Genomic DNA, 60948 nt, shown 5'->3' on the forward strand with positions numbered 1-60948 from the left:
CTCCTATCTTCAGACGTCTCTAGGTCTGTGAAACCAAGTGTCTTTCAACTTGGGTGTGTGTAAAGGAGTATGACTGCATATGTGTGATTGCATGTAACTGCTTGTATGAATGTGTGGCCATGCATGCACTGCATATACCCCTATGTGTGTGCATATGTAGGAAAGAGTTTAGAGACTAGCATTCAGAGGTTTGGTGAGTGGCTGGCCATCCTCCGCCCCTGTTCTTCTATCCACTTAGTACTAGAACCAGGCAGCTGAAGGCATCACGGGACAGTGGAATGAGAAAGACCCTCATCCTCTGCCTCATGGGGTCACAAATCCTGAGGCTTGGAGTTAGAACACAGGAGAAACCAAGAGAGGTGGGGAATGGGAAAACACCAAGGGAGGGTCTCCTCCATCCCTCCCGGTGGAGGCCTCCCCCCAAGGGTGGGTTAGACAGCACCATCACCATGATAGCCAGGATTCTTTCCAGGCATCCTAGGCTGGTGCAGCCTCCAGCCTGGAGATACCTGACCACGGAGACTTACAAGAAGTCAAGCTTGTGGATGGGGGTGGGGACCAGAAGATAACTTCCATTTCTGCTTGGGGCACAGCAGAGAAGTACTGAGAGCTAGCTGTAGAGCCAGACAGTTCTGCTTAAACCACAACTCCACACTGACAAGCTACACGGCTGTAGGCAAGTTACTGAGCCTTGCTAGGCTCTAGTTTCTTCATCTATAAAATGGAGATAGGACGAGCACCCACCCCGTAGATTGCTTCAAGTCTGAAACATGCTGACATTTACAGGGGCTTAGTTAAAACCAAGAGCTGGGTCCACACCAAGCTTATCATCTTCTCTTAGGGAGGAGCGGCCATCCTAGCCCCAGCCCTAACATCCGGCCAGGAGATGCATCTAAAACTCGTGTTCCTAGAGTGAACCCCAGAGGATGGGAAGGTCACGTGGGTTTGCTAGTGAACTACAAGGTCAAAGTCCTCAGCATTTTTCCTCTCCTCTTTCTACCGAGTGTTCTGGCACAGCGCCTTCAGAGAGCATCTTCATCCTTAAGCATCTCTCCTCTAGCTCCTGATGCAGCTGGGAGGCTGATGGTCCGTTCTTAGCAAGTGTCGGCAGCTGCTTCCACTGAGAGCCTAGGGAGTACAGGGACTTGGCTGTGTCTCAGCTGGAGCTGAGAGCCTAGCAGCATCTTCCAGAAGAAACTGGCGTTAAGCTTCTGCCTCCCTGGAGCCCTGCACCTCTCTTTCCTCAGCCTCCCTGTTCCTGTTTCCATGGTGTCTACATGTCACATCAGAGGGTCCAGAAACGGCCAGTAATTCACATCAATATAACGAGGCAGTCACGGGTCCTCAGCACCTGAGAGCAAGCTTCCTTTCTGAGGCCAGTTTCTGCAGCTTGGGGTCCAGGCTGGGAGTTCCACCACTGAATATCTGGCACAGAGGGAAACCCAGGACAGACAAAGCATCCCTGTTGTGTCTGGAGTCTTGCATTTGCCTGACCCTCCCTCCCGCCTTGCCTTCTTGCTGCTGTTTCTTCCCTGCCATGGCTTCAGCCCTGGCTGGATGAAACAGAAACAACCCGTGTGGCCAAGGAGGAAGCAGAGGACACAGCCTCAGTTTGATGCAGAGCGGGGAAGGCAGTGAGCGAGGGGAGAAGCTGCCATCTCTGAGAACAGAAATAAACTTGGCTGCAGAGTCTTTGCTTTGGACATTGTGTCTCTAGCCCAGGCTGGCCTTGAACTCTGTACGTAGCCTGATGACCTTAAACTTCTGATCCTCCTGCCTCTGTGTCCTAAGAACTGGGACTGTTGACATATGTCACTGAGCCTGGTTTATGCAGGTCTGAGGATGCAACAGGACCTTGTGCATGTGAGGTGAACGCTTGACTGACGGAGCCGCATCCAAACCCCACCACAGGTTTCTGTGTGACTTTGCGTAAGCTGCAGCCCCATTCTGGCATGGTCTTCCCTGTCATTCTTCTTGGGGCTCTTGCTATTCTGACAGCCTGGTATTCATTTATGATGCCTACTGAGCAGACTCAGCTGATAACTAAGTACCAAGAACTCGCCGGGTGCCACACCTCTGCTCAGCGCTTCACCCTGCTTTTCAGGCAGGATAGGTACATCAGTTGCCTGTTGCCATATACTGCTGCCCAAGTAAGCCTAACCTCAACAGCCTAGCACAGCAAGGAGGTTGCCTGATGCCCGCTGATCTATCCTGGGCTGGGTGGTTCTGCTTTAGCCTGCTCACTGTGTGGTATGCACTGTCCCCAAAGCCATCATTTCGTTCACTCTCCCAGGACAAGACCTAACTGAGGCATGCTCTTCTGGCAGCATAGACCAAGCCCTGTGGCAGCGCATGAAGCCCTGCCCTACACCAGTGGGCAAGCTAATCACTTGGGCAGGCAGAGAGACGCCACAGTTCAATGGGGGCTGTGGCAGGACATGGTTTTGAGAGGAGCCGGGGAGAAACTTCCTTACACAGTTTGGCTGATAGCAGCTCCACAGGAGGGCTGGAGAGATGGCAAAGCACTGGGCGTGCACATGTGACCACCTGAGTTCAGATCTCTAGGGAATGCATATAATGCCAGCACTCGGAAGCAGAGGCAGAGGATCCTCAGGGCTTGCTGGCTAATTGGCCTAGCCCAAGGAGCTCCATGCTCAGCAAGAGACTTTGAAGATTCCTGGTGTCAACTTCTGCTCTCTTCTCACACATGTCCACACGTATGCATAAACACACACACCACACAAATACACACATGCACATACACACTCACTTGCTCACACTAATAAAACGAAACTGGAAAAGCTCCACAGGAAAGAGAAACCGACAACTGAAAGAGAGGCTAATGGTAGGATTCTGCTGAGTGGCTCCTGGACAGGGAACCATCAGACACCAAGTTATCCTTATCCAGGCTCAAGTTTTTCATGGCGACCAAGGCCCATCTTGCTCCCCTTGGCTTGAGAAGGCTCTTCCAGAAGCTTCTTGGAGGCAGGTTGTGCTCTTGGCGCATTCTGTCTTCCTAACCGCAACTCTTCACTTCTGGAAATGTGATAGGCCTTCGGAGAGAACACTATGGAAACCTCCCCACAAACACTCAGCCTCCCCCAGCCTGCTAATGAAAGCCACGGCTGCTAGAAAAAAAGATGGTTGTAAAGAAATGAGGTTTTATTATTTTTAAGCTAATCCCACTTATTACCGTGAAGGGCTAGCCACTGAGTAGACCACGAGGACAGTCTGTATGGGGACCTGCTGTCTGCGAAGTATTTGCCTATTCCTGTAGTAGCTTACCATGTATGGCTGAGGCTGGGGGACAAGACAAGTCAGTCTCCATTTCTACCTTTGAAGAGTGGAGATGGGGTGGGGCGGACACAGTCTGAGGTGAAAAAGCAGCTGGGAAGGTGGGACACGACAGATAAGCAGGTAGCATCCATGGAGCACAGAGGACGCTATCTAAAAAGGGACGGGGCTTTGCGGGAGAACAGATCCCTAAGGAGTAACTGATACTTTCAGGGGAGCTGTAGGGGGGCACTGGCAGCAGGCAGACGCAAAGGGTAGAGACAGCAGGAAGAACAAGAACTGGAGTCCGCGTGGCTGGGGGCGACCTGGAAGACGGGAAATAGCAAGAATGGAGGTGAGACCCGACGTGAAGTTAATCCCGGGTGACCTGTGAACTTTAATGAGAGTTTGTGCTTCCCACATAAGTGATGGAAGTGCTGGAAGGTTCTGAGCCGAAGAGTGGGCTTCATTGACGTCGTCACTACAGCCCTATGAAGGCTGCCTGCAGGCTCTGGGATTGGTGGTATCCCCGACTAAGATGGGGAACTTTGGAGAAGGCAACTCTGGAAGTATGAACAGTTTGAACTGGAGGAATGTATAGGCATGGGGACCTGACTTTCACCTGTATAGGCAGTGGGTCTGATTTTCAGTGGATGTGGCCAACAGGCAGGTGACTTGGACCACAACCTAGGTCAGTGGTTCTCAACCTATGGGTCAAGACCCCTTTGGGGGTCAAACAACCCTTTCTCAGGGATCACCGAAGACCATTGGAAAACACAAGTCTATTTACACTATGATTCCTAACAATAGCAAAATCACATTATGAAGTAGCAACGAAAATAATTTTCTGGGGGTCACCCCAACATGAGGGACTGAAATGAAGGGTTGCAGTATTAGAAAGGCTGTGAACCACTGCTCTAGGATGAAGATGAGATTCTGAGGCAGGAGCTTTAGAAGTCACAAAGGGTGGTGCTCCCTAGGGCATTTTAAGCTACAGGAAACAGAAGGCTCTTGAAGGTGACTCCAGGGGTGGGGAACGCAGCTCAGAGCTCTTGTCTAGAGTATGCAAAGCTCACTGCTGCTCACCAGCACACCATAAAGCAGGGTATGGTGGCACATGCATGTAATCCCTGCATTCGGGAGCTGGAGGCAGGAGGATGAGGAGTTCAAGATTACCCTTGGCTATGAATTGAGTGTGAGGCCAGCCTGGGCTACTTGAGACCCGATTTCAAAAAACGAAAGTGATTCTCACAAGAATGACTTTGATATTTTTTCACTTACGACGTCGGAGGTGGTTGTTAGGCTTTGCCATCATCTCAATGTTGTCCGAGACCCAAGGCTGCTTTTTATTTGTCTGGGACTGTCCTGGGTGGGGAATTAATCCAGCAGCCTTGCCTATGCCAGCCAGTGCTCTACCACTGAGCTGTGCCCACAGCCCTGCACACGTCCTCTCCTCTGCCACCTCCATTCCTCTGCGTGCATTTGTCCCGCAGGACCAGGGAAAGCCGGCTGAGTACCTGGAGGATGTGAACTCCGGGGGAGGAAGTTAGAAAACAATTTGTTAATAGACGTAATGCCTGCCTTTGGCTATGTTTGGCAAGACACACAAAAGGGGATTAGGCTCATAAAAGAATTGGCTAGCTCACAAGGGGGAGTGGGAGGAAATTAAATATCCACTAATTAGTACTTGTAGGGTTGGATGAGGTAGGGAATTCTTAACCCTAAATGGAACAAGGCAGAAATTGAGAAACGTCTGCAGGAAGAAAGGCTGGTTGACATCTGCCCAGTGCGGACTTCTGCTCCGGGCTCTGATGGAGGCTTAGATACTGGACCTGCCTCCAACCACCATAAACAAGTAAAAAGCAGGACTGAACATAAGAAACATCTGTTTCCAGACACCGGGTGACCAAGAGAAGGGAAACAATAAGATAAACTCTGTGCCCATCACAATCACCTCCAGAAGATGAAGGCAGTGCCCCGGGGCAGAGAGCTGCAAAGCATTTCAAGGTGCTAGGGGGCCAAGATCCAGGCTCAGAGAAGTGATATGGCTGGGATTTGAGCAGAAGAAAACCTTGGGCAACTGGACCCAAGCAAAGAAAAGAGCTTCAACAACTGCCTAGGAGTCATTCTGAGTCATGGATTCAATGCTAGGATTGACGTGAGTGGGATGAGGTTCATGTCTATTGGGATCAAAGAGCAAGTCATGATTAAGGAGCTGTAGCTGAAGACGTTCTGATGTGCTCGGGTTTAGGACAGTCAGAGTAGAGAAGCCTTGGAGAGCATAGGAGATGTTCGGGGGAAACTTTGTTTCTTTATCATTTTTTAAAAACAGGATCTCTCTACCTAACCCTGGCTGTCCTGAATTCACAGATATCTGCCTGTTTCTGCCTCCCCAGAGCTGGGATTAAAGGCATGTGCCACCACACCCCACTCCCTGAGTAGAAACTTTAGAAAGGCCAGACCTTAGCAGAGTTAATCCTGGAATCCCTATAGTGGAGATGGCTTTCCTAGACCTATCCTCACAAGGTTTAAAGACAAGCCTTAAAAGGATCAAACTGACCTCCAAGGAAATTGCTGGAGTAAAATTAAATACTCTCTCAAGAGGAAACAAAACAAACAAACAAAAAACCCCTCAGCATTCAATGGCATGACATTCATAACCCAAGAGAAGAGCCACTGGCCAGAAGCAGACCCTGAAGTGACGGACGGTGTGATGGTTCCAACTCTTAGCCTGATGCAATGTAGAATCGTGGGAGAAAGGAGTCTTAGTAAGGAGTCATCTGGTTTGGGCTGGCCTACAGGCCTGTCTGTGAGGGATTTTCTTATCTAAGGTGGGAAGACCCACCTTGAAGTGGACAGACAGCTCCGCTTGTCAGGCTGGGTCCTAGATGGTGCAAATCAGGAAAAAAAATCAAGCTGCGCCCTGACATGCATGAATTCTTTGCTTCCTGTTCCTGACTATGGGTGTGATGTGACCGAGAGCCTTGGTTTCATGTGGCTGTGACCGCCTTGCAGGTGGACTATAACCTGGACGGTGAACCCCAAATATGCCCTTTCTCCCCTCAGCTGCTTTTTTGCTGGACTGTTTCTATTACAGCAACAGAAGTGCAGCTAGGACATAGGGAATTGGTAGATGATTTCCTTGAAACAGAAAAACACAAGCTGGGCATGGTGGAGCACATCTGGAATCTTGTCACTAGAGAGGCTGAGGCAGGAGGATGGCCAAATCGGCTGGGGATACACAGCAAGACCCTGTCTCCCAAAACAAGTAGAGACCATAAAATAGGACAATGATGAATAAATAAGTAAAATGCCTTAAAAAAGAAACAAAATCATAGAGAATTTAAAAATATAATGGCTAAAATGTACTTTCACAAGTGGCAAAAAAGCCAGTGAGATAGACAGAAAAGGGTTCGTTGGTGAGTGTTCAGGCAAACTGAAGAGCTGAGAAACACATCCGAGAAAAACTAAGACTCAGTGAGCATTGGACAAAGGGTCTTCAATACGTATAGAGTCCAGAGAAGGAGGGGGTGGGGTGGCAAATATTTGAAAATTAATGGACAATTATTTTCCAAATTTGATGAAAACCAGAAACTCATAGACTTTTAAAAACTCCCTCGATGAATTTCAATCAGGAAAAACATAAAGAAAACCACCGGAAGGCACATTGCAATCAAGTTGCAAAAGGCCACTGATGATGGGGGAAAAAACGTTTTTAATTAAGTGCAACCAGAGAAAGATCTGAGCCTTGTGGTCAAGATCAAGTCGATGGTGTAACTTCGTGTGCACTGCTAGAAACCGTAAGCAAGATAACGGAGACCCCTCTCTCTCCGTATTTCTCCAAGGTGAATGTTGGCAGTGTGTGCAAACACTAGCGACTGCACCTTCCTCCTCCTGGATGTTCAGTCTGAGACTGTTCACCCACAGAGACCTCCTCTAGAGACTTGCTAGTCCCCAGGCCTCTCCCCACACTGCACACAACAGGCCGAGGGTCTGCGTTGTTGTATAGTTAGTGCCGCTCCATCAGAGAGCACTCACCCACCTGACCTCCTGTACATGTGCCTGTGTCTGGCCCTTTCTTCATTCCTTCTGTCCCTTCCAGGCTCCCACTGCCAGCTGTGGGCAAGCCTGTGATGCATTTTCTTGATTGATGATCGCTATAGAAGGGCCCAGCTCACTGTGTGTGGTGGCTTGAAAGAAAACACCCCTCAAAGGGAGTGGCACTTTTGGGAGGTGTGGCTTTTTTGGAGTGAGTGTGGCTTTGTTGGAAGAAGGGTGTCACTCTCGGGCAGGTTGTGAGGTTTCTTTTGCTCGAACTTCCTTCAGTGTGTCTGTCAGTCATCTGCCGGCATGCCATCACGTTCCCTGCCATGATGATGATAGTGGACCGAACCTCTGAAACTGTCAGCAAGCCCCCTCAATTAAATGTTTTTCTTAGAAGAGTTGCCGTGGTCACGGTGTCTCTTCACAGAAATGAAAACCCTAAGACACTGTGTGTGGGTGGTACCACAGTGTTGCTGGTTCCAGGGTGTATAAGAAAGCAGGCTGAGCAAGCCATGGGGAGCAAGCCAGTAGGCAGCACCCCTCCACGGCCTCTGCATTAGTTCCCATCACCAGGTTCCTATCTTGAGTTCCTCCCGGATTGCCTTCCATGGTGGACTATGGTGTGAGACTGTAAGCTGGAACAAATTCTTCCCTCCCCAAGTTACTTTTAGACATAGTGTTTTATCACAGTTATAGAAACCCTAACTGAGATATTCTTCCACCTTATTCAATGAGCCAGGCTATCTCAGGGAAAACCAGAGTTTGCCAGCGTGGCTGGTCTCTTAGCCAGTTTGCTCTGGCTAATCCCTTGTTTCTGCCTCCTGGGGCTGGAATTACAGGATTGGATTCTGAACTCTGGTCCTTTGCTGGATAACTGCAAACAGCTGAACCTTCTCCCCAGGCCTGGGGTTTTCCAAAATCTACAGGCTGAGACCACACTCAGCATCTGTGGAGGCTGAGATTGTGAAACATGACAGGATTTCCGATCACCTATGATCTCATGTGCCTAAATTTCTGGGTGGGTATGTGAGGGAGTTTCTCGGTTGGTGTTACTGAGAAAGGAAGATCCACTCTACGTGCGGCAGTGCTATCCCATGAGTTGGGGCCCAGCCTGAGAGGAAAAGAGAAAGCGAGCTGAGGACCAGTGTTTGTCGGCCGGCCTGTGCTTCCTGAGTGGATGCCATGTGACCTGCAGCCTCACACTCCGGCTGCCAGGATGGGCTGTAGCCTCCAGCAGTGAGCAGAAGCAAACCCTTCCTTCACTAAGTAGCCTTTATCAGGAATTTAGTCACAGAAAGAAAAGCAATGAATAGAGTGTTCAAGGAAGGCTGTGCTCCCTTGTGGCAGGTCTCTAAGCAGCAAGTGGCACCAAACCGGGCAGTTTCAGGAGCCAAACATTTCTTATCACATAACTTCTGAGGATCAGGATGCTGTGAACAGCTTGGCCAGTGATTATTTCAAGGTGTCTCATGAAGTGTCAGTCAAATGACCTACAGTCATCTCAGGAAGGCTCATTCATGTGGCTGTTGACTGGGGTACTTAGTTCTTTAGTGACTGGTGACTGTCGTCTTCAGTTTTCCCATTGACTATTGGCTGAAGGCCTGAGTTCTCCATTGGCTACTGGCTGGGGTCCTAGGGTTTTCATTTACTCCCTGGCTCTTGGTGGGATCCTCAGGTTCTCCTGGATGTTGGCTGAGGTCCTCAACTTCTCACTGGCTCTTGGCTAATGTCTTCAGGTCCTCACAGGATAGTGGGCAGTGGACTCTGTCCCTTGTCAAGCAAGTCTCTTCACAGGTAGCATGGAAGTTCATAATGTATAGCTGTAGATTTCCCCCAGAGTGAGTGACCTGTGAGACCAAATAAAAGAAAGACTAAGAATAAGACTTTGCCATCTTCTATCATCTGAACTTGGAGGTGGTACGCCATCCCACCCCACGTATTTGTTATTTTCCAGCCCTGGCACAGCATGGAAGGTGACCATTCAAGTTGATCTCCAGGAGGTGGGCATTTTGGGGGGCCATTATGGAAATAGGACACCATAGAGCCTATGGTGGTTTGAATAGGAAAGGCTCCCATAGACTCATGTGTTTGAATTATTGGCCCATAAGAAGTGACACTATTAGGAGGTGTGGCCTTGTTGGAGTAGGTGTGGCCTTGTTGGAGGAAGTGTGTCACTGTGGAGTCAGGCTTTAAGGTCTCATATATACTCAAGCCAAGCCCAGTGTGGGACACAGTTGCTTCTGTTGCCTGTGGATCAAGGTGTAGACCTCACAGCTCCTTCTCCAGTACCAAGTCTGCCTGCATGTCACCATGAACTAATGGACTAAACCTCTGAAACTGCAAGCCAGCCCCAATTAAATGTGTTCCTATAAGAGTTGCCATGGTCATGGTGTCTCTTCACAGCAATAGAAACCCCAAGACAGAGCCCTGCAAGAAGACAGAAAGGAAGATGAAATCAAGTGTGAACCTAGAGAACCCAGTATTGGGGACCAAAGGAGAACATCTCAGAGGAGATGCATCCAGTGCTTTTCAATAAGCAGTGAGGAGAGTAGCTAAGGGTTGAAAAACACTGGAATTGTTAAAAAGAAGCTCCCATTGACCAGGTTTACCGTGAACAGAGGTGTGAGTGGCAGGGGAACAGGGAGACCAGAATCAGTGTGGGCCACCTTCAAGAGAGAGTAGTTTGAGACAGGGTGAAGTGAGATCAGAGACGAGAGGGAGTGTTGGGTTTTGGATAGAAGAGGACTTGGACGGAGGAGAAACAGCCAGCAGGGCTGAAAGAGGTGAAGATGCAGAAAGGGGGATGATGGATGAATTCATCTCTTGGAGGAGGCAGGAAGACCGAAGGTCAAGGACCCAGGTGGGCTGCTTGGCTCTGAGCAGAGAGACACCTCATCCTCTGAGGCTGCTCTGGGGGAGGCAGGGTTAGTTTGGCTGGGGCAAGGCCCAAGGGTGAGGATACCTAGGATCTGGGAACTCACACCTGATGGCCTCAATTTTCTTGGAAAGTTGGGGAGGCGAGGTCACAGTGAGCTGTGCGCATGATGATGTAGATTACCATGGTGATTGCTCACAGGTGAAGGGGGGTGTGGTAACAGCCTGTTCTCATGAGCCAGGCTGCCCCCCCCCGTGTGATCTCATGCGCTCTTATCTCTCAGCAAACTCATTTTTCATCATTGGCGGTGTCTCCAGATGTTGGTGGTGTTGCCACGAGGTATGAGCTAGTGGAACTGAAATGTACGAGGTGGAGAATACCAGAACTCAGTGGCTAGGAAGAAGCACGATGCAGAGACCTCTAAGGTCTCTGTCATCAAGACTTCATCCACACTCTGCTACACCTCATGGGAACTCATGAGCCAAAGGAGGACTTCCATTTTCAGACAGATTCTTAAGACTATCCTTCAGGAGGGCTGAAGTCTGGCTCCCGTGTCCCCCATGTCCTACAAGAAGTCCCAGAACAAGACCCCCCACACAAGCCCTTCCTCAATGAGTCTCCTCTAGAAAGGACCTTCTGTTTCTTCCATCTTCAGTATAGGAGGCTTTCTGACCCCTCAGCTCCTCTCTCAGACTTTCTGTCGGGCAACAGAGCCATGACCTGCTCATCGGTCTCCTTCTGACTGTCTCAGAATGCCTGGGTGTGGTCATACGTGTCCATGTTCCCAGCACTCAGGAGATAGAGACAGGAGTTTAAGGCAGGCCGTAGCCACTTAGTGAGTTTCAGATCAGCCTGGGCTGTCTCAAAAAAACAGAGGGGAGGGGAGGGAAGGGAAAGGAAGCAGAAGAGAGGGGAAGGATCCGTTTGGAGACAAGGTGTGTCTTCTGTATTTGGTATTGACCAAGTTGATGGGGTCCATCCAGGGATGTTTGAAGCACTGGCCTTGCTGATATTGGTCACTTCCCCTCATAGTCAGACATAAAGTGTGAGCCTTCTGCCAACTACAGTCTATGAGATGACAGTCCCTTGTCCTCTGCCCCACGCTATCCTGATCCTGATGCCCTGGCTTCCTACACTCCTCCAGTATCTTCTGCTCAGTTTTCATAAACACACCTCAGAGCCTTGTCCATACATATATCTTCAGCTAATGGCAAGATTCTCTACACAGGGCTGACACCGTCATGGGGCAAGGGTCTGGGGCACAGGAAGAGCGAATACATTATCCTAGCACCCTCAGGAGCCGAGACACACTGGAGAGTTAGCTCGCAAGATGGTGCCCATTGCCTGATGGCCTGGTGTGGGCCCTCCCACATGGAACCAATACTGACCTGCCATCAATGAACCACAACAGATGACAGAGTCACTTGTCAAGGGCAGCTTCTGGAAGGTGTCAGTGTCCTCCACCATGGAATACTGTATCCCTCACATCATGGGAACCTGGAAGCCATCCTATAAGGATGCTTAAGCAGCCGCATGGAGACACCTAAAAGGCATGGTGCTGGGTCCCTCCACTGAGGCCACAGAGCTACCTTGGAAGTGGATCTTCCAGCCCATCAATTGTTCAGATGAGGGCAGTCCCCCTGATACCTGACTGCCACCTCCCAAGAGGCTTCCAGCTACAAGCGGTCCAGTCTCTCCAACCATCTTGATGCACAGAAATGGAAAATGTAATAGAATATAATTGTAAGCACCAAGCTTTTGTCAAGTTATGATAATGCATTTCATGATGCGCCCTCCCTACCCTAAGGTTTCAGTGCTTGGGCTCCGCCTCCAGGAAGTACAGAATGTTTGAGTAGCAGCCCCAAGTTGCACAACAAAGCTACTATGAATCAATATAGCCGGGCGGTGGTGGCACATGCCTTTAATATAATACTCAGCCTCTAGCTCCCATGTAGAACTCCTAAAGAAGCTATGCCATCCTTCATTAGCCTTCTCCTTTCTGGGGCACATCTTCATTAGCTCTTGCCTTCAGCCTCTCATGTCTCAACATCATTTCTTTGTGTGTGTGGTGTGTATGCCTTTCTTTAGGTATATGCATGTGTACCTGTGGGTGCACGTGTGTGTGTGTGTATGTGTGTGTGTGTGTGTGTGTAGGCCAGAAGTTAACACTGGGTGTCATTCTTGATCACTGTTATTTTTTTGAGGCAGAATCTCTCACTAATCCTGAGCTCATTGACTTAACTGGTTGGCCTGAGCATCTCAGGGCTCCTCTGTCTCTAACTCCCCAGTGTCGGGGTCTCACCTCCCCGATGCGGAGTTACAGAAGCATGCTGCTGGAGAATGCCCGGCTTTTATGTGGATTCTGGGGCTCCAAACTCATGTCCTGTCCTCATGCTTGTACGGCAGGTGCTTTACTGACTTGAGCCTCCTGCCCCCAGTGCCATCTCTGGCAAACAGGCTCATCCCTTTCTTCTCAGTTCCTTTGTGTCCAGCCCCAGGTGAAATGTTAACCTGATGATTGATGTCACCTGGACTGGCTAATGGAGGCAAAGGAGAGCTGTTACTACATTGTCCGCCAACAGATGTTTGTGCGGTAGGCCGTTCTAGAAACCATGATATCCTGGACACACCGTTCCTGGCTTTGCTATGAGCTTGTCAGGCTATCTCAAAGAAAGAAGAACTCTGGCCATGAAAAACAGGAATATATTACACTAAGGACTGTAACGCTTCCACAGAGGCCATTTCCATGGCTAACCCTGGAGTCTGCTGCTCTCAAAGCCCCTCTTGAGTTTCAGAGACAGAAACAGCCACGGAAATCCAGTCCAAGGAGGGAAAGAAGGAAGAATGAATACACAGCCTTGTACCTTTAGGTCTCACTTCTCCAATCCCAGCCTCTCCCAGTTCCCTTGGCTGTGTGAACCCTCTAGCCTCTTCCGGAAGCAAATCTCTCAGAATTGAAGTTGAGTCCCGAGAAAGATCTCCCACAGATCCTGCCAAAGCTGCTTCCACCTCAAGATCCTTACATACAAGGTGCCAGTTCCTTCTCTCCACCTACAATAGCTGCTTGTCTGTCTTCGCCTCTGCCTGACGGGCGTCGGCATTCACAGAGTATCCAGACAAACCCAGGCCCAACTGGAGAAGCCGCTGAGAGACAAGCCCAGAGACATTGTTCAGCAGGTAACCGATGACCTGAGTTCCATCCCCAGAATCCACTTGGTGGAAGGAGAGAACCAGCTTCTGCACATTGTCCTCTGGCTGCCACATGCGAGCCAAGGCACTTAGCGCATCAGTTCCCACCATAAATAACTAAATAATACAAACATAATAAGACGTTTTAATAAGCTTGGAGACGCCCGCTGATTGGATAGCATTGGAGCTACCAACAGTGCAGCTGCCACGTCCCTTGAGTGACAGAATTCCTGCTCACTTGAATTCCAGAAGAAGAATGTCTCCGCCGTGTTGAACTTGGCTGGCCGGAGCAGGCGGGCAGGGCAAATGGCATGTGGGACGAAACATTTGGAGCAAGGCCTTTCGGACGATTTGGCCATTTGAGGCAGGGCTCGGGTGGGAAGGAGCAGCCAGACCATACATGTTCTCTTGGGAAACACTCCCAGAATGCAGGCGTCATCTCCCCAGGGAGAGACCCACACAGCACCCCACCGTCACCAAGATGCCCACGTGAGGGGTGACTTTGCCTTTCTCTTCTGCCTCCCTTTACAATACCCACTTCCTTGCAGGAAGGTCCTCATTTCTCCCTTGCTGGGGTGGGGGAGGGGCGGGCACCTGACTGAGTGACTGACTGACTCACATAGACAACTGCTCTCCTTCATAGGCTCCCGTGGAAGCATTTGTCAGAGGATGGTTTCCTCCCTGGGCACTGACTGGGGTCCCGCACAAGACCAACCAAGAGTTTTAGGCCCAGGCCATTCCATGGTGGGAGAAGTTGGATGTTCAGTGTCTTAGTTGCGACTCAGAGTTGCAGGAAGCTGAGCCATCTCTTCAGGCTTGAGCAAAAGAGGAGTTAATTGATACATGTTCCTCAACCATCCAGAATAACTCTGCCTTCAGATGAGGCTTGCTCCAGGTGCCATGGTCGCTAGGGAAAGGTTGCAGCCTATTTCTCAGCTGTGTTCTCTCTACACATCTTTATTCCAAGTACCTGGCCACTCCAGAACCAGGATTCAACCTCAATAGAAAAGAGGAGTGGTCCTGGGAAGTGGGGTGATGACTTAGTTGATAAAGTGCATGCACATGTGAGGTTCTGAATTTGGATCCCCAACATCCACCTAAAGGGTGGATGCTCGCCTGCCTCTGTAACCCCAATACCTTGTGGGAGGAGCAGTGAGTGACTCTCTAGAGCAACTGACATGCCAGCCTCGCCAAATCAATAAGCTTCAGGACTAGCTGGGTGTTAATTAAGTGTATGCCCGTCATTCTTCCAGCCAGCTTTCTATAGCCAGTAACATACAGTTGTCTATCAATGACCAGTTCATACAGACACATTTGGACTGTTTCCAAGTCTGGGTAGCCCAAGGAAGGGCTATATGCAGGGATGTCTAGTTCAGATGTCTCAACAGACCAAAGGTGGGGGGGGGGTAGCCCCTCAGGGTTGGAGAGGGGCTTCGGGTGTGAGAGGAGCAGGGCTTCTAAGGGACCCCAGGCGTGGGAGCATTTGAGAGATGTTCAGCAAAAGTTCTCCTTTAGAGTCCTGTGGCCTGGTTGAAGGGTTGGAATTGCTCTTCCAGGCAACTTTGTACCTCCACCTCCTGTGGCCTGTGAATGGAGCAGCTGCTGCAGAAGGGGAAAGCGAGATCCTGGGATACAGTTGGTGGAATGCCTTAGCCATGAATGGCCCGGGGTGAGTGACCACAGGGGGCTGTAAGGAGCCAGGGAGGTGCGGCTTGATGTGATGCCACCAGGGCCTGAGCAGGGCATGGTGGGACACACCTGTGATCCCAGCACTAGGGAGGCAGACACTGGGGATGGATGTGAACACACACGTATACATCACACACAAGTGTGTGCACGCACACAGCCGAAACAGAAAGAAGAGCTTGCTTCTACACTACCACCTCTTCTATGAGGCCAGCTTTTATTTTAGAGTAGTGGGGACTGGGGCACACACCCAGCTTCCGTCTGAGCAGAGGTGCCAGCCGCCGAGGGCTAACATGTGGCCTTGCCCAAGCTCACATTCCCTCCCCACCCATGATTGATGCCAGGGTGGAGGTTTAGAAGCTAGCCCCGCCCCTTATCTTGGCTCCATGCAGCCCCGAAGGGCATCTGAACTCCCAGCTGTGCCAGGGACTAGCTGAAATCCCTCTCTGGTCACCAGATTGCAAGGACACTTTGGTGTCTACCCTGTCCTGCCCATATTTCCCAGTGCACACCCTGTGCGCATAGCATGTCCCAGCCTGTCTCCTTGAAAGCACAAGCCCCAGCTCTAGGTGAGCAGGCGGTTGTCCACATGGCACTATATTAGAGGCCATGTTCTCACTCAGTACAGTCCCACCTTGCTTAATGACAAGGACATTCTGGAAGCTGTCACTGGGTGGCATGCTCATCCTGCAAGTGTCCTAGAGCATGATTCCATAGACTAAGGTAGCCAGAGCACCGTGAGACGATATAGTTCCAGGTCACCCCTTCATGTACGTGGATTGAAACCTCAGTATCCAGGACATGGTGGTACTTCTCTTTCTGGACTGCGGGGAAGTAGTGCTAAGAAAGGAAACGTGGCTTAGACGCACATATCTTGTTTGGATTTTGTGTAAAATTGAAAAACAAGGAACCTTGTTTTGTTTTTTTCATACCTTGTTTGGATTTTATGTAAAAAATTTTTAAAAAACCTTGTTTTTTGTTGTTGTTTTGTGTTGTTGTTGCTGCTGCTGCTACTGTTGTCGTTTTTAGAAAAGCTATCCATACTCATTTTGGGGAAAATACAGAAAACTCCAGATATCCAAGTAAATGAATGGATTACCCCAAAACCCACACATCTTCCCATGAGAACAGAGAATGGTTTGTGTGAATTCCCTCATGGGTACTGGACCCTCCACACTCCCTCCATCCTCCTCTTAGCTCCCCACCCCCAGTGGGGTGGTATGGAGAGGGCAGGACAGGCCCAGCCTCTCTTCTGACTTCAGCTTCTGAGTTTTCACTGTGTTCCCGCCAGCAGGTTGATGTCAGAGTTTCCGAGCACATGCTTTGCTGCGCTGAGGATGTGGATGTAAAGAAACGCTCCTGGGCCAGAAAACCAAACCCTTCTTTAATCTTGGCTCTGCTTTTCAATTGCTGGTTGACTTGAAACCGGTGTTTTCTCCTGGTAGGGTCCCTGTCAGCATCAAAGAAACAGATGAAAGCAAGACTTTAGAAAGTGCAGTGTCTGATACTGCCTGCAGAGGGCACTACTAGACGTTTTATAAAAAAATAAAAGTAGGGAGGTGGGAGGTGGAACACCCCTCTCCTAACAAAGGACTGTAACCCTACAGTAACCCTAGTGCCCCTGGGAGGCTGGGGAGAAGGCTCCATAGGCCACAGAAGTTTCTAACAAAGCTGGGAGAGTGGCAACGTGGGGTCCAGAGCAAAAGGTTTAATTTCTCTTTCTCAGTTCTTTTTGTCAAGGGAAGACAAGAAAATGTCTCTGTCTGTCTGTCTTTTTTTAAAATAAAATTGTCCATTGTGGAAATGGCATGTGTTTATTCTTAAAAATCCAGCCACAGTGCCATGTAACTTCTGGGGCTGGGAGAAAGCTTAGAGGCCCACGGCGACCTTCCTACCGTTAAAGTGGGATCTATGCTGCTTTAAAAGCCTTTGATCCTTCCCCAGTGGGCCTCTCTCCTAGCAGAGGAGAAACCTGTTCATACAAGAGAAGAATGGGACACGAAAGACCTGAGGTCTAGAGAGTTAAAATGGAGTTACAATAACTATGACTGACATTTGTTGAGTGTTTACTGTGTGCCACATAGGGGACAAAGTGTTTCACATATAGTTCTAAATAACCCTAGGAAATTATATATATGTGCATGTGTGTATAATTATATATAAGGATACATATATAATTTATATATAAATACATATTATCATCACCATCTCTACACATGCAAGAATCCAGTCAAAAGAGAATTAGTTATTAACTCAGGGTGGTAGATCAAGAATTACACAGATTTGATTGACATAGCTTTGTCATAGGTCAGGGCAAAGTTTTGGAGCTTTGTGTATACTGCTTTGGGCTGAAGCCTGATGTATGGGAGGAGAGACTGAATTCCAAGGACAGCGGAACTTTCCCCACCACCTAGCCCTCCTCAGCATTGATGTCCCATGTGAGGGATCCAGGGTACCAGGGCCAGTCAGTTCCCCAAAGTCTTCCACAGGTCCCTCCTCAGCCTCAGGCACCTTCTGGAACATTCTTCCCCTAGCAGCAGGGGGTGACAAAGGAGGCATGTGAGGGGAAGGATGGGTCAGGAACATGGCTCTGCAGGACTGGGAGCACTGGTCCTAAGTGTGACAAGTTGAGGGTAGGATCCTGAGTCCAGGGCCACGTGGCTTCCCACCCCCTCTTCCAGACAGTGTGACCCTGGGGGGTTACATAACCGATCCTTACCTAGGTTTCCTCACCTGTCAAATGGGGGAGTAGAAGAACCTACTGTTTGAATCCCAGCATGTTCCATGATACATATGATAATGTGCCCAGAGCAGCATCTGCATGCAGTCAATATCTCATATGCCTTAGTTATTATTGTTCTCCGGGGTGACTCATTTCCACCATTTATACTGCAGTGAGATATTGTGTGATGTTTTGTTTGCATTCTGACAAATAAAGCTTGCCTGGTGATCAGAGGGCAGAGCTAGTCAAAAGTTAGCCATAGAGGCCAGACAGTGGTGGCACACACCTTTAATCCCAGCACTTTTGTAACTGGTTTCTCTTCCACCGGTCAGTTCCCAAATATCCACTCTGAGGCTTAATATTAATTGCAACCTGTTTGGTCAATGGCTCAGGCTTATTACTAACTAGCTTTTACATTGTAAATTAACCCATTTCTATTAATCTATGTATTGCAGCGTGGCTACGGCATTAGCTCACATCTTGCTTCTCCAGTGGCTGCTGGTGTCTCCCCGATTCTGTCCTTTTTCTCCCCGTATCTCTGTTTGGATTTCCTGCCTGGCCATTGACCAAATCAGCTTCTTTATTAACCAATGGTAATAAAACATATTCATAACATACAGAGAGACATCCCACATCATTTCCCCTGCTCTGTCTAATCAAAAAGGAAGATTTTAACTTTAACATAGTAAAATTACATGCAGGGAGATCAGGAGTTCAAGGCTACCCAAGGCTACATGAGATTGAACCAGTCTAAAAAAGAAACAGAGCCAGGTGTAATGGTGCATACATTTAAAAGCCCAGCACTAAGGAGGCAGAGACAGGACTATAAGGTGAGTGGAGACAGGATCCCCCCATTCTGTCTGAGGATTTGTAGCGGTAAGAAGTTACTGTGACTTGCTGCTTTGCTTCTCTGGTCTTTCTGCTTTCGCCCTTGATGTCTGCCTCTGGGTTTTTATTGATAAGACTAATTAGGATTGCACTTCAGTGAGCAAAACTTCACAGCTTTGCTCCCCTACATAAATATCAGACATAAGACATTGGCCATCATTTCAGCCTCAGCTCCCATTCATCTGGCCTAATGTTTAAACCTGGCAACTCCTCTTGACTGGAGGCTCTTGGGATCCTCAGAGGGCTGGCAACCAAGTATCTCCATCCTAGAAACTTTGTACCATCTGTGACCTCCTCCATCTCCAGGTCGGGTTCAACCAGAAGTTACCAAGCTATGAAAAGGGACAACACCAGATATTGGGTCTCCAGGCCTTTGCCAAAGACCCTGTCTAATGACCCCTGCCCGGTGTGCGGAGCCTATGCTTCTAAGAGACCTATTCCAATTAGACTGTTAGTCTGTCACGTGACCACTGATAGCATCACAAACCTCATCCCGGTCAACATCATCATCTAATGTGAACCACGATCCATGTCACCTCCGTTAGCAACAATGCCATCCCTTCCCACAGCCTCCTCTATCACTGATGTGGTCTCTGTCACTTTCTTCTTCCTCTCTGCCGTCATTCCCATCTCAGGAACATCTGAACACTTTCATGAACAGCTGTTGCTTGGGCTAAGTCAAAACCTTTTCCTAGAAAGAGACAGAAACTCAGGTCAACTAACTCAAGAAAAAAGGAATTGAGGTTTATGGCTCATTGCCCCAGATGGAAAGGGAATGCCTTCTAGGGATGACTGCTCAAGGGGTCAGACACCCAACCCCAAGAGGACGCTTACGCTTCTCTGTCTTCGTCTCTCCTCTCCACTGTTCACTCCACCCTGTCCTGCACACAGAATCTGTCCTCGTGAGCTTCACAGCTTCCTACGATGGCTGCATAGTGACTCAAGGCATATTCATTTTTGTCTCCCAGGCTCCAGCTAAAACCCCCAAAGGCAGTCACTGGTGATTTTGCTTGCACACGGTTTGGCCTATCGTAGTGGCCAGAACATGTGGTGTGGTGACTGGTGTGACCTAATTATGTGCCTCACAAGCACATGACAACTGGAAAAACTTGACAAACAAGCGCTCACCCTAGTTTTCTTTTCACATCTACCCCATAAACTGCGACCTTTACCGCTACCACCCCATCACATCTCCGTCATCTTCACCACCACCATCTTCATCATCACCACCATGATCACCATCATTACCTCCGCCTTCACCACCCTTTTGTGCTCTACGATATGCCCAACTCTGAGCATCAAACCCGGAGCTGCCACAGATTTGAGTCTGATGAGGCTCCGAGTTCTGCAGGAATTTTCTGTGTTCAGGAAGCCAAAGCAACTGACTCAAAAAGATAGACTGTAGTCCTTAATTGTCGGATAGGAGCAAAGAGTGAGTCTGTGGGCACACAGTCTCCACCTCTTCAGTGCTGTCTGAGGCCCTAGGCAGGCTGGCACCCTTGGAAACCATCAGAGCTGTGTTCTAATGGGCCTGATGTTTTGGCAAATCGCCACTATACTATAGCCCGAGTTGGAGTTGGTCCTCCATATGTGCCCAGCTCTTTCACCCCATCCCAATGCCCTGGGCCTCACCAGAGCCCTCACCACACCTGCCCCTCCCCCGGGAGACTGTGACTTGCTTTTTTTTTTTTTTTTTTTTTGGCTTTGTGCCTCCTATTCCGGCTCCATCTCAGAGCAAACATCTGTTTCCAGATGTTGTCGCAGAGCCTTCTAAAGTGGAGGCGAAGTCTGAGCTCAATCTCCAGCAGACCTGCCTGACGACAGTGACCTAGCACCAGAAAAGGACCAGGCTCCATCAAGACCCTGATGAGGATATGGGGCACAAGAGAAATAAACAGAACCTCTTGCCTCACCTTAGAAATGACCTCCAAAAGAAAGGGCCTCCAGATAGGTGCTTCTGGGCCCTCCAGAAGAGAGCCGTCCTGAGACGAGACCTGAGGAAGGGGTTCATGCTCTCCACAAAGGGTTTCAGGGCCGCAGGGTGGGTAAAGAACAGGAGAGATACCTAAGGCTGGCAAAGATACATCTGCTCCAGCACATGAATTGGCCTCTTTGTGATCCGTCAGTCATCAACCAGAAACATCTGTGTCTTGAATTCCAGCCCTCCTGCCTGTCGGGGAGCACTCAGTTCTAGGATGCTTTTCAGAGCCCACGATTGGGGTGCCTAGATTCTGAGTCATTCCCAAAAGCTGACAGACGGCAGCTCCGAGGCTCTGGACTCGTGCACTCCACAGCAATCGTTCTGCCTTCAAAAAGCGGCCCAGCGGATGCACTTGCTCACAGTCCCTGATGTTGGCAGACCATGCATTGCCATACTCTCTCCTGGGTTATCTGCTTTGTTAGCACCTTGCATGCATGTTAGCATTTCAGTATCTCAGCATTCCCCAAGAAGCAATTAATTTCTTCCCCATCCCTGCCATTAGGAGGCTGTGTTCTCAGGGGAGACTTGACTGAGGGCTATATGGTCTGAAGCGACATAAACCAGGACCCAGAGTCTTGGGGGACATGTCTCCAACTCAGTCTGAATCAGAAAAGTGTTTATATCTTCAGTACCAATCTCAGTAGATTGATAAGAGCCTCCTATGTGGAAGAGCCTAAGGGTATGTATCTGTGTTTACATGCATGTTGGGTCTGCTATTCTGCAGTTGATTAGTGACGTCTGCCAATAGTGTCGCAATAAAAATGTCAGCATTTGTGTCAAACATATCCAGGCCATCCCATCTGAGGAAGGAACAATGGAAGACACTAATTGTTGGGGCCCTGGGTATCAGGAAGCCAGGTGATGCATCCTGGTCTGGAAGGAACCATTGAGTTCTTCTCCCAGTCTTCTCATGGGCGGACCCTGCTGTGCTCCAAGGCCTAGCTCAGGGCCTCCTCTTCTAGAAGCCTTTCTGAACATTCTCCCCCAACTCCACCACATCTCCACCGGTAACTTGTTCTCCTCTTCAAGTCCCAAGGCACTCACCATCTGCCTGTTGGTTTGGCTTCCCGCATGTGTTGCTGGCACCTGCTCACACAGTTCCCCGTGGGAACTTGGCTCTGGGTTTTGCCTTGCAGGGAACTCAGTAACAGGTGTGGGCTGGTGGCTGGTCAGTGTGCTAGACCTACAACAGGGCACACAGTGGCCCTCCTCTCAGCTGCCAGGATCCAGGGCCCAAGGAGGCATGAACCTTCGCTGGATCGCTGTGTTGTGTGAGCTTTGGTGTGGGTGCCCAGTTTCTGGGGTTGCTCTCATAGTGACGATAGGTTGGTTGCTCTGGGTCCTCCATGCTGGCTCCATGCTGTGTGTATCACTGCATCCGATTCTCATGACGACTCTGAGGCATAGGAACTGCTCTCCTCACAGCTCAGGCTTTAAAAGTGAATGTAGCTGGCCATGGTGGCACCTGGTTGTAATCTGAGTGCTGGGGAGGCAGAGGCAGAGGCAGATAGATCCCCACAGGTCCTCTGCCTTCACACCCATGCACACATGTACACATGCACCTGCACATACCTGGGCATGCATGCAAGTGTGAACACAGAAGCGGGGGATAGGAAGAGAAATGCACGTGCATCTAGACCACCACAGGAAATGCACAGAGGTCAGCAATGCTCCTTTCTGGGTACGTGCATGAGCATATTCCCAACACTCACTCACACACACACACACACACACACACACGCATGCCTGCACGCATGCACTGTGGGGGGGCAGAACATGCACATATAGCTTGTGTATCTGCCGAGGCAAGCCTGCCCATTCTGTACATGTCTGCTTGTATATGACTGCAGAAATGTATCTCACCTCCTGGGCCCCTATCTTGGTTACTTTTCCATTGCTGTGAAGAGATACCATGACTGAGACAACTAAGAAAAGAAAGCATTTGATTTGGAGTTCGTAGTTCCAGTGAATGAGTAGATGAGGAGCATGGCAGGGACCATGGCAGCAGGCAGGCATCTTGTGGGAGTAGTAGCTGAGAGCTACATCTGACCCATCGGCATGAGGTAGAGAGAGAGAGAGAGAGAGAGAGAGAGAGAGAGAGAGAGAGAGAGAGAGAGAAAGACTGGAAAATGATATAGGCTTTTGAAGCCTTAAAGCCCATCCCAGTGACCTACTTTCTCCAACAAGGCCACACCTCCTAATCCTTCCCAAACAGTTCTACCAACTAGAGGCCAAGCATTCAAACATACAAGCCCATGGGGAACATTCTCCCCACCATTCAAGCCACCACAGTCCCCAAACATCACAACTGATAAAGGCAAACACAGGCGGCAAGAGCCTAAATAAATGGCTGCTGGGGAACACACACCCACACCCATGCACCCACACACACTCACACCCACACACGCACCCCCCCACACACACACATGCACCCACCCACACGCACACACCCACATGCACACACACACACATACACACACACGCACATACACACACACGCACCCACATGCTTAACTGCCCAACTGCCTCGAGCCCCTCTACCTGTGTGTTTTCATCAATGTACACTCCACACCTGGCTCCGCTCTTAACTTTCAGAGGTTGGTATGGGCTCATTCAGCAAAGCTGCCTGCCTCCTTTCCTGTGTAACCTGCAGCTCCTGGCCCCCAACGCAAGCCTGTTCTGCAGGGTCACAGCCCATGACCTACTCCACATGGCTCTGTGTGAAAGAAGTAGACTTCAGAGGTGTTTCCAGAAGTCTGGTCCACAGACCCCTCCCCTTTGCATGCTAGGTTCAGCCTGGATGAGCCGCCCACCTTCCCAGAGCTCTGGGAACTCCGTCGTCTCAGGGCCTTTGCACAGGCATGCCTCTCTGTTTGGCAGGCTCTTCCCGGGCCCCTTCAGCTGGCTACTCTGCTGACTCCTTAGCTCTTACACTGTGGGTCTTAAAAGGGCCCATACTGTCCCCCACCCCCACTGTGTCCTGAACATTATATTCAATGATGTCAACCAGCCATAAACCCATCTTGTCCACAGCTGTGTCCCCAACACTATCACAGAGCCCTGCCCCCAGAAAGGGTTCCATGCATACTTGGTGGGTGAGTGGACTTTTGGCTCCTAGCCACTCCACTGTCCTCTCCCTTCCATGCTCACCAATCTGTCTCATAAGTAGAAACAGAGGTGCTAGCTAAGAAGCACACAGGGAGAGCTAGACCTCAAATCCACCCACCCATTCGCTACTCACTTTCTTGTTCAAGCCCGCCACCCTTTCTGGGGTAAGCCTTAAGAACATGCCTGCCTGACTCGGGGAACTCTCAACTTCAGAGAGGACAGACATCAGTGGAGCTGGGATAGAATTTAGGTCACAGACAGTGTCTCCAACATGCTAGGTGGAAGTTTTGGTAACTGGACTCCACGAAGTCAAGAGGGCCCACGCTCCTTCTCAAGTGATGCTCACCTCTCACAGAACTCAAGAACAGGACTGGAAAGCTGGGCTGCTGGGCTAGAGATCATGAGGCTAGGAAAGAAACATGGACCAGGAGCAGACTGGAGTTGGGTGAAAACAATAAGTTATGATCACCTGTGGTCTTCACATGTGACTCTAGAGAGAGCCATTCACAGAACATCCCAGCAGAGGTATGGTCATAGTTCCTAAGAGACCTGACTGCCCCTTCTGATGTGGGACTGCAGGGTTCTGGGAGACCAAGCAACAGAGTCTTCTTTGGGTTCAGGTTCCTTCTGTCTCCCAGTGCTTATTGCTTACTCTGGCAGGGAGAGGCAGGAAGGGACCTAGTGAATCTGGTCAGTTTCAGGGACTTCCTGAAGCTCATTTGAGTTGTCTACCTTCCTGTTTAAGGAGTTTCCTTGTAGTGTGGAATGTTTCAAGCACAATAAACTGAGTTGCAGATCAAAGTCAAGTTCTTTGGTTTGTAATGGAGGCTGCAAACCCCTCTCTTGCTGCAAACCAGAAATTCCTAAGGACTTTTTCTGGGTCAACACATCACTGCTTGTGCCTAAACATCCCTGAAGGTCCTTCATTGGCCTCTCCCCTCCATGGCTCTCCACTTTGCCTTATATGTCTCAGCTGGGTGTCGACTGTAGCTGGGTGTGGCCTAACTTCTTTTCATGCTCTGAGTCTCTAGATCCTAGGGGGCTCAAACTAAGCCTAATTTTGCAACAGCACTGATCAGAAGAAGCAATGCCTAACATGAAAAAAAAATCGCCAGAGGAAGGAATTGAGATAGTGCAAACAGGATAAGAAAGGTTCCTGGCTCAAGCAAAGGATGGCTAGTTGCAAGTGTCCTCCCGCTGCGGAGAGGTGGAGGCTATCTGCCATCATCTTGTCCTCCTGGACCCAATTTGTAGATGGGGATGGGGCAGAGGTAAAGCTTGTGTCCGCTGGTACCAGCAACCATGAGTTCTTAGGATATACCATTTATTGAGTGCCTACTGTGTGCTTTAAACTCACCTCTTTACGCTGAGTGTGGTGGTGCACGCCTTTAATCCCAGCACTTGGGAGGCAGAGGCAGGCAAATCTTTGTGATTTCCAGGTCAGCCTGGTCTACAGAGTGAGTTCCAGGACAGCCAACGTTGTTACACAGAGAAACCCTGTTTCAATAAACACACACACACACTCTCCTCTTCGTTAAAGTCCTCCTGAAAAGCTAGATTCTTTAAGCCCATTTTATTTAGTTATTTAGTTTTTCTTTGAAACATGATCTCAAATAGCCCTCGTGGCCCTCAAACTCACCACGTAACCAAGAATGACCTTGAACTTGCCATCCTCCAGCCTGTACTTCCCAAGTGCCAAGATGACAGACATGTGCCACTAGACCGGGCTTATTTTAAACCCATTGCCAGAAAAGGGTGCTTTTTTATTGTTTGTTTGTTTGTTTTGTCTTGTTTTTGTTTTTTGACTTATGGGATCTCTCAGAGCCTTGAGTTTGGACATTGCTGGGCTCAGCTCAGGTTACCATGACACCCTGAGCCTTGAAAGTCCAATCTCAACAATGCTGCAGCCCCAAAGGTCTTCAATTTTGCCGGGTCGACTCAGTGACATGAACACCCAGTTCCAGCCTTCTTTCAGACTGACCTGGCAGCGCTTGGAGAAGCCTCAAGCAGCTGCAGAGAGAATCCCATCTGAGAAACTCTCCAGCGCCCCTTAGTGGTTCTTAATGCCACTGTCTTCCAGGCATTTGTTCTGGGTGGAGAAATCCCTTGACAGAGCTGGGGGCACAGAGGCCTGCTTGCTAAAGAGACACATCAAGGAAATGCTGACACAGGGCCTTCCTTGCCACCAGCCCCATCTGCTGCACTGCTTCCCAGTATTCTTCTAGTTCTCTATGGTGGCTGACGATTTTAGCAGTCAGTCTTACATTAATTGATGTGAGTACTGTATTACAAGCTCCCATTCGTCCGTAGATGTGCACCACACACGAATGTATGTATTATATATTAAGTTCCCTCCCACTAGTAAATATACAAAATGTAAAGTTCGCCCTGTTACTAGGGAAGGGTACCTACCCCGATACCCCTGCCACCTCCACTTCCATTTCCCAGTTTAAGGAACAGCCTTCCCCTCCCCCTCCTGATGCTCCGGAAAGCTCAACCCCACCATTTCATTTGCAGGAATGTCTAGAAGCACAAGGAAATGAGAACGCTAGTGACAGAAGTCACGTATGGGGAGGGGGTGAGAAAAGAGGAAAAACTCCAAACTCAGAATGCCTGAAGGTCACTTTGAGCTCTTCTATAGAAAAGGGAGTTGCGCAGGCCAGATGGGGTTAGCTCTAAGGGGGATGGGGGAAGACAGGGTGTGGGTGTGTGATAATTGCCCGCCTTTGATGACTTGGAGGTCTAGGTAGTCTGGTAGGCTAATGGTAGTCTATGGGTCTCAGATCACCATAGGTAAGAAAGGGAGACACATTGCCTGTCTCTTATCTTAGAATAAACTTGGGCCCATGGGTACGACCCCTGATAAATGTCTGTTCTGTAGCTCTTTGGGTCTCAATCCTGAAAGAGAAAAGGGAGGCAATACCACTGCCCCGGAGCGCTAATTTTTTTTTCCACTCCGGAGTGAATCTGTGGCTGGTGTCACGGTCTCACCATGACACCTGCAAAGAGAAGGCCCTGGGTGGGGATGGATGAGGGACAGACTATCTGATGCAGTCCCGACAGATCTCCCAGCTCAAAGGATGCAGAACCCTGCAGACGCCCTGACACTGACTCAACAGGTTGCTGGGAGGGTCCCCGAGGCTTTGGGAAAACAGGGTGCTGCGATGCGGGTTCCTAAGACTTTGAGGAAGACGCCCCGGGTCTTGAGTGTGAATCTAGGGTAAGGAAGAGGAGCACAACCCCTGCTCCACTCCACACCCCCTCCCTGCCTATAAATAACCCCAAGTGTCACTTCAAAGGGCACCGGGAGCTCAGGACAGGGGCTACCGGGGTCGGCCGGCCCCACACACCACGCCCCCCACCCCGGGCGACTTTGCATAAATAAACAAACCCCAGCCGCGGCCCCGCAGGAGGCGGAGGAGGAACGGGAGGAGGCGAGGGAGGGGCGCGGGAGATTAGTTTGGGAAGTAGCGCCCCGCGCTCATCCGATCCGCGCGGCCGCGCCGGCTGTGTCAAGTTACAGAGGCGCCGGAATCGGCCCTAGCACGGCTCACTGCGGCCACGACCCACCTCAGCCCATGGGGCCCTGCATGCGCGCCCCTTCGCCTGGGGACTGACACCCGCTCGCCCCGGAGACGCAAGACATCTCGTAGAACCCCGAGAGTCGCACCAGCCCGAGGACTCTGCAGAGGCAAGAAGGGAAAGAGCGGGGAGTGGGGCCAGAGCCCCCCAACTTGGAGCATTCTTCGAAATAACTTTTTTCCTACTTCAGCGCACCCTGGTCGCGCTTGCTGGTGCTCTTGCCTGTCCCCCCACTCCGACTGCTCATTTTCTGTCCTCCTCGAAGAGTAAAGGAAAGGGACGTTCTCCAGCCACGCTAACCCCGTTTCCCCCTGCCTTGCAGTTTGGATTGCGCTTCTTGGATATCACTTTTATTTATTCTATTTATTTATTTATTGGTTCTTAAGACGCGAGGGGATGGTGGCGGAGCGCGCCCGCAAAGCGGCAGCCACAGGCACTCGCGGCCCTGGGGAGCTGGGCGCGTCTGGGCCCGGGACGGTGGCGCTGGCGGAGCTGTGCGCGAGGCTGCCGAGCCCCGGGTGCTGCGGACTGCTGGCGCTGGCGCTGTGCTCGCTGGCGCTCAGCCTGCTCGCCCACTTTCGGACCGCCGAGCTGCAGGCCCGGGTGCTGCGCCTGGAAGCGGAGCGCGGGGAGCAGCAAATGGAGAAAGCTATTTTGGGACGAGTCAACCAACTGCTGGACGAGGTTTGTGCCCTTTGTTGCTGGCTTTTATCCCCTCCCCGCGGTGCCCCCTCGCACAGTCCGTAGACTCCACAAGCTAGTGCGGGCTGGCGCTCGCTTGCATGGTCGCCCAGGTTGTCTGCACTGGGACTGAGGGAAGGGACCGCCACTGTGTTGCCAGAGATCCAGAGCACCAGGCCGGCATGTGTGGGAGGGACCTCTCAGGTCCGGAAGACCCCAGGGTTTTTCTCTGGGGATGCCCTGCGCACGCGACAGTCAGGTGGAGGAAGGCAGGGCGCGCAAAAGGTGCGCAGAGGTAGCCTGGGCTGGTGGGAAATAGGCTGGGGAGGCTTACTGGACTCTGGTGGTCTCTCCACTCCACGAGGGTGGGTATTGCCTGATATTTACGCTTGCTTTTGGAAGCAGGGCAAGAGTGTGAGCCATTTAAGGACCTACACGACAGCCTCTTAAGCAGATTGCTCATTGCTGGCCCCTGTTTGCTACTCCAGGCCCCTAGAGCCCAAGTGTTAGCTGCCTGCTGCCTGGACCCATTCTTCTTGGGGTCCCGCTAACCTTTGATTCTTCCCGCTGTGGCCGCTGAAATGGTCCTAATTCCTTCACCTCAACTGGGAAAAGGGTGCCCCTCCCTCTCTCTCCCTCTCCCTCTCTCCCTCTCTCCCTCTCTCCCTCTCTCCCTCTCCCCTCCCAGTGGCCCCCAGTGTGCTCCATCCCAGGTAGATCAAAAGTTACTAATGTGTCTCTTTGCTGGAGCAATCCTGAGAGTGAGCTGCGGGGCAGTGGCATCCTCCCTAGGGAGGCGGGAAATGCAGACTCTAATGGGGGCGGGGTGGGGGTGGGAGTGATCAGGAGGGAAAGCTGAGTGCCTCAAGATGGAGAGGGCTGGTGGCCTAAGAGAATCTGAACGGCACAGAGAACCCAGGCTCAGGGTCCTGGAGAAGGCCCGGCCTGGAACGGTTCCCTGGGCAGGGGCACGGGTGTCTCTCGTACAGTGGAAGAAGTGTGGGATAGTAACCAACAGGGTGCTAAAAGCCTGCAGCTCTGGGTTTTTGTATCCAAGCTGAGATTTATTTGGGTGCTGTGCAACCTGGAACAAATACTGTAACCTCTCTCTCTCTGAGCTTACAGAATGATGGCAAGCTTTAGCCAGGTCTAACAGGCTTGGGTCTCCTGTAGTTGGGTTTCTCTGGGGTGCCTCTTTTAAAGTTCCCTAGATGGCCCCCATGGGGGAAGTCGCAGGCCACAGCATAAAGGGTGACCCCGGGGACAAGTCTCTGCTGTGTGAGTAGTGTCCCATGCCTGTTGCTACAGCCCATTGCCATGGCTGACCAGAACTAAGAAGGCTCAGTCAGGTAGCCCACAATCCCCTGGGCCTGGCGACAGTCTCTGGGCTCTTACTTTCTGGCTGAGTGGGGAGGGCACCGGCTGGATTGTGGAGAGGGATGCAAATCTTCTCATGTGCATCCAGCCCTTGCCAAGCCCTCCCTGTGCCAGGTCTCCAGTGCCCAGGACCTGCCCAGATCACTGTTGTCTTTCATGGAGTTCCCTGCTCCAAGTAGTAGCTCACGTTCACCCCACTGACTCCAAGACGTCAGCCCCTAGAACTGAGAAACTCCCCAAAGACGATGAGAAGTGACTCCATTTTCCAGAGGGGGAAAACTGAGGTCTGGAGAAGGGCCGTGGGTAGCTCAGGGCCACATGGCGACATCCAGTAGTAGAGCTAAGCCTCCCTGCCCTGCACCCATTCCTCTTGCCCTGGGTCCTGCTAAAAGCTAGCTGAGGGCAGGGGGGCGGGGGAAATGCTCTGGGAACACTTAGCCTTCCTGAACTTGATGGGACACGGAAGGAAAATGAGTCGGCTCCATATCAGGTGGGAAACGTTACGGTAGTGGAGGAAGAGTGGCCAGAAGATGTGTCGCCCACGACACCATGATGACGGTGGCAACCAAAGTGGCTTCCAGAGGAAGTGATCTTTTAGGGCAAGACTGGCAGAGCGAATAGGGGTTCGCCTGGCACAAGGGGGCAAGCAGCAGGCTTTGTGCTAAGACACACACACACACACACACCCCGGGGAATAGCCTTTGGGGGGAGCCAGAGGTGGGTGGGGCCACTTTGGGGCTGTGAATAAGGACCTGAACCTTGGGGATTAGGGAGAATGGTATGGTTGAAGGGAAGGCTGGGTGAGATGGGCAACTCAGGGCAAGAAAGGCCTTTGAGATTTCTAGATGGGTAAAGGGGAAATGGGGAAGTATCCGAAGGGTTGGACGGATAGTACTTAGGTCCCTCCAATGGGAAGGCTGACAGGAGACTGCTGGAGACCATGACCTGGCCTGGTGTTGGGGACAGGATGGAGAGGACATAGTGGCCGCAAGGCTGGTGACACTTGGAGGCAGTGGTCAGGGGGCGTTGGAGGAAGCTGTTCTGTCATGGGACCTGGCATAGGAGGTCCGCTGGAGGGACACTCAAAAGGCCACATGGTCTCATACAGTAATCACTAGCGTATGTGACTTAATGCTATTGGAATTTAATAAAAATCGAACTGGAGTTCCTCAAGCACTCTGGTCTCACGGAAAGGGCTTGGCAGACGCAGGAGCTGGTGACTGGCTGGGCAGGCAGCAGATATGGTGACAGTCTCTGAAGGCATCCGTATGAGGAAGCGCGGAGCAGGCTGTGTCAGCCCTGACTCCTGCTGCTGTGACAAAAATAACTGGCGGAAACAGCCGCAGGAGGAAGGGCTTAGGTTGGCTCATGGTTTTGGAGGTTTCAGTCCCTCTGGTGGGAGGGGGCAGAACAGGTCTTCTCATGTCCCTCCAATTCCCTGCAGACCTGCAGTTACAGATGCTGCCCTCTCAGGTTCTTCTGCCCCTACTCAATCCCCTCTGGAATCGGCCCTCACAGACACACCCAGGGCGCACTTCCTGCTTCTCCTGGACATTTCTTGATTCAGTCAAGTTGATAAGATTAACCCTGACAATGGGCAACTGGGGGGGGGCTGCAAAAGTGTCTCCAGCGCGACTAGAAAGGACACATCCTTTGTCCCTTTCCCTAGGGGAAGTCTCCCAAGTGTAGGCAAATAAGCAGAGAGGAAGGGGTAAGCACTGACAGGATGGCTCAGTGGTAAGAGCATCTGCTGAGTAAGCCTGAGCATTTGCCGAGTAAATTCAATCCCAGAGTTATGGCCCGTCTCAGGAGTACACACTCGTGTGTGCGCACGTTCTCTCACCTCTCTCTCTCTCTCTCTCTCTCTCTCTCTCTCTCTCTCACACACACACACACACACACACACACACAATGATGCTAAATATATTTTAATTAAAAATTAAGGAATGGGTGAGGCATGACCTGGGTGAGAGGGCGGGTTTGTACTTTTGTTTCAAAGCAGTTTTGTGAAATGGATGTGAAGTGAGCCCCTGCCCTCATAGTGACACAGGGAGCTAGAGGGTTTAGGGACTAAGATTAAGTTCCCCCTGCTTGCTGTGTAACTGTAGTGAACCCCACTACCCCCTGCAGTCAGGTTTCTTCTGGCTCCAACACCATCTAGGTACTGCTGTGAGACCCTCAGGAGGTGGCAGACAGCAAAATGCATGAAGGAGTGGCCTCAGCAGCAGGGGGTGATGAGGAGGAGGGAAGGCTCCCCGTCCTGGAGTGGCGATTCCTGGGACAGGTGAACCTGGGCCCCTCCTTGAAGCAGGAATGAGGGACTTCAGAAGGGGCCCATGCAATGATCTGCCAGTTCCCAGAAATCCAGGGAGACACCAAGTGGAGTGTGCAGAGGACAGAGACCAAGTCTGTAGGACTAAGAAAGAGGGATCCAGGAGGGCAGGCCAAGCAGAGGGACCCAATGGGGGAGGACACTTGAGAGGAAGGGAGCCAGGGCAGATCTGAGGGGCCCAGTCACTGGGGACTGAGAATGTGGTTTGACTCAGCGCCTCTCTATGGTCTGGGACCCTTAATGAGCACTCCAGCTGCCTGACAGTTGACTTCCTTGCTGTGCAGAAAGAAGCTGGAATGTCCCAAATGGAGAAAATCAGATGACACCTAGGCTAGGCCCGGGCAGGAGGTGTGTGTGTGTGTGTGTGTGTGTGTGTGTGTGTGTGTGTGAGAGAGAGAGAGAGAGAGAGAGAGAGAGAGAGAGAGAGAGAGAGAGAAGCGGGTGGGGGTGGGGGAGGGGGCAGGATTGAATTTGAAAACAGCCAAATTCATTTTGGAAGCCCAGGACTAGAGGTGTGTGTGTGTGTGTGTGTGTGTGTGTGTGTGTGTGTGTGTGTGTGTGTGTGTGTTGGGGGGAGTCCTTCAGCCCTGTGGACTCAGGGAGGCCAGGCAGACTCCCACCCCAGCTAGAGTGCCGTTCCCAGAGCCCTTGCTGTCATCGTCCCCTGGAGTGATTCGTACGGTGCACCTAGGCTGTACATATAATCAGGATGCCACCTCCATCCTCCCTATTCCCCACTGGCTGCCACTGTCCCACCCCACTTTACAGATAAGGGGACCAGTGTCGTTGAACCTCCCTCCTACTCTCTGTGACTCATTTCTTCCACCTTGGGGAATCCCTGGGAAAGGAAGTTATGGAAACTTCCGGGCCAAGATGTTGATGAAGTGCAGGCAGACCCCCACACCCCTAAAAGACCAGTTTATGAGAACACCTCGCGTCTATAGAGTCTGTGTACCTTTTATTGAGCTGTTGAGAGGAAAGATCAAAGTAGAGGCAAAGAGACTGAGACCCTGGGCTGTGGACTGAAGTGGATCCTGAAAGGCGGTTTGCCTGTGCAGCAGCATCCTGGGCACAGGACAGCTGCCTGAGCCTCAGAAAGCAGACAGACCCTAGGGCCAGGAACCCTCAGACAATGCCTAGCGTGCCACGAGTCCATCCCACATCCCTGCCTCCTTTTGTGCAGGGAGTGATGTACAGGTTTCTTGCTCTGCCATGGGAAGACAGGAGAATCCAAAGATTCTCCCTCTAGCATCAAAGGACCAGAACACCATCCTGCTAGAGAGATGTAGAAGGCATGTCTCCTCCATGGCACCCTTTCTAGTTAACTGTGAACTCATTGGTGATCAGTACATGACCCATGTGTGCCTAGTTCCCATTCCAGGGCCCTCAGCAGACATGGCCCATGGCGCTTTCCCATCAAGTTTAACATGGCCTTGGGGTCTTGCAGCAATGCCCCAGGGAGTTCCGGGGAGCTAGCAAGAGTGAAGAGAGCCATCTAATGACTGGGAGTTCTGTTTCAAAGACCAAGTTTCCTTAGGACAGTTTAAGTGAGGGAGAGCTGTCACGGTCTCTGGCTTCTTCCGAGACTTGTCAGGTAGCTTCAAGCAATACGAAGATGCTCACTGGGTAGCCAGCCCCTGCAGGACAGTGGTGGGAAGTGAAAGTGTCAAAACAAAGTCCTATCTGCAGGAAACCAGTGTCACAATTTGGTCACTCCCGGAAAGTTTTCTTTTCCCCTTACTCCAAATCCTTCTAGACTCTGATTCTCAGTGTCCTCTGGAGAGATTTCTGGAGCCATGAGAACGCCCTCCCTGCTCTGACTTGCCTGTGGCACTTCCTGGATATGCCTGAAATGACATTTAGCTCAGAGAAAGGAAATGCGGACTTAGCACACACTGCTGGCTTCCCTGCCCAGTGGTGGCAGACATTACTAATCACTCAATAAACATTCTTCCTGAACCAGGTCAGACCTCCCTCTCAATCCTTATCTGTCCAGGGTTCCAGCTATAGCCTCTCAGCCCATTGGAGCCAATACACAAGGAAAACTCCGCTGGACATCTGTGACTTAGCCACACGAGCCAGGTGTCCTCCTCTGGGTAGCCTTTAAATGTTCTGTCTCCTCATTGTCCATACACAACCTGGCAACAGGGGTAGAAGCCCAAGAGTCTCCAGGCTTGTTACTGAGTGTGGCCTGCCTGGGACTTTGCGGGTGGTAGACGGTCAACTGTATGAAGATCACATGTGTATGTACATGTGCATGCAGATGTTCAAGTGTGGAGACAGGAGGACAACCTCTTGTCGTTACTCAGATAAGTTGTGTGTGTGTGCGCGCGCGCGTGCGTGCATTGTATGTGTAACAGAATCTCTCACTGGCTTGGAACTTGCCAAGTAGGCTAAGCTGACTGGCCCATGAGCCCCAAGGACCTTCCTGTCTCTTCCTCTCCAACACTAGGATTACAAGCATGCAGGTCCAGCCCGTGTTTCCGATTTTAATACCGGTTCTGTATTTCCAATTTTAAAATGGATTCTAGGAATTGAACTCAGGTCCCTCCACTTCACAAGTAAGCTCTCTCCCCAGCCTCTGATTCACGATCTTGGTGGAGGCTGGGAAAGGTGGGCTCAGCATTTGCTCTCCGAGTGTCCCTGAGAGAGGGACTTTACAGAAACCAACACAGGGTACAATATTCTGGCAGCAGGCCTGGCCCTGGCTGGAGGATGGGGGTCAATTCTGCCTACATGATCAGTTCTGCCTGGACCAAGCAGCTGGGCAGCTTCCTCTTTGGTCCCCACCCCCAAGGTCGAGTGCTCCATGTCCTACTTCCTAGACTGCTTGGTGAGGTTTTGTGTGCATGTGTGCGCACACGGGTCTGGAGGGATGTTTGCAAAATAATGCACAGGCAAGCCTACAGCATTTGGTGTCACATGGACCTTTGCCACTAGTCGGGTGAAACTCAGTATCCTGATTAGAAAAATACAGATAACAGTGTCCTCTGCACAGAGATGATGGTTGATCAGATGATGTCATCCAGGTGTGGTGACTCTTAACGACTGCCACCTCCTCATCACAGGATCACCGCCCAGAGCTTTGCACCTACTGATTCACTGAAGCTCTGCAACAACCTTCCGTATGCTGTCCGTTTCCTCTATTCCTTTTTGACAGAACAAAGTTGAAGCCCAGAGAGGTTAGATGACTTTACCAAGGTCACAGAGCTAGTTCTAAACCTAGGCAGCGTAGCCACTAGCGTGTACTTGCCTACATGAAGACCAAGACTAGGGAGGTGTTGAGTTGGGTTTGACCCCTACAAAGGTGACGCTTAACTGGATTGGCTTGGTGCTGGGCTTGGGTTACTGCCCTTAGTAAGAATGGCTCCATTAGGCGCTGTTTCTTTTATCTGGTGTTGAAGAGGAAGACCCTAAGGAGAGTCCTCATCCTGTCCTGACCTCAGCAGTGAGTGCTGGGCTCTGCACGGGATGGGTTCCTATTGCTTACACCAAGAACTGCCTCCTCATGTCTTGGCTCATCTGATAGGCAGAGAGCCACAGTCCTGGTTCATCATGTTCTGTGTCTGTGTCTGTGTCTGTCTTTCTCTCTCTGTGTCTCTGTCTCTGTCTCTCTCTGTCTGTCTCTGTCTCTCTCTCTTTCTCTCTCTGTGTCTCTGTCTCTCTCTCTTCCTCTCTCTCTCTCTCTCTCTCTCTCTCTCTCTCTCTCTCTCTCTGTGTGTGTGTGTGTGTGTGTGGGGAAGATGAAACTAGGCCCCCACTCAGCCCCTTCCTCTGCTCCCTTTGACTGACATCTGCCCACTCTGAGCAGCTGGTGTTTGCTCAATCAGTGAGGGGAATAAACAGGCTTTCTTGGGGGAAACTCAGACCCAGGGCTGGGGGAGACCCCACTCAGGCTAGGGTCCCCACCTCTGCTGGATGTCATCTGGACTCCCAGCAGATCCCATGCCATACTCCCTGCCTCCCATGTGGCCCAGATGCTGTGTCATTCTGTGGACCTGCCAACACTCTATGGCCCTGAGGACACTCAGGAGGGAGCTGCTGGCAGCCGGGCTCCCCTGGCCCTTCAACTGGTCACAAAGGGGTGGAACGGCTTGGGAGAGGCGGGCCCAGCCTCTTAGGGAACACTGGACTCCTGTCTCTTCTCTGGAGGCTATTGTGGGGTTCTGGGAAACCCCACATGGCTGGAGTCCACTCCGGATGGGCCTCTTTAGCCCCTTCCTTTCCTGACCCAACCCCAACTTCACTGGCCTCTGGGGAAAGCGGCCTTAGTCTTCCCATAACTTCCCTTGGCTTCTGCCCCCTCAGACTCTGCTGCCAGCCATCCTTCCCAGGAAGCTCATTTTTACCTGGTCTATAAGCTGCCACAGGGAGGCCTGACTGCCCCAGCTGCTGTCCTGGGCCCCTGACACCCACAGAGTCCAATCACAATTATCAGTCCCTCTCCAGGTGTCCTCCCAGGCCATCTACATATAATTGGGCTCTGATAGTGGCATTGTAGGGCAGGCGGGGGCAGACATCAGAGACAAGGATGCTGAAGAGAACAGGGTGAAGAGGCCTCTCTGCCCCTGCCCTCTAGACCAGTGGTAAGATTCTTGGGCTTGACAGAAGGAGTGGCTACCTGGGAGGCCCAAGAGTGTCCTTCTGTCTCTAATCTACCCCACCCGAATACTTCCCAGGGAAAAAGAAAGAATCCGTGGGCTATATTAGCCTTGGTCCTCAAGCTTGCATTCCCCCTGTGATGGGGAGCTCACTACCTTCTATTATTATGATTTATGGCTATTTCAAGGTCGGTCAGATCTCACTTTTAATGTGTTCTTCATCCTGACAGAGTTGCAGACCCTCCCACTCACCCCTAATTTGCAGCATGAATGAAAATCACCTAAAGCTGTGTGTCTAAGTCTGAGGGAGAGGGTTCTGCCCTCTCTTAAGCGTGATCTGTGGTCACCTGGGCCCCAACCCCCCAAAGACCCGTCCTCTTCCCCATCACTGCACTGTCTAGCTAGCCTCCTAATTCACCCACTTACACCACACGGCAGCCAAAGTGGCCTTACGTTCCTACCCTCTCAGGAATGAAGCTCTTCCCCGCATCACTCTCAGCCCAGAGAGGACTCACCTCCCCTCGCTTCTGGAGCTGCACAACAGACTATGGATCCTGGTAGCTGGGTTCAAGTCCACTTCAACTGTGTGACCTTAAGCAAGTGGATAGACCTCTCTGTGCCCTGAGCTGCACCTCCATAAAATGTGGGTGATAATCATAAGGATATTACCCTCCTTGAGGGATCTTTCTAGACTTAAAAAACTAGAGCCAGAGAGATGGCTGAGTCAGTGAAGTCATCCGAGAAAGCATGGATATTCAGCAGCCATGTTTTCTGTTTGGTTTTTTTAAAGTCAGACATGATGGCTCGTGTCTGTAATGCTAGTGCTGGATGGGTGGAAATTGGTGGAGCCTAAAGCCTCAGACCAGGCCAGTGAGCCTCGGGTCCAACGAGAGACCCTGCCTCAAAAGATAAGTTAGAACAACGCAACTGAGGAAGCCACCTGTGTTAACCTTTGTCTTTCATACATATGCATGTGCACCTGTGTGCACACACACACATGCAATGCACTCATGCCTACACGTATACATGCGCACACGCACACACATGCACACACCAGCACACACACACACCTGTGCCTGCACCTACACACACATGCGATGCACTCATGCCTACACATATACATGCGCACATGCACACATACACACACCTGTGCCTACACACACACACATGCAACGCACTCATGCCTACACGTATATATGCGCACACACACATACACATGCACACACCATCACACATACACACACCTGTGCCTACACACAGATGCTTGTGCATGCACACACACACACACATGCAACGCACTCATGCCTACACGTATATATGCGCACACACACATACACATGCACACACCATCACACATACACACACCTGTGCCTACACACAGATGCTTGTGCATGCACACACACACACACATGCAATGCACTCATGCCTACACGTATACATGCGCACATGCACACACGCACACACATACACACACCTGGGCCTACACACAGATGCTTGTGCATACACACACACACACGCATACACAAGCACATGCAGTGGTGCCCACATACACACACAAGTACACACACACACTGTGCCTACACAAACACATGTACCCATGCCTACACACACTCATACATACATATAACACATATATACACGTGCACACATGTCTACACATATACGTACACATATGCACACATAGAAGCATGCATATGTAAACATAGATACATACATATATATATAATACACACATATACACACTTACATACCAGCACACATACACTTTCACACGTGGAGTTAATTTGTTTTGAGAAACTCCTGGTATGGTATGGAGGACATGGGCTCCAAGCCAGGCTTCCTGGGTCTAGTCTGGCGCCCTTAGACCCTCTGTGCCTCAGTTTCCTGCTCATGAAACGGGCTGTGGCAAATGCCGAACAAACGCCTAGACAGGAAGTTTGCCCAGTTTCTGAGAAGTGCGCCACTGTGCTGGCTTCCAGTCCCCCTCAGTACCGGCTCTTCACCTGGTATCTGCCCCAGCTCAGCTGCCTCCTCCCTGTGATTAGCCAGGGCACTCTGACCACGACTGACCAGCTCTTGGCTTCAGCCATGCCAGCAGTGGGGTTGCAGGCTGCCAGACTGTCTGGGGTCACTCCTTACAGGCTCCCCAGAGCCAGCCTCTGGGTCCACTTGGTTCTAAACGCTCTGTAAAGCACATGACTGCACCCCAGTCCCGTCCAGGGTGGGGAAGGGAGAAGAGGTGGTATGAAAGCAGCCTTGGCTCCCCCTATCCAGGACTCCCACCCACAGCCAGTTGCAGGACCTACCTAGCTCCTTGACTCCCCAGAGGCAGCAGGCAGACCTTGGGGCAGCTAGAAAGAAGGACTTCCCCATATGAAGTCTGGAAAGCTCACAGACAGGTATAGACACCTTCTTTCCCTAAGCTCTGGGGTTAAGGTTGTGGTTTTTTGTGGTTCTCATGCAGTCACTAGAAGAGGCTACACAGGGCACCCATAGACCCTTGGGCCCAGGCTTCCTGGCCCCAGAGTCTATGATCGGTTGCCAAGCTCTCACACAAAGACTGGAGGGAAGGAAGTCGTTCCTTGGGCTCCTTGTAGCCCTCAGCCCTGGAGTGGTCTGGGCGAGACTGTTTTGTTGAGTGGGTGTGTGTGGGTGTCTGAGTTTCCTCGGCTTTAATTTCAGCCAACCAGGGCATGCAGCCACACATGGGCCTGTCCCTTTCTTAGCTCTCTTCTGTGACTCCCCCACTCCACTCCACCCTCGTGCTTTTCTGTGTTTGGGTTACACAGCTAGCCATGGGTACTAGTTTGAGCCTGTGCCCCTACTGTGGGTTCTGCCTAGGCCCAGCCCAAAGCCATAGGGAGCAGGTCCCAAGAGCAGACCAGAGAGATGCCTGACTAGGTTATGTTCAAAGCTGTGTTCAATTCTGGCAGTTTCTGACTCCCAGATTTGACTGGAGTGCCACTGGCAGGGTGTCACCGCCCTCTTTTTTACCAGGAGGGGAGACTCATGGCAAGCACGGGACAGCCAATACTCACCCGGTTGGTACCCATGGGTGACATGGACCCATCAGCACCTCTGTGGCAGGGAGGAGAGGCAGACCCGAAATCAACCCAGGACAGGTGGCCCAGACCACACCGTCGAGCAGTAACTAGACTTACCTCAAAGGCCTGAGTCTCTTCTTGTTACCCCAGTCCTCTAGTGTTCCAGCCATCTGGTTGGTCCAGCAGATGCTAAAGCAACCCCTACTTTATGCCTGAGGGCATCTGTTGTTCAAGAACTGTTAATGGGGAAGTTGGGATGGGACCCACAAGCGTGGCCCCACCACGTCCTCTCAAACTCCTATCCATACTTCAAAGCCTCAGAGAACAGGCGATTCACTGAAGTCCCTGACAGCTCCAGGTAGTCCCAAAGGCAGGTAGGAGTCATCTGATCGTTTATCAAATTAATTACTTTGTGACTTTTTTCCTAAAATGCTTTTCACCATGGGTAGTGTAGGGTACTTAGTGTGGGTCATTAAAATAATTTTTTTGAGATAGGAACTCGTTTTGTAGACCAGGTTAGCCTTGAAATCACAGAGACCAGCTTGCTTCTGCCTCCTGAGTGCATGTGCCACTACCACTGGGCGATCTAAAATATTTTTGAGACAGAGTTTCATATAGCTCAGATTAGTTTTAACCTTGGTGTGTAGCTGAGAACGACCTTGAACTTCTGATCCTATTTTCTCCACCTTCTGAGTGTTTGGATTAGAGGCGTGGGGCCGCTGCACTCAGTTTATGGGCTACTGGAGGTTTAACTCGGGGCTTTGTAGGAGCCTAGCAAGCACACCACTAACAGCTATAGCCCCGCCCATTGTGTTTTGTTTTGCTGGTGCCTTGTAGAGACTCTGCAGCCCACTCTGGCCTCCAAGCTGCAGTAATCCCTGAGCAGTAATCTACCCAGTGCTGGACTACAGACTGGCCCCGGCTCTACCTGGCTTTTTCATTTTTTCTTTGTGGTACAGAGGATGTAGCCACAACCTCACGCCTACCAGCAGACACTTTATACCACTGAGCCACAACCCAACCCCACGGAGTGTGTAGCTCTCAGCTACTAGTGATTATCCCTGACGCTTCCTGTTTGGCTGCACCGCCAATCTGCCTCAACACCTGCATGGTGTCAAGAGGCAATGTCTTATTTAAAACCCTCTCTTGAGGGACAACCCTGGAGGACAGTGACACACGGCCTCTGGCCTCCCTGTCTTCTACTGTCTATACACATGCGTGACAGAGGCCCAGGTCGGGAAGGTGCCTGGTCCCTTTAAGAGCCCTGAGCCAGGACATGGGGAGTGAGTGGCCCCTAAGCCCAAACTGGGATGGAACTATGTTCTCTGGGGAAGCGAGTGGCTGCCTGGCATCTTCCCTTTGATACTGACACCGGCATTTTAATAGCACCATCGGGCTGGTGGTGTTTCAGTCCTGACCACACAGGGCATTCCAGGAGGCCCTGGCTACCAGCCAGGAGAGCAGAAGGGCCCCTCTGTGTGGAGGGGCTGGGGTCCGTCCCCCCCCCAAGACTGCAGAAAATGTCCAGCCCACAGCCTAGTGGGGTCTCTCACTCAGGTCCTCAACTCAGATACTGCAGTGGCCAGGACTAGTGAGTTAATCAACTAAAGCTGGTCACCCGGAAGGTGTGTCTTGGTGACCTGGGTCACTCATTCCCATCTGAGGGGATTTGGCTCTCACTCAACACCTGACTGTGTTAGTCATAAACCACGGCTCCCAGTTCCCCACTGCAGTGGGGCCTGGGTCAAGCTTTCTGTGACACCTGATGGGTAAACAGCCGGTGCTTACTGAATGTCTGTGTGCGTTATCAGGCTCTGTTGCGGGCATTGGGCACAAGGTGGCGAGGAACACAGAACCTATGGTTTATTCTGCTGTGAATTTGTCTTCTGTTGGCAAAGGGAGGCAATAAATGAGAGAGAGAGAGAGAGAGAGAGAGAGAGAGAGAGAGAGAGAGAGAGAGAAAGATAATGGTAAAGGAGAAAGTGAAATAGGGAAGGGGGAGGGAAGCAAGAAGGGTCTCCATTAGGAGCATACCAGGTAGACCGCATGAAAGAGAACATCCCAGAAAGAGAGTGTTCACAAGTGCAAATGCCCCAGGGTAGGAAAAAGCCTGGAGAGGCGGTGAGTCTGGCAACTGTTGAGAATGGGGCTTCTGGGTCCAGGTCGGATATGGGTGGGGACAGAAATTATTTTCTGGGTAGAGAATCCCTGGTGTGCCATGAAAGATACCCTAACTAGTTTCCTTCCTTGGAGGGGTGGGGGATGGAGGCAGTATTCACCGTGAGTGGATTAATTCATGAAGGCTTTGTGACTGCTCACATTCCCCGGTATCGTTGGGCTAGCATTGTGCCTGGAGCCTGCTGTAGCGCCAGGGCTGGGGAGAGAGCCTGACTGAGTGTATCTACAGAGTACAAGATGGGGGCTTCTGCTGGCTGCGTGTGTGGGGCAGAGAGTCATCAGTGATGAGCTGGAGAGTGGGAGAAACCGAGCTGGTCCTGATGGGACATGTGTGGGAGGGGTGGGGCAGCAGGCTGGGACTCAGTCTTGAGACCTTGTTCTGAGACGGCAAAGAACAACCTACCAGGCAAGCGGCTGGTCACAAGGCTAGAGGTGGGAATATGGAGCTGTCACGGATCATTGTTGTAGTTTGGATAAGAATAGACCCATAGGCTCATGTGTTTGAATAGACCTATAGGCTCATGTATTTGAATAGACCTATAGGCTCATGTATTTGAATAGACCTATAGGCTCGCGTGTTTGAATGCTTAGTCACCAGGGAGTGGAACTGTTCTAAAGGGTTAGGAGGATTAAGAAGTGTGGCCTTCCTGGAGTAGGTGTGACCTTGGTGGAGGAAGTACATCACTGGTGTCACTGGGGGTGGGCTTTGAGGTTTCAAAAGTCCACACCAAGCTTAAGTGTTTGTGTGCTTGTTTCCCCCCCCCTCTTTCTCTCCCCCTCCCTTTCTCTCTCCCTCCCTCCCCCATCTCTATCTCTCTCAGCTCCTTCTCCAGCACCACACCTGCTTGTCACCATGCTCCCTGCCGTGATAATAGACCAAGCTCTGAAACTCTAAGCAAGCCCCTAATTAAATGCTTTCTTTTGTAAGAGTCACCTTGATCACGGTGTCTCTTCACATCAATAGAACACTGGCTAAGATGGTCACAGACAATGTTGAGACCTCAGACCAAGGGAGGTCTCGGAGAACCGGAGCACTGGTACACAGAGGACTGAAGTGAGGCCCTGAACCATGACCCTGTGACCTCCAACACTTAGGTAGCAAGTAGACAAGATGGAACCAGCAAAAGAGAAAGAGAGGGAACAGCCAGGGTAGAAGGAGGGGAACCGAGAAAACATGACTTCCTGGGAGCCAAGTGCAGGAAGCGTTTGCACAGAGGGGAGGGGGAAGTGTGTAAATCCTGCCACAGGTCAAAGAGGATGAGAACTGACCTCCAGACTCAGCACCCCAGAGGGGCCATCAGCCCCCAGAAGGAAATCCTCTGCCAGGTGGGGAGGGGCAAAGGTGACTAGGTGTTCTGGTTAGGTTTTTTTGGGTGATTTTGATGTGTGTGGGGAGGGGGGTACTTGAGTAGAGTTGTCTGGGAAGAGGAACCTAGATTGAGAAAATTCCTCCATTAGATTTCCTGTATGCATGTCTGTAGGGCATTTTCTTTATTGATTATTGATGAGGGAGCCTCTCCCTCCAATCCACAGTGCTGGGTAGTTTTATGTCAACTTGACACAAGCTAGATAAGAGTCTTTGGAGAGGAAGGATCCCCAACTGAGAACAATAAGATTGGACTGCAGACAAGTCTGTAAGGCATTTTCTTAATTAGTTATTGATATCGATGGGGAGGACCAAACCCATTGTGGGTGGGGCCACCCCTGGGCTGGTGGTCCTGGGTTCTATAAGAAAGCAGGCTGAGCAAGCCTTGGGGAACAAGCCAGTAAGCTGTACCCCTCCATGGCTTCTGTATCAGTCCTGCCTCCAGGCTCCTGCCCTGTTTGAGTTCCTGTCCTGGCCTCCTTCAGTGATGGGCTACAGTGTAGAAGTGTGAGCCAAATAAACCCTTTCCTCCCCAACTCACTCTTTGGTCATGGTGTTTGTGACAGCATAGACATCAAACCATGACGGACATTGATACGGGGTTCAGGGGGCGCATGCTGTCTGAGGAGGATGGTGGAAGGAGTTTGGAACTTTGAGCTGAAAAAGCAGTTGAGTGCTTGCTTAATGGGTTGTCCTGTGGGAACTCGGAAGAGATCGGCGAAGGCAGTGCAGATCTGCAGTCTGGCTGGCGAAGTCTCAGAGGGAGGCTGGAAAGCTCTTTAAAGGCCTTACCAGAGTTGGTCGTGTGGTGTTTTGAACTGAGAATCTCTGGCGTCTGGTCAGCAGTGATTAACAAGAGAGCAGCGCCCCAAAAGTGAAGCCTTTGTTTTCCTGGGGCAGCTGATGCTCTTCAGCTAGAGCTGAGACAGTTGCAGTAATTAAGAGCCCAGCATCGTGGAGGTGAAGTCTTTGGAGATCATCCAGAGGGGGCTAAGGCTGCATCTCCTGCTGGCAGCCATACTTGGTAAACGTGTAAGCGTCACCCGTGTATTAAGTCTTGGCAAGCATGAGAGCTTCTGGATTGACAGAGTCAGGGAGAGCAGGGGAGGCTTGGTATTCACAGAGGCCAGGAGAGGCCAATGGTGAAGGTGCAGCCTCAGCTGTAGTAGGGATCTAGGAGCTTGAAGTGGTTATGGGGAAAATTTGAGGCTTGGCTGTATCGGACAGGGTCAGAAAACCCAGGCCATTGTTAAGTGCATCCAGTGGAGATGCCAGGATCACCGAAGACAGAAGCAGCTGTGGAGGAGAATCCCCTTAAGCCTATGAAATATAGGCTCTGTGCCGTAAATGACAGAACTGGAGAAGTGGAGTCTCCAGACGGGGCTCAGTCAACCCCTGTGCTACCCTGGCTGACCTAAGAGTGCCATGTGAGGCACTCCACACACAGCCCTCTGCATAGAGGGCACGTAGACACAGGCCTCCTTAAAGTCTGCCATGTAGTGCCATCTTGCATGGATGGATTTGATTGCTGCCGTCTACACACAATTTCCCGGGATTTGGGGTATCCAACCACTTTAGGGCCTTCCAGATTGGCTCTGTGGTTTCAAAGTGTGGAGGAAGCCGTTTGGTGGAGCAGGGCATCTGGGGTCTGCTCAGCCTTCCCAGCCCCCAGCCCCCCAGCCCCCACCATGTCCACCTGCCGATGCTGGCCTGGAGGGGGTGAGCAGAGCAGAAGGCTTTGTCCCTCCCTGCCCAGGAACCCAGCTGGAGAAGGAAACAATAGCAAAGAGATAAGAAACATGTGTCATAGAGTCACCATGGGCAGCCAGTGGTTTACAGGATCCTGAGCAGAGCCTGCCGAAGATAGCAGAGGCCGCAATGGCTGTGATAAGCTTTATCCTAGTTCCTGTCACCCACACGCGGAGAGTTTGAGTTCCCCAAAGACTATCAGGGCTGTGCATGTGGTCAGTGGAGGGCTCTGAACGGTCAGACTCCATCCCAGAACAGTCCCATCCACCTTTACCATCTCCACCACCCCGCATCCCTTGGTTGTCCCCCCCCACTCCACCCCCCCCCCCCCCCCGCACTCCCCTTCATCCCACTTGCCGGCTTTCCAAGGCGGGAGCTTTTATGAACTCCTGGTGACTTCTCGTTTCTTTTTGTGCAGAAATGGAAGTTCTACTCGCGCAGGCGCCGGGAAGCCCCGAAGATGTCTCCAGGATGTAACTGCCCACCAGGTAAGGAGCCCTGTGAATGGGTGAGGTCAGACCAGCGTCTCTTGGTCAGGGATTACATCCCAGAAGTTCTTGGATTTCTGTGCAGCTCGGCTGCCGCCTCTCATTCAGTTGCTTTCCTGTGGAGGCATCTGCTTGTCTTCCATCCTTCCGTCCACCCCTTCCTTCCATCCCTCTCTTCCTCTCTCCCTCCATCCATTCATGGACCCATTCACCATTCAACCATCTCTCTCTGTATTCAAAGCCATGTGCCAAGTACCTGCTCAGTGCAGGCATCATAGTCGGAGCAGGGTTTAAGTACACTGTCGCCAGTTAACCACCACAGACATGTGAGTGTGTGTGAGAGGACCCCTCCTCTGGCTTCTGGCCACGTTCATTAAGCTAGGGACAGAGGGGGGATCGATGCTGTTTGCTTGACTCCCTGGGCTGGGCTATAAGCCTTTGAAGGCACAGAAAGAAAATGGGGAAATGGGAAGACATGCTTAAATAATTGCTTGAGGCTTTGCTTGTTCAGGGTCTCCTAGTGCACACCGAAGCCTCCTAGGTAACTGTGGTGGGCAAATGACCCTGAAAAGGCTCCCTCTGGGCTCCTGGGAGGATCCTCCCGTAGCTTCAGAAGTTTACAACCTTCTAGAAACCCTCCACAGGTTCCCTGAGCCAGGGAAGAGAGACTGACAGATATTAGATGTATTGATCGCTTTTTCATTCCCTTGCCAAATACCTGGCAAGAAGCACCTTGGGGAGAAAGCGCTTGTTTCAGCTCACAGTTGGAGAAGGTGCAGTCCATTGTGATGGGCAAGGCAGGACTGCAGAATCAGCCCTTGCCTGTGGTTCTGATTGTTCACATCTCAGCAGGTCAGGGAAGGGAGCAGGAGAGAGGTTGATTTCCTAGCTTGCTTTTTCCTTTTTATCCATTCTGGAATCCTAGCCTGTGGGGTGATGCCCAGAGTAGGCATTGACTAAGCCTCTCTGGAAATACCCTCACAGATGTACCCTGAGATGTGTTTCCATGGTGATTCTAAACCCATTCGATGCAACAGCAATGATTAGCCAGCACACTAAGCGTACAAGTGCAATGGAGGTTCCTGGTGGCCAGGTGTGACTGGGCTGATGTGCTATCCCTGAAGATGTGACTCTGTGATAAGTGTCACTGGTCCCACAAGCTGTTTGTCTGGATTAATTCAAAGGGGTGTCCAGAGCCCCAGGAAGCCAGCTCCTCTTTCTGAGCTTAGGAGATTGGGCCCCAGAGTTGAAGAAAGCTTTCTGCTGGATCCATGAGATGCCAGGATCAGTGAGCTGAGATGTAGTTGATGATGTGGTAATGGGGTTTGGACAGGTTTCTGGGCTACCCAAGCTCTGTGTGACTGTGTCTGCTGTCTTCAACAAGAGTGGCACTATGGAAGACAGTTTTGAATTCTCTCTCGGACACTTACCAACTGTGTCGTAGCCTCCAGAGATTCCTTTCTATGCCTCAGTTGCTTCGTTTGAAACAAGGGTAAAAAGGTCACTTGGAAAGTATGTGTGAGAGATGAATAGGCTTGTTACTGGCTTGTTAGCACATTGCCTGATATTAAGCAATATTATTATTATCTGTTAATACCCTCTGTTGTCTCTTGTCTGTCAACGATACACCAAAATTCTTTTCTTAACTACCATGCCCTGGCATTGGGAGCAGTGTTGGTTGCATGTTCAAGGCCATAGTAGGCACCTGCACCTGCTGACTAAGGAAAGCGAAGCCATTTCACCCCACAGAGAAAGAATTCCCTTAACACAGAAACTCACCTGCTCTGCCTAACAGCTGTGCTTGCCACTGCCCCCAAGTGAGCACTGACTGTGTACAGGCAGCAAGGGTCTCATATTGGTGGGTAACCTTCATCAAGATGCTGACACATGGCTGAGAATGGAGCTCAGTTGGCGGAGAGCTTGCCTAGCTTGCAGGAAGCCCTGGGTTCCATTCCCAGCACACACACACACACACACACACACACACACACACACACACACACACACAGTGTGGTAGTTTGTTCCTATAACTCTAGCACTCAGGAGGTGGAGGCAGGAGGATCAGGAGTTCAAGGCCATCCTCTGCTTCATAGTGAGTCAGAGACTAGCCTGAGACCCTGAGGTGAGACCGCCTTTTGAAAAACAAGACCAAAACTCGCGGTGAAAAGAGGTGAGGGGGAACCTGAGTGTCCCAGATGCTTGCAGGTCCTCAGATGGGTCAGGAAAGCCCTCCCCTGCACTTTTTTTTCAGGTCATCGTCTTGGGTCACTGTTTACAAATCTCTCTGCGGCTCCTGATGCCATTATAAAACACACAAACACAAAGTATTACCCACCCTTGTCCTGCTAGCACTTAATATTGTCTCTGTATACAGTAGGTACTCAATCAATATCAATAAGTGACTAGAGTCTGCCTCATAGTCTCCACCCACCATCAATCCACTCCACCCGTGTTGCCCTGCACTATACGTTAGTCTCGCCAGCCCTGGAATTCCCTCTGTTGGACACAGCAAATGAATACTTTCTTTCTGCCCATGGTGGCTGATGGATCAGATCCTACAGCTCCAAACCTACGCCTGCCCCCTTTGGCTTCTGTGGTCAAAAGAGGCCAGAGCTGGAGTCCTGTGGCGGGTGTGCTCTTCCCTGTGGCAGCCATGGGTCTCTCGGCAGCGTTCAGAAGGCTCAGGACTCATAATCATGGGCAGAAAACCTGGCTCCTTCCTTTCCTACACTGACCTCGCCAGCATCCTCCCAAGATCCTCCCTGCCCCAAAATAGCTCTCTTCCAGCATCCTGCTGCATACACTGATTGCCAGGGGAGTGATGGGCTCACAGGCTCAGGGCAGGATGCCAGAGGTCAAGCCTCAGGGAGGAGGGCCACAGCAGCCAGAAGTTGAGGAATGGGTGTGGGCCACTTGCATAACACACAGGGCAGGGGGAGGGTCCTGAGAACAGATATATGTACTGTGGGACTTCCTAGACCACTTGAGGCCAATACAAAGATCGGGGAAATTCTCCCGTTCTCTGTCCCTGTTCTTACTAAGAGCAGGACAATATAGGCTCCAGCTGGCAAGGAAACAGCTCCTTCAGGCCCGTCGTGCTGGGGCTGGGTGGGGCTGGCAGCCGGCAGGCTGCTGGGGAACCCATACCTTCTGCCTAGGTCTGGTCTCTTACGGGATGGGGAGTCTGGGACCTCAAATATCAAGCTAGAGGGGTTGGGCGGCGAGAGTGGGAACATGGGGTGATGTAGTCTACCAGCCTGTCAGCCCTAGTACAGGTACAAGACTAGAAGATTGATGGAGGGGAGAGGAAAAGTTGCTTTGGCCAGGCCAGCAGACGATGGCACAGCCACCATGTGGTTTAGACATTCTGTGAGGAGCACTATGAAGTGCCGGAGAGCCCCCAAGAAGCCTGGAACACAAGGCAGATGTCACCTAGGAGGTGGCCCTGAAGGTTGGCCATACAGAGCAATGAAGCAACTAAGAGGGTACACTCAATAAGAGTACAGGCTCACCAGATGGCGGCGCACGCCTTTAATCCCAGCACTCGGGAGGCAGAGACAGGCAGACCTCTGTGAGTTCGAGGCCAGCCTGGTCTACAGAGCAAGTTCTAGGACAGGCTCCAAAGCTACAGAGAAACCCTTTATTTCTCAGGGGAAAAAAGAAAAAATAAAGTACAGCCTCATCTGTCACTATGACCAAGATCTAAGTAAAGGGACGTCAGAGGGTAGATGTCTCTTTCTGAGTGTGACCCAGGAGCCTGGTGCAGGACAGGGAGGTGGCTGTGTTGTCTGTGTCTTGTAGATTTCCCGAGGCCCTGGCAGCTGCTTAGACTTTCACCAGCATGAGAGGCGAATGAATGAGCTCGGAGTAGTCGAGCGCAGGTCATCAGAACTGGAGGAAGAGCCATGTGTCAATCCTGCCCACCTACCTCTGGCCAGACCTGAGTTACAGGATTGCCCGCAGAAAGTCAGACACGTGCTGAATGATTCATTTACAGATTGTGATCTCAGCCCTGGGGAGGTGGAAGCAAGAGGATCGGGAGGTCAAGGCAGGCCTCGGCTACATAGCAAGTTCAAGGCCAGCCCAGTCCAAAAGGCCAGTAAGTCTTTATTTCCATGGAACGTGGGAGAAACAACATTGAAGATTCAACAATCAGATGGTGGTCCTTCTAGAGAATGCCCAAAATGAAAGCTTTGAGGAATGAGTGCATCTGGGGTTGACCAGTAGTTTAAATAGTTGGGGCCCAGAGTGGTGACAGGAAACAGATGAGCAGGGATCAGGGTAGGAAGAGATGTCAAAACTGCAGCAAGTTAGGCGCTGCTCAGGTATTGTTTATGCTGAGGTTGATTAACAATGTGTTACTTATTCTCCTCCTCCTTGACCAGAAGCAGCTTACTGGGGAGATATTTATTTTGGCTCACAGTTCAGAATGATACAGTCCATCCTGGTGGAGGAAAACATGGCAGAAAGAAGCCCGGTGGCAGCTGGAGTCTGAGTAGCCACTTGTCCCCATGGCGTTGGACAGAAAACAGGGCTTGGGGCAGAAGTATAAAAGTGGCTATAATATCAAAGACCCACTCTGTACTGAATCACTTACTTTAGATAGGCCCACTTCCTAAAGGTCCCACCATACCACTAAACTTTTGCTTGCTGAGGGCCAAGTGTTCAAACACTAGGGACATGTCACATTCAAACCAAAGCAACTGGGAATGACTACCTGGAGACCAGTACCCGAGTCATCTTGCATCCAGATTAGCAAAACGTGTGGTAATCGTTTAATAATGTCTGCTGTGGGTGCAGAAATGGTGAGCAGCTGCATCTTGCACCCAGGCTGTGCTTCCTCACAGAGCATAAATGTAGCATCAGGAATGGTTTGGGGAGGAAGGATGTGGTCCAGTCCAATGTGTATTTCAGAACAATAAGTAGTTGTGCTGCGGATGATGCCTCCAAGGCAGGAGCAGCCCCTTCCAGCACCAAAGCTTGTGATCCTAGGAACAGGACTCTGTTTTCTTACGACCCTTGGTTACTTTCCATAGGCGGTGACAGCTGCTGCCACACACCCTAAACCTCTTCTTTGGTCAGCCCTGCCCTGTTTTTCCTGGCTCCAGATTTTTGACCCCAACAGCCAACATGGGTAGAGCCAGTGGCCAGGCTTTTGGTCTCAACTAGACTCCTGTCACCACCTCTGAGTGGCAGCAGAGCAAACCCACAGACAGGGCCCTCTCTTTGTGGTTCTTATTTCAGTTTTAGCTACACCAAGAAACAGGAGGCTCAAGACCAGGGGCTCCCTTGGCACCGAGGCTGAAGAGAATTGCAGAGTGGACGGTTATTGCAGGGGGGGTTATTCAAACGAGAGAGATACTGTCTTCTGTGCGTTCCAAAACTCTGTTGAACCTGCGAATAATCGCCAGGTTCCTTCTGAGTCGTCTGTGGCTAGTCCTTGAAGCCGCTCCCCATGGTCAGCTAGTTAGGCACACTGCATAACACGCTTGCTGATGTCATCAATGTCCAGACTCACCCCGATTCTGCTAGGTGTGAAGGTTGCTCCTCCACCAGTGGTGTCAGCTTCATCACTCCCCTCTCCTGAACACCCTTACAGCCAGGTTCAGCCCCACAGTGGCAGCAGCAGCTTTGCCCACTGCCCTCTCCTCCTCTGCTCCAACACCATCTGTGGCTTCCCTGGACTCACAGCGCGATGCCATGCCCACTTTCTCTCTCTAGCCTGATCCCTGCCCATCTCCTGCTGCTCCCTGGACAGGACCTGCTGGTCTGTGTATCACCCTCACCCCTGCTTCTGTTCTCACTTTCTCCCTGCTGAACTGACTCTTCAACCCTCTCCCACCCTGCCGTATCACCCCTGCAGGACCTTCCACCCATCGCCTCCCACTTTTGCCATGTCCCTTAGTTCTGCAATGTGACCATGTTGAGAGCACTCCTGATACATGCCCAGCATATAATCCAGGTGACACCTCCTAATGTGTTTCAAATATGAAGTGCAAGCAGACCCAGAGGCTCACCCTGCTGTGGTTTCTCCTAGGCTACAGTTATTAGCACATGAGCTGTCTGCTGTGGGTACTGTAAGTACTTGAGAGCAATATCGGCATGGGGATGGAAAAGTGGGAGCCCCTTGGTGGCTTTCCAGCAAGGGAGAATGCTCTGCCTACAATCATGCTGGTGGCCTCCTCAGTCCCTTATAGATGTGTCTCACGGGCCATCCTTCTACAGGGATGGACGCACAACTGCAGCCAGCATCTTCCCCCGCACTGTGCCTTCTCAAAATTCTGAAAGCTACCCAGTACCTAAGCAGAGTTTTAAAATTGTGTGTGTGTGTGTGTGTGCGCGTGCGTGCGTGCATGAATGCACATGCCGTGACGATACGTGAAAGTCAGAGGACGATTTGCAGAAGTCAGTTCTCTCCCTCCACCACATGGGTCCTGAAGATCCAGGCACAGGTCAGCGGACATGATCAGTGCCTTCAATGAATCTGCTGAGCCATCTCACTGCAAGCTCTAGGCAGGGTTCCATGATGCCATCTTTCCCCTCATACCCCATCAGTCACAAGTACCACTGAAGGTGGGCATGGTGGTCCATGACTGTAACCCTGTAACCCTGGCACAGGGAGGTGGGAGCAGGAGGATTGCTGCATGTTGACGACCAGCTAATAGTGAGCTCTAGGCTAGCCTGAGCTACAAAGTGAGACACTATCTCAAAGGGAAAAGAACCATTGGTCCCATGGTTGATCTATCTCGCCCTATCCACAAGCATTGCTTTGCCCTGACTGTCCCCATGTGTCACCTCGTGGACTACAGGAGCGTACTTACCTGGCCACTTTGAACCGTTCACACAGAAGCCAGGCGGTGTTTGTAAAGTTGATGTATTAACCTAGCGCTTCAGCATCCCCCCTGGCCCTTAGGATGGAGACAAAGCCCTCAGCACCCTCACCCTCCTTCATGTGTTCCCAGCAGGCTCCTGGGGACATTTGTTTTGCTGGTGACCTGTCCACTCTGGGAGTGGAAAGTCTGTGTAGCCCTGGCCACCTGGATCAGGGATCCTGGGGCTTAGAGAAGAATAGCCCAGAAAACAGGTGCAGAGTCCAGATGTTTCCTTGTCAATTTTAGCCCTTTGGGCCCTGAGATCTCACTAGAAGGAAGAAAAATTATTAGTGTGGACAGGGCTTTGTGGTGCAGAAGCCGCTTCGTGCTGCTCGTGGGAAGGAAGGTCAGGTGACCAGCGTGGGAGAGCTCCAGCCGCCCACAGCTGTTGAGTGGCCAGGTGCTGCCTAGCCGCAAGAGTGCCGTGTCTGCTCCTGGAAATGAGTCTTTTCTCTTGCCCTTGGCCTGTGTTTTAGGACCCCTGGGGGAATCCTTTGAGGCATATTTCTTTCCCATTTCCTCCTGAAAGCATTTCCAGACCCCCAAACGATGCTGATAATGTGTTTCTCCTAGAGCAGCTCTGATAACGTCCACCAGGGTGGTCACGGAGATTTGTAAGGAAATAAAAATAAGGAAATAGAAAATTCTAGGTGTGTGTGGGGGAGCCCAAAAAGCTTGTTCCAGACCCTGAGGGACTCAGGTAGCTTTCTGTCTCTGGATTTTGGTCTCTTTACATATATATGAAGGGTGGGTGATGGTGAACCCCAGCTTGGCAGCACTTGGCGAAGGGAAAGCTTGCCTGGCTTCCCCCCCCCCCCAGACAAAGCCTGGAGAAGTGTGCGTGCGTGTGGCAGCTGCTGCCCACCGAGGCACCACAGGAAAAGTGTGCATGTGTATGAGGTGAGAGGATGGATGGGCAGTGTGAGCCTGCTGCAAGGTAAAGGAGGGCGCAGGGAGGCTACAATCTGACAAGAGAGTGGTCAGGGATGCCATGGGGTATTACTGTGTAACAATGGCATCAGTGAAATAGCATGCACCGGTAACATGAGTCAGTAGCACCAGAGCTGATGGAGTCCAAGACAGGATCTTAGACAATGGAGGAAAAGCAATGACAAGGGGTCTATAATATTAGTTATTTATATAGAGTTAGAAACAGCACACTGCTCATAGGCATATGTCGTAAATGTGTAAAAACTTACGTGTCAAAACTTGCATGGTAGTCCAGTCTTGTGACTTAGGATGCCTGTAATCCTAGGACATGGAAGGCAGAGGCAGGAGGATTACAAATTCAAAGCCTTTCTGGGCCACAGAGTGAATTTAAAGCCAGCCTATACAACTTGGGAAGACCCAGTCTCAAAAATAAAATAATAGAATAAGTGCGTGGCATGATAAGCCTCAGACTCGGTGGGGAGTGGGGACATGGTGGAGACCTCGGGGTGCTCGGGTGGTTGGATTCCTATTTAGCTGGGTACTGAATATACCAGAGCTGTCCCCCAAGTTTGCAGCGACTTGACTGAAATACAACCCACTTGAGTATTCCCTCCATCTAAATTGTACGATGCAACAGTTTTTTGTATCATTGCCGAATTTTAGGACATTGTTATCACTTCAGAAAGAAACCTGGAACCCTTTTTTCTTCCGTACCTCACCCCTCTCCCAGCCCTAGATCAGCCCAGCCTCCTTTTTTTTTTTTTTACCACTGTGGATTTGATATACCATTTTCCAGGTTTATCCATGTTGTAGCAGATGTCAGTACTTTGTTGACATGAATTAAGTCTCTTTGGCTAGCTGGATTATTTCCAGATGAAACAGTGGGATTGTTTAATACTCCTGATTAGTGGATATTATTGATAAATACTCCTTTGGCATCCTCCAACAGCTATGATGTGTCGGTTTGGGGACTTGAATTCCACTTCCAACTCTGGGTTGGTGACAATAATGCAGGGGACAAACCCTGCCTGGATTCAGCAGGCACCCCAGATGGGCTCCCTTCTGCCCCTGCTATCTTCTTCTGCTCAGGATCGCCACCACGGAGATATTTCCCATCAGCCCTCCAGATATGGCTGACAGCTCTGATGATGGCATTAGCTGATGCAGAGGCCATGGAGGAGGGCTGCTTACTGACTTGCTTCCTCTGATATACTTTTTTATAGAACCCAGGCCCACCAACCCAGGGATGGTACCACCACCATGGGCTGGGCCCTCCTCCATTGATCACTAATTGAGAAAATGCCTGACAGCTGGATCTCATGCAGGAAACCTTCCTCTTAGGCTCTGCAGTGTGAGGGTAGAAAAGATAGCCACAGCAGCACGACTTCCCTCCTGCTACCCACTCACCCCAAACTATCCAGACAATACAGGAGCACATGGCTGGACTCCCAGACTTAGACATGGACTCCTAGGGTGCTAAGCTGCCTGTGGGTAACACTGGCAAATTACTTAGGCCTGCCTGTGGGTAGAGAATGGATCCAGGATGTTGTGGGGTACCAGACACTCAGAGACAATAGGGTTAGGAATGTAGAATTCCAAGGCAGAGGTATGGGCGGATTGAGAGGACAGCCCTGAGCCAATGACCTTAGGAAATAGAAGACCTTCTAGGAACCACTAGCTTGCTGGCTCTCAGCTTCACTGCTCAGTTGGGGAGACAGACAGGATCCATCTTGGGAGCTGGCTGGAGACATCCTGTTCCGGGAGAGAAGTAAGGTCCAAGGCAGAGGTTTCTGACAGCCCAGGACCCATGGACTCACCACAGATTCCCTTATTTATTCACCTAATTGGTCCCCAGACAGTTTCATGAGCAGGGGCCCTGGACCACATCTGTCCTCAGGAGCTGCAGTGCTCAAGACAGTCTGCAGAGGTGAGCAGCTCCCTGCCCTGACTCAGTGGTGACCAGCTTGCTGGTCATAGCCAGCTCTGCCCTGAAGAGTCCCCAGAGAAGGTTCCCACAGTGACACTAAAGGTCCAGGGTCCCTACGGGTCCAGGGGCCTATGCTCAGAGAGTTACAAGGGACCACGAAGCAGGCCACATCTAGCACATGAGCATAGCCCTCAACTCTGCCCAGGAACTGCCCCCGTCACCCCCACTCCTAGTCACAACCCTCACCAACCTCTCATCTCAAGTGTTCAGCCATCAGGGCTTCCTCATGGCCTCTGCTGGTGGCCAGAGTCATTGCATGTGCACCTTACCAGCTCATTACAGCCTCCCATCATCGTTCTGAGGCCATGACTCACACTAGAATCTTGTCCCTGCGAGGACCCACTTGAAACCCCAATGGAGAGGGAGGAAATGCAGTGGTCTAGTCTGGCACAGACACAGCACGCCCCCACAGGTGACCCCTGGGTTTAAGCGGATGCCAGCTCCCCACATAGTTATGTGTGCTATCACAAAGTGGCCTGGCTCTCTGTGACAGAGCAGCAAGTGGGGCAGGACAGGGCAGGGCAGGGCAGGGCAGGGCTTGGATGTCCTGGAGATAGCACGTGTAAACAGACTGGCTATATGCACTCCAGAGTTGCGCCTGGTGTGGAAGAGGGCCTCCTAGCCGCACATCCTGGTGGTGCTCCAGGGAACTGTGTCCTTTCTGGTTAATTGAGGCTCCACTGTTCGGTACCCAGCACACCTCCTTGCTTATTTCTTATTGCATTTCCCACCCCATTCTTTTGTTTCTCCTTCACCAAACTGGAATAAAAGAGAAATGACTTTGGGAGGCTCACTAAGTGCTACAGTGGTGGTTCTCAACCTTCCTAATGCTGTGGCCCATTGTTGTGGTGACCCCCAACCATAAAATTATTTTCACTGCTCCTTCATAACTGTAATCTTGCTACTGTTATGAATCATAATATGAACATTGTGTTTGCTGTGTTTTCTGATGGTCTTAGGCAACCCTTGAGAGTCATTTGACATCTCCCCAAAAGGGTTGCGACCCACAGGCTGCGAACCACTGCTCTAGAAGATTCCATCTCCCAGCCTTGCCCAGCTTAGCACCTGCTAGTTCCTCCCCAGCTTGGTGGGGGAAGGATTGGGGGCTCCCCAAACTGTACTTTAGGAGAGAGGAGGCCAGAGCCTTTGATCACGGGACAATGCTTCCTTCATTCTGGCTCCAAATAGCCCCTCTGGCCAGTGTGGAGGAAGGAAACACCCTTCACTGCCTTACAGGGGCCCACAGAACACAGGCCTCTCCCCAGGTGTAGAATTCAAACTGGGAACACCAGATGGGCATCGGCAGTCACCTCAGGCAGGACAGGATTGTGACAAGGCCTTTCTTTAGAAGACCTCTTACAGGAAACCCTACGTTTGTCAGGAACAAGAAAGAGCAGAGTCCCCGTGGTTAGGACAGGGCTAGTGAGCGCCTCCTACAGGTGTCACTGAACAACTTCAGGGTTCACGGATACCATCTGCCCTTGTGTTTTACAGGAAACTATGGTGAAGTGGGGGAAAGGACTCTCTTCCGCCTCGTGGCCAGATAGGGATAGAAGTGTGTGTTAATCCAGCCAGGATTTCCACCGTGCCTTGTCCCATAAATGGCCACAGAGACGCTGTCAGAGTCTCATGGAGGCAGGAACTGGATTGACTCGAAGACCAGATAAAGAGATGTTGATGGCCAGCCAGCACCACAGGCCACTGATGGTTCCTAAGGCCAAGCCAGGCTAATGCTTCCAGATTCCTCTGTCCCTTAGACACCTATTCTTCCTGTCAGGTGACATCTTGGGAAAAGCAGACTGAAGTTGCTACCACATCTCTGAAGCCAGGGCATCAGTAGTTACCACCTATCCGGCAACTGTTTATAGGGGTGAAGTCATAGCCAGCCATCTCTCCTGCTACATTACGATGTCAGCCCTCCATCCCATTTGCTGGGCTCCAGGGAGTACAGCAGGCTCCCTAGATAGACACCATTTGGCCTTGACTCTGGCCCTTTCCTCCCTCCAATCCCTCCCCTGTGGGTGGGTCTGAGATGCTGGGAGCATGCTTCTATAGAAGAACTCAGAGAGCAAATGAAGGAATAGCCATCTGGGGAAGGACCCAGATAGGTGTGTGTGTAAGTGTGTACATGTGCACATGCGAGACCATGCATGTGTGCTAAAGAGAAACTCAGGTATCATTCTTCCGTGGGCACTGTGCACATTTTTTTTGAGACAGGGTCTCTCACTGACGTCTGAGACTCACTGGTTATACTGAGCTGTACTGCCCAGCTTTGTACATAGGTTCTACGGTGATTAAACTCGGGACACCTTGATTATGTGGGAAGTACATCAGCAACTGAGCCCCAAGAACGGATTTTCTCCTAAAGCAGTTCAAGCTGGGTCAGGTTTCTAGTGTTTGTCTCCATAGTCTTCCAGCAGGACTGGGGGCTACTCACGGCATCTGCTGCCTTCCTGCATTCCTGGGATTGGATGAGTCACTGTCTTGGTCTTGGAACTCGAGTCAGTGAGCCGAGGCCCTGGGAGTTAGTCTCTCCTGAACCCTCCACCCACAGTGGCCTGGGTAGGGAGGTACCTGCCCCTTTCCCAGCCATCTAAGAGGCCCCTTCTTATGTCACAGAGTCCTCTAGAACCAGCTTGCTGCCTTCCTCATCACACTCTGTCCGAGCTAGGCAGGCCTGGTTGGATCTGGTAGGAACTAAGCCCAGGTAAAGGCTAAGAGTCTTTACCAAAGTAGTCCTACTGTGAACAGGTGAGTTAGTCTCTTGGGCCTCAACTTTCTCAACGGTAAAGTGGGGGCAAGAACAGTCAGTCTGGCACACGGGAGGTACTAGTAAATGGCACTGAGCTCTTCTGAACCCCAGCTCGAGCTTCTACCCACACTCTCACTGCCTCCCCTCCTGTGCCTCTGACACACTTTGACTCTGGGGACTGGCCTTCCAGAACATTCTGTGTGAATAGGCGAGCCTCTTAGCTGGCAATCAGTTGTAGTGAGGGTGGCTGGCTGTATGCACAGAACCTGCCAATCCCCGAACAGGGTGTGCCTGCGGTAAAGGCTTCAAGTCCACACTGTGAGACAGGGCATAGCCTGGCTCTCATCAGTGCTGTGTGACCTCCCGTTGCCAATGCCCAGCTCCCATGTTTGTGTGAAGTGGGCTCTGTCAGCCCCAGCCGGTAGCTTTGAGAGGCCAGTGAGTTCACAAGGGTTAAGCACCTCTGAAAGATCTGAAATGGATTGCGGCAGATGGGCCAGCTGTTATTTACCAGGTGATGGACAAGGCCTGCCCCGTGTCTTCTAGAAACCCCTCCCCACTGGGCCTCAGAGCAGTGGCCACCGGAAATGCCTCACCAATTATATCCTGTAGTCTCTGTGTGGCAGCTGTGGTGTTTTGAGAGCCCTGGCCACAGCAGCGTTCCCCAGAGCAGGTGACTGCTCACTCACGGGCTCAACAAATACCTGTCGACACCTGCCATGAGGGGGCTCCGGGTTCCAGGGTCCCAAGGACCAACCTGATGAGCTCATCTTTCCCTATGGAACTGCCACATCTAGCTGGAGAGACAGACAAAATGAGTGCAAAACCAAAGAAGGGGCTGTGGGGGGTGGGGAGAGGACAGTGACACAGAGCCCCGTTGGCAGACTGCTTGCCTTCCTGACATGGGGTCCTGGGTTTGGTTCCCAGCACTGCAGAAACCGAGCGAGAGGGTGCATGTTTAGAATCCCAGCAGTGGGGACGCAGAGGCAAAAGGATCAGAAATTCAAGATCCTTTCTAAGTGGGGGAAATGGTAGGGGGAGAGGGATGGGGATGACTGGGAGGAAAGAGAAAAATATCACTGACTATTTGGAGATTCCATTGAAGGTGTCTACCTCTTCCCCCAGCTTTGTTAGACTATGATTGGCTAATTAACGTTGCATGTATTTAAGTTTGCAACTGGATCAAGGGGAAACATTCCAGCAGGGCCACTTGCAGGGCAGTGCTAGCCATTCTGGACCGTGTTCAGAGACATCCACGGGAAGGGGGCATTTGGACTGAGGAGTGAGCCAGCTACCCCAAGAGTTAACAGTCGATTTTCAGGTTGTGAGAGGTACTTGGGCAGAGCATAACATGGCATAGGCCACTGTAAAGGTATCAATCAAATGTGTCAGGTGACCGAATTTATCTGGACCTCTGGTCAGCAGAAACAGCTCAGGGAAAAATCAATCTGACCCTTTGGTAAGCAGAAACAGCTTGGGCAAAGACCCCGGCGCAGGAATTAGCTTGAGTCTGAAGAAGAAAAGGAAGGTCCGAGTGATCTATTAAAATGAATGGTGCGGGGGTGAGGAATTCTGGGGAGTTCACAGTGGTGGTGGGGCCAGCTCAGCCATGGCCAATGGGGGCTCTGGTCTGTAGAGTGTGAAAATGTCTCCCTCAGTGAACCTGGAAGGCCCTGTAAGGTTTCACAGTGGTCAGGGGAGATGGGGACAGCCACGGGCTCCGGTTCTGTTTCTTGTTCCTTTGGCATGAGCAGAGTGGAGAGAAAAGTCTCCTGTGGGTGTCCAGGTGGGAAATGAAGGAGATGGAGGCAACATGGTGAACACCTTGGGTTGGTTTCAGGTGGCAATTGGCAGGCCTTGTAGACAGCTAGCTGGGAATGAGACACAGGGAAATAGACAGATCAGAGCCTGCAGACTTGCACCCTTGGGTGGACAGACTTTAAATGAGGATGGGGGTACTCGGGGTGGGGCAAGAGGGAGCGTGGCTGAGGAGCGATCTCACCTGCCGGAGCAGGTTTTCAGGCGGGAATGAAACTGGACATGGTTGGATGAAGAAGGTGGACAATCAGTCAAGGAGCATCGGAGTGACCAGGGTCTGGCAGACTGTATCCCCTCGCTGTGGAATCCTTTGCTAGAGGAAGAAGTCAGAGCCTGAACACTCTGGTTCACTTCCAGGTCATCAGCACATACTGGCTTAGGTGCCGAAGATCAGGCCAGGGAGAGAGCACTGGCTGCCTGTGTGCAGTCCCAGGAGGGTTGTTATCTGGAGGACTGGAGGGGGCTGCTGGAGCCGGCTGGCCTGAGATCCCCTTCCCACCCTGGCAGACAGCACAGGCTGCCCTTCCTCCACCCAACCCCCAGATACTAGGATGAGGCCCCCTTTGAAATCTGAGTGAGGTGAGGTGAGGACACATTGAGGAAGCTTTGCTTCTCACGGTGTCTCTGGACCTCAAGAGACTCCAGCAGTGGTCGTGTCTGTGAGCCTCATGGAATATCTACAGGACCTGGGTAAGGGGACAGAAAGAAGGGCCCTAAAAGGCCCCTGAGAGGAAAGCTGGGATTTCTGCGACCTTTCAGTTGACGTCAAGCAGGAAAATCAGTCTCACGGGGCCTCTGTTGGCAGTGAGGAGGGAACCTTCCTATCCTAGCCCAGCCTGGGCTCCCAGACCCTAGGCGCCAGAGCTGGAAGGGGCCCAGACTGCCACGGGAAGCATTCCCCTCCACGCTCCATCCTCTGTCGTCCCTCTGCTGAAACCCCACAGTGGCATCGGACTTTTTAACCCAGGCATGGCAGCCCTGTGTGACCCTACCTCGCTAATCTAGCTACCAGTCCAACCATCACAGAACTAAGATAGCTGGCCTCCACCCCTGAGGCCTTTGCACCCACTCCTCTCTTCTCCAGGTACAACTGTTAGCCATGAGCTCTGTTTACCCTTCAGGCTGGGCCACAGATGAAATACTCTAGGTAGCGGTGGCCCCTGCCTCCCAGTCCAGGGGCACTTCCCCAGCTTTAGGTCACTCACTGTTAAAAACTGTCCAGAGCATCTCTGAGCACAGCTGTGCCAAAGTGGGACGCTTGTATCATGCTTCCTGCTGGACAGTGACAGGCAGTGCCCAGTCTTCTCTTGTACTTGGCCTGGCGTAGGCTCTCTCCAAGTTCAAGGTGACCAGGCCCAGAAAATGTCTTAACTTTCATTCCATCTCAATGGCATCTTTAATTCCTTCGTATGAGCATTCAATAAC

The 60948-nt window shown here is 51.3% G+C and overlaps 1 protein-coding gene across 1 annotated transcript; it reads left to right on the forward strand.

Annotated features, from left to right (window-relative positions):
- Positions 1-27191: 27191 nt before the first annotated feature.
- LOC142853972 (collagen alpha-1(XIII) chain-like) lies at positions 27192-54128 on the forward strand. Its single transcript, XM_075979124.1, has 5 exons — positions 27192-28032; positions 45095-45184; positions 48966-49130; positions 52857-52936; positions 54056-54128. The coding sequence occupies exons 1-5, from the start codon at positions 27745-27747 to the stop codon at positions 54126-54128; spliced, it is 696 nt and encodes a 231-aa protein (XP_075835239.1). The 5' UTR covers positions 27192-27744.
- Positions 54129-60948: the final 6820 nt, after the last annotated feature.

Source organism: Microtus pennsylvanicus, chromosome 7 (assembly GCF_037038515.1).
Source record: "Microtus pennsylvanicus isolate mMicPen1 chromosome 7, mMicPen1.hap1, whole genome shotgun sequence".
NCBI lineage: Eukaryota > Metazoa > Chordata > Mammalia > Rodentia > Cricetidae > Microtus > Microtus pennsylvanicus.

Excerpts from the sequence above, each read along its gene's own strand:
- LOC142853972 (XM_075979124.1), top strand. The coding sequence starts at position 27,745 with ATGGTGGCGGAGCGCGCCCGCAAAGCGGCAGCCACAGGCACTCGCGGC. Across the intron at positions 28,033-45,094 it reads TCAACCAACTGCTGGACGAG|AAATGGAAGTTCTACTCGCG; the intron begins GTTTGTGCCCTT and ends CTTTTTGTGCAG. Across the intron at positions 52,937-54,055 it reads AAAGTGTGCATGTGTATGAG|GATCGCCACCACGGAGATAT; the intron begins GTGAGAGGATGG and ends TCTTCTGCTCAG.